Source organism: Bidens hawaiensis, unplaced genomic scaffold (genome assembly GCF_021521415.1).
Source record: "Bidens hawaiensis isolate Kalapana, Puna unplaced genomic scaffold, B.hawaiensis_p1.1 tig00007678_1, whole genome shotgun sequence".
Taxonomy (NCBI): domain Eukaryota; kingdom Viridiplantae; phylum Streptophyta; class Magnoliopsida; order Asterales; family Asteraceae; genus Bidens; species Bidens hawaiensis.
In genome coordinates this window covers 56,673-128,761 of record NW_027491534.1, presented here as the reverse complement: position 1 = coordinate 128,761, position 72,089 = coordinate 56,673, and the positions used below count along the sequence as shown (strand labels likewise).

The following is a 72,089-nucleotide window of genomic DNA, read 5'->3' as shown; positions in this document are numbered from 1 at the left end:
GGGCTCTCCGGAGGTGACAATCGTCGCAGCCTCCGGAGCGGTCTTATCACCACCGGGATTCCCCGCCACCTCTTCGCTCTCGGTCTCCGAATCAGACCGAGGCGCCGGATCGGCAGTGGAGGCCACCTTCTCCTTCCCCTTCCCGCCGGCAGCCTTCTTCTTCCGCATCAACGGAGGACCATCTGCGGATTCCTCATCAGAACATACGATTAGAGGAATTCCAGCAGAGGTTTCAACATTGAGGGGTCGAGGGTCGAATAGCGCCTTACCTGGCCGCCTGGCGCTAAGGATCTCGTGGCCTAGCGGATAGACCTCCACGAACCGATCCGCCGTTTGTTCTAGGATGGGCAACTCGTTCTCGTCTAGAGCGCGAGTACCCATCCGAGCGGGACCGTCAGCCTCCCGCGGGTGCATGAGCGACTGCAAGTCGTTCCCCTCTGAAATAAACAGGAAAGAAGTTAGAAGAGATTCTAAATCAACAAAAAGAAACAAGGCATACCGTAAGGAACAGAGTTCGAACCGTATTCGAGGACGATCGGAATCTTTCGCGCATCCGCATTCTTCCACACCCGGCTTATTCCGAGCATCACCATCCCGGACTCCGCAAACCGGTAAACCGGAGATTGGACCCGGGATATCTTCGAGAACCATTCCGCCTCCTGGTAGTTGGAGGCGTGAAGGCTAAGAAGTGCTTGCCCGTTCTTGAATTTCATGGCAAGGGGGATGGCGCGAGCGGAAATGTAGAAGAACTCCCGCTTCCACGAGCGAAGACTGCGCTCGGTTGCGCAAATCTTCAAACCCTTAATCCGGGTTATCAGAGTATACCACCCCTGGATGCACCTCCAAGAGTAGAAGGTCATCAGGCGGTCAACATAGGGCTCAATGCCCAGAATCCGGCACACCCACTCGAAGTGGCGAACCTTGGCAATCGCCATCGGATGCACCTCGGTCAGGTGCACACCGTGCCTCTCAAGGACACGGTAAACAAACTTTGTCAATGGGAACCTAAGATTCCCATAAACAAAGGATGCAGCATATACCCCGATCTTGCCTCTGGGGGCATCGTAGACCGTCTGATGGGGTTCAGGAAACTCAGGCTCGAGAGACTCGAGCATGAACTTCCTGACGACGTACTGATACAGATCGACAGGCAGAGCACACTGGCACTCGCCAGCAGTACTCTTGTCATCGGCTGTAGATTCGAGATCACGGGACGACATCTTGCAAAAGAAAGAAGAAAACGATTTCAAGAGAATGCTCAACTGAAAGATGAGTATTCGCCGGAAATCGTTCTGAAGATGAAGAGAAGAGTGAAAGTGTGGATTACAAAGAACCCTCTCCCCCTTTATATACTAATCGCAATTAATGCGATGCATTTAATGCGGAAGAGAGAGAAATCGAAGGTGCAATGAAACTATGACACGTGGCAAAAAGCAAGCTGGCAACAGCTGTTGACAGGACGCGTACCATTAATTTCGCGGCCACGCGCCCGAAAAATCGCGCCCACGCGCCTGAAAAAGCGTCTGGAATGACCATGTACTGTCACGTCACCATAACTTCCTGCACGTCCTGACACAGTCAGAAGAAACCGTCGCACGACGTTTCAGAGGTTTGGACTGTTCTTATCCTTTCACCAACTCTTCGAATTTCAAAATTCAAAATTCAAAAAGATTCAAAAGTAAGCGGGAAAATACCCCTTACCTTGGCAACCAAGTAACCGTAAGACGGTTGCGGGTACAGTGTTAAGGCAAAACCCTTCACATACCTAGCACCCTTAGGGAATTGAAGCCAAGAATACCTCGGCAACCAAGTAACTATAAGACGGGTGCGGGTACAGTGTTAAGGCAAAACCCTTCACATACCTAGCACCCGCAGGGAATTGACGCCAGGAATACCTTGGAAGTAAAGTAACCATAAGACGAGCGCGGGTACAGTGTCAAGGCAAAACCATTCACATACCTAGCGCTCCGCAGGGAATTGAAACCAAGAAGGATCTTCAGGGCAATGCTTGCGGAAACGGAAATGACATCCCCGCATAGCGGGAACGTCGAGAACCACATTGTTTGAAGCTCCAGGATGGAATTGGTGGTTTTAACATAATTGATCACTATGTTCAAAACTACCAAAACCTCATGGAGAATCCACACAAGTGGGACTCAACGCTCCTGACTTGCGAGGAGGTTACAGACCTACCCGCATCATACCCAAAGATCAAGCAGGAAACTCGGGAATTTCTGCAAGTGACAAGGACTTCCGCGGGAAGAATCCCCATGGAAAACCTTAAAAAACCCTTTTCAAAACCCTTTGCTTAAGTCCAAAAGTTCACCTCACTTTATTAAACACTCATGAGAAGAACATTGGACTGGGGGGACTTGAAGAGGTAGGTCCCAGCAGAGCCCAGTTGGACCCGCAAGACTCACCTTGAAGAGGGACGTCTGCGCAGAAACCAACTGGATCCGCAGGACCAACCATGCTCAGAGACGTGACGTCCTTACGCGCAGTACGCAAGCTGTTCCCGCAGGAAATGCCTCCCAATGGTGAAGGACTCTGCCTGTTCCCGCAGCTGCGGATACAAGCCATCAGGGAAGGCCACCCGCGCAGCAGGGCTACACGCACAAGGCACTTAGCTCTCAATCACTCAGTGTCACCTGAAGGAATGAGCAAAGCCGGGGACAATCCCGCACAAAGGCGGGAGGGGGAATACTCCCGCCCATAAGCCAGTCCGTACGATACGGGAAGATCTTCTGTACTGTACCTGACGAGGTATGGGCAAAAGATCTGACTAAAGATACGACAGCTTATTGACAACAGTATGGCGAGCAGCATGCTCCTGTACTGTATGTCACTATTAGCCGCTGCCTACTCACCAACTCCTGTCATACCACGTGCATAGCCGGCAGTTGGTGGAAAAGGAATAGTACACAGCAGGCCTGGTCACTATCAGCCGCTGCCTACCCACCAACTACCAGCAGGCCACACCTGTAGAACATGAATACTATTCAGCAGGCCACACCTCCTTGGAAACCTACCTTCGACTATAAATACCACAAATGGTATGACCATCTCATCTTATCATATCTTATCACATTATCATCATATTATACCTGATATCTGCTCTAGCAATCTCTTAATATACATTTATATTTAAAGAGCAATCTAGTCTGATTCTCACGCCGGAGGGTGGTCACAAGGAGGAACCCCCCCCCCCTTCTCAGTGACAAGCTCACGGTGTCTGTTTTGCAGGTTATCAGAAGAACCATCTTTTCTGGGTCTAACCCCTCGTGGGAAACATCTATCTAACCCCCAGGTTATCCGTAATCTGCCCGGGGTCCGGTTAGTGTTTCTTCACAAGTCATAGTCAAAAGTAATAGCCAAAAAGCAATTAGACCATGGTTGTAAAAATCCCAACCAGGGGCCATTAATCCCCAATTTATCGCTAATCACTACCCCACATATTATTCGCTATTTAGTCAAAATTGGTCAAAAATAAAAATTATAAATATATATATATATAATTTGATGTGTATGTGTATATTTGGAAAATTACATATATATATTCCAATCTGATTAGTCCCTAGTCTCTTCTCAAATTGTATAAATACCGTATATGTTGTGGCTTTGACTAGGAAACACACATTCAAGAATATAAAAGTATACAACTAACAGATTTGAAGATATAACTAACTGTTTTATGAGTCTATGCACAATAGATTCAAGTAATTAAGCTTTTCAATAGAATCGGATCCTGCAAATCAATAGTTAAATCGTTCATCAAATACCTGATAGCAAGTGACTGTCTGAAAGCAACGAAGCTCCTGACTAAAATCAGGCAATCCGATGGTATGATGCAGAATCCTATTAGTCCCGTAATCATTCGAATTCGGTCCACCTACAATACATACAACCGGAAGGTTCTCGCTATACGCACCAGCAATCGCGTTGAGTACACTAAGTCCACCAACAGTGAACGTCACAACACAAGCACCAACTCCGCGAGACCTAGCGTAGCCGTCAGCAGCGTATCCGGCATTGAGCTCGTTGCAGCAGCCGACGAGGTTGAGGCCTGGCTCAGCAATGAGGTGGTCAAGGAGAGTTAGGTTGAAGTCGCCGGGGACAGAGAAGACGTCGGAGACGCCGATTTGGACGAGGCGGCCGAGTGTGGACTCGCCGGAGTTGAATGGTACGGCGGAGGAGTGGAGGCAGGATGATGTGTGATTTCGGGAGGGCAGGTGATGTTGCCGTTAGGAGTGGCGGTAACATCTGGAGCTCCGATTTTGGTATCCATATTTTGACTGAGAGAGGTTGAATTTGATGTGTTGGATTTTGGGATGAATTGAGGTGTACGTGGCGGCTGGCGAGAGAGTGTGAGTCTGTGAGAGACAGGGGGAAAGAATACCAGCGGCGGTTTTACGTGTGTTGTCTCTTATATACTTAAATAATAATATAATAATTAAGAGTTAAAAGAACATATGATATCGCCATCGACTTAAACTCAACTAGGGGAAAGTGAATATTATGGTTGTAGACTGCAACGTTTTGAATTTGAACACGATCATAATCGGGTTTTATTATAGTGGGGCTCGGGCGATGAGATTTCTTTGAAATAGGAGATGTTAATCGCAGGTGTTTGGAGTCGCATTTTGTCATTGAATAACCCCGGATAGCCGAGATTTATTCGTTGGTCGTTCAAAAAAGAAAAATATGATATCGATGGGTAGTTGTAATACACATCTAACAACAAAGTAATCTTAGTCGAATTTATTATTTTTTTTATTTTCTAACGGCCATTTAGATAACTGACGGGTCACTGACACACCAGATCATCTCCATTCCACTCTCAGGAAGAAAACCATCATAAGTGAGAAATCCATTGACCCAACTTGACACCCCTTATTTTTGGTTATATGTTAGATTTGAACACAAGATTTCCTCATTTTTTTTAATTTTTGAGTGTCTCTTCTCAACCACTTAACTAGGGATCATTGCTATTTCCTTAAAATTAAGTAGCAAACATTTTAAGTATTATTAACTTTTGTTTTCATATTTAATGAAAGCCTTAATTACACAAATGTTTATTTAGTTTAGATGTATAATAATAATGTTGGTGATTTTAATGTTACTTATAGAACAAATGAGAAAGCATGATAAATATTAATAAAGTTACAGGGATGGGAGCGTAGGTTTATTCAATGATACTATAGCTTTTGTGCTGATAAAATTTGTGGTTTCGATACTATGAGGGGTTCTAAGGAGTACAGCCCCTTAGAGGGTCCGAGGCATCGACCTGACAAGGTCAATGATTGGTCTCTTGTGGGTTCAAAGGACAACGCCTCTAGTTAGGATCATGCTACCATGTCAGCGTGCGAAGGCTTACTTAACATGTTATAATATGCTAAAAGTTACATCAAATTTGCCTAGTCAATGGTAGAATGGCTTGGAAATTAATGATTAGCTAGAACTAATCATCAGGCAAAGCAGTTGCGTTGATTGGTAGAAGTAGCAACTGATAAGCTAAGCAGTTAATGTGAAAAAATATCAGAAATCAGTGAAGTATCGATATGTGAGATATCAGTAATTTTAATATCATGTAAAATTCATATTTATAGCAATTTAACATTAATAATTCAGTATACTCTCCTACTATTAACAAATTCACCTTTTTCTAATTTGCAAAACACTAGCAATCGTAGCAAGTAGAAACTGATTAAGACTTAAAAAACTAGCATTGAATATTAAATATTGATAATTAAGACTTAAAATGGGAATATCGAGAATACATAAGTTAAATATCGGTCAATATCGCCGATATTATCAGTACCGATATTCTGGCCGATATTTTACCAAGGGACCAATAGCCAATATATCACCGATAATTAGGTATAGCAACTGTTTAGCGGCAATAGCAATTGATCGATTGCAATGGCATTTTGCAGCGTAACTCTACATCAACTGTGACTCAGAATTGAGTCGCAAGTATTATCAATAGCAATTGACCAAGCAATGACAACTTGGATCAGTTTTAATTAGGTGATCATATGGTATTTTTAGACCTTTGTAAATGTACAATTACAACGGATATAACTGTCGCGTGTAAAATCGTTTTAGGAAGAATTGCAATGATTCATTGTGCCACGTTAAACCAAATATAAAGGATTGATTGGCAAGATCAAAAATATATTATGAAGGCGATATGCCTATGATTTAAAAAGCTATGTAAGATAAATTTGAAGCATGAACTACAATGTTTTAACCACAAAGTATTATAAATTATGCATATACTTGTTGCTATTTAACGAATATAACACAATATCGTCCTCTAAGTGAATGGTGTAGGGGTATGGTATTAAACCCGGTTTTACGACTCTAAATTTATTATGTTTGGCTTATTTTATTATATGGACTAATACAATGTTATTGGGTTGAGGGGGTTTTGTGGAGGTAACCCTAACTGGGCTAGGCCCATTAGGGTATCATGATGGTGGCCATGAGGCTATCTATATAAGGAGGTCTCCACCTCCTTATTAAGGGGTCATGCTCAATAAGAGCCACCACCACTTTTTTGTGTCTGTAAACAAGAGATCTTTTAGATTTCTTAGCAGTCACCTCCACACCCCCGAAAAACCATTGCAGGTCTCAAGCAGCCGGAGAAGAATATCAAGACGTGGTTCGTTCATCTCGAAAATCCGTGGAAACATCGTCATGGATCAGGTCAGATTTATTTCGTGCTTCGACATTGGCGTCATCCGTGGGACGGCAACGAACTACCCTTCGATCTTCATCTCGGCTGTCAGATCTCTCCCAGGAAAAACCCAGATCTGGAAGTTTACAGAAAAAGGCTTCAAGGCTTGTTCTATTAAAGCTCAAAAAGATCCATAGATCTAAAAGAGGCTTCCAGATCTGTGCAAAAAGAAACTGTCTGACTCGAATGATCAAGTCTCCGGATCTGTGATGGTTTTAAATCTGCTCCGAGCTTCAGATCTATCTAGATCTGATTTACAGATCTAGATCTAGATTACAGACCTGGATTTTAGGTTTAAAATTGCAGATCTAACTCTTAAATTGCAGATCCAGAAATTACCAGACTTCCGCCGCCATGTACGCGCGCCCGCGGATTCTCACTCCGCAGCCATGCATGTGCCGCCGCGGGAACCACCATGTGGGTTTCACGCAAAAGACCTTCACCATGTGGGTTTTGCGCAGAAGACTGCCACCACGCATGCTCGCCAGCGGGTCACCATTCCGCCGACATGCGTGAGCGCCCGTGGAAACCACCGCGGAAACCACCATGTGGGTTTTGCGCAAGAGACCTCCGCCACGCACGCGCGCTCGCGAGTCACCACTCCATCGCCGTGCATGCGCGCATCAGGCCACGCGCCAAACTTAAAGGTCGGGAATCCTCATAATATCCCATATGGCTACGCGCCATGCTTAAAGGTCGGGAATCCTCATAATATCCCATATGGCTACGCGCCATGCTTAAAGGTCGGGAATCCTCATAATATCCCATATGGCTACGCGCCATGCTTAAAGGTCGGGAATCCTCATAATATCCCATATGGCTACGCGCCATGCTTAAAGGTCGGGAATCCTCATAATATCCCATATGGCTACGCGCCATGCTTAAAGGTCGGGAATCCTCATAATGTCCCATATGGCTACACGCCATACTTAAAGGTCGGGAATCCTCATAATGTCCCATATGGCTACGCGCCATGCTTAAAGGTCGGGAATCCTCATAATATCCAATATGGCTACGCGCCATGCTTAAAGGTTGGGAATCCTCATAATATCCCATATGGCTACACGCCATACTTAAAGGTCGGGGATCCTCATAATGTCCCATATGGCTACGCGCCATGCTTAAAGGTCGGGAATCCTCATAATATCCCATATGGCTACGCGCCATGCTTAAAGGTTGGGAATCCTCATAATATCCCATATGGCTACACGCCATGCTTAAAGGTTAGGAATCCTCATAATATCCCATATGGCTACACGCCATACTTAAAGGTTGGGAATCCTCATAATATCTCATATGGCTACGCGCCATACTTAAAGGGTGGGAATCCTCATAAACCCATCAGGCCACGCGCCAAAACTTAAAGGTTGGGAATCCTCATAAACCCATCAGGCCAAGCGCCAAACTTAAAGGTTGGGAATCCTCATAAACCCACACAGCTTCGCGCCGAATACAAGACCGAATGTAACACCCCGACCGATGGCGGATTATACATCGGGGCGCCACGTATTGTTTCATTACTCGTGACACTATTTGGGTGTCAATATTTAATAAATACATTTTCATTGCGCACGCGCAGAACACAAATCGTAAAGTAACATAAATCATATCATAACTCAAAATATTCAAATAACATAATTTGTCTTGTTACATTTTAATCTAGGTCCAAAGAAAAAGAAAACATCCTACGTGTCCTTGAGTTTCCCAAAAGCAGCTACAGCAAACCTGAACATGTGTTAAAATAAAACGTCAACACTTGCGTGTCGGTGAGAAATCAAGTTTAATAGATATAAATAGATAATAACAAACACTGCGCGCAACATGTGCTTAACTGGGGTTTAACATAGGGTGTAATCAGATTGTGATCAAGCCTAAATAGATCATAGCTCATAGTTCAATCCGTGCTCCCAATCGAGCACAAAAACAAATAATTATACGTGCATGTCTAAACAAAACAAGAAAACCGTAAACGATAGGTCTCCCGTGTTCATCTAATGGATCCATGAAAACTTCGGAATAGGCCGAACAAAGCGGTTAATGATTCACACATACAAATAAACAGCCAAGTAAACGTCCATAACACATGGGGTTTTGCGCACATAAATTTCATAAACAAGTTTAAGACTCAAGTTGTACGAACACATGAACATCCCAAAACGTTAAAAATAAAAGGGGATTAAGTACGAGATTACTCACTTGTAAACGGTGCGTTGAAAGATAATGCAAGAATCCAATTTTTAAACAAGCACAAGTTAACCTATAAATAAGAGGTTATTGGTTTAACGATTGGTTTTTATGTCTTGAATATATGCAGTAAGTATCGATTTTTGTTAGTTAAACAAATTAAAACAAAATATATATATTTATATTTACCGAGATTCTGGGCAGAACAAAAGAGAAGACGGAGGCAAAGAGAGGGGTGGCGCTGCTGAGGAATTACGGCAGAGAGCAAAGGGAGAGAGATTTGGGGAGTGTTTAAGTGTAGTGTGTGTAGTGTTAATAAACAAGAAATTAGCTTAATTTATAGGGAAAACTCAAGGGAACACAATCCCTTGAAAAGGGGAAAAGATCTTATCAAATCAAGCAAAAGATATTAAAAAGCACAAGAAGCCAAAAGCAAAAGATATCAAAAGATATGCCGGCAGCTGCAGGGGATGGGGAAAAGCTGACAGGTTACAGATCAAAGCATGGGAGGTGTCAGATAAAACACTGTTCAAGACATGCAAAAGAAGATTTCAAAAGATTATGTCAGTCACTTTTTCTGTCAACCAATAGGATTGGTGCGCATGCTGCGCCGAAAGTGGCTTTTCGGACAGATGTCGGAACTGACCTACAGTGCTCATACAAAGGATAAGATATTTCAAAAGCATACAGGCTGACTAACACTGAAGAAAAGACTTAAGGTCTAGCGCGAGAAGACTCGAGCGCGCGCGAGGGCGAAGGCAGACAGAGAACAATCCTTAGCGCGCCGCGGGAAGAACTACAATCCTTAGCGCATCGCAGGAAGAACTACAATTCTTAGCGCGTCGCGGGAAGAACTACAATTCTTAGCGCAGGCTTCCTTGTAAGGAGTCTGGCGCGTGGAGCTGCGCAGACATCCTTAGGCGGGAAGAACCAAAGGACAAGCAAAGAGTTAAGAGAAAAAAAGGGGGTTTCAAGGCTTAAGGGTTAAGCAGAGGGGCGGGACGGCGACAAGAGAGAAAAAGGGACGGCGACAAGAGAGAAAGAGGCGGGACGGCGGAGAGAAGGAAGAAAGGGACGGGTCGGCGGAAAAGAAATTATTATAAAAATATATATATATATATGATTTATTTAATGTTAAATTTACAAAGATTAGTAATCAAATTTTAAATCATAAAAAGAATCGGATTCGAAAACGGGTACTTGGGTCGGGTCGGATTGGACAGTTGTCACAGTCTCCCCTACTTTAAGAAATTTCGTCCCGAAATTTATCTCGAAGTAGGTTGCGCAGAGAAAAGGTGCGGGTACTTGATCTTCATCTGATCTTCCCTTTCCCAAGTGAACTCGGCTCCGCGCTTGGACTGCCAACGAACTTTGACAATAGGGATGCGACTGCGCTTGGTTTGCTTCACCTCGCGATCCATAATCTCAACAGGCTTCTCAACGAAATGCATAGACTCATCAACTTGAACTTCATCAAGTGGTATGTGGAGGTTCTCGTCAGCTAAACATTTCTTGAGATTGGATACATGGAAAGTTGGATGCACATTGCTGAGCGCGGGCGGCAGGTCCAGTTTGTAGGCAACTTTTCCCACCCTCGCAAGAATCTTGAACGGACCAACATAACGAGGTGCAAGCTTACCTTTCTTCCCAAAGCGGACAACACCCTTCCAGGGCGACACTTTGAGGAGAACAAGATCACCAACTAGAAATTCGAGAGGCTTCCGCCTGCGATCTGCGTAACTCTTCTGTCGGCTTCTGGCAGTCAGCAGATGATAACGGATCTTGGCGATTTTATCGGTTGTCTCTTGAACTAGTTCGGGTCCTGTGATTTGAACTTCACCCACTTCGTTCCAACAAATCGGCGAGCGGCACTTTCGACCGTAAAGTGCTTCAAATGGGGCCATACCGATGCTGGAATGATAGCTGTTATTATAAGAGAACTCGATCAGAGGTAGGTGTGAATCCCAATTGCCTCCAAAATCAAGAACACAAGATCGAAGCATATCCTCAAGGGTTTGGATGGTTCGCTCAGACTGTCCGTCAGTCTGAGGATGATATGCAGTACTCATGTCCAAACGAGTTCCTAACGCAGATTGGAGAGATTTCCAAAAGCGAGATATAAAACGGCCATCGCGATCGGATATGATGCTCAAGGGAGTACCATGACGGCAGACAATTTCTTTGACATAAAGATGCGCAAGTTGTTCAACACGGTAGGTTTCACGAATGGGCAGAAAGTGGGCAGACTTGGTCAATCGATCCACTATTACCCAAATGCTATCATGTTTGCTTGCGGCCAAGGGTAACTTGGTGATAAAGTCCATTGCTATACTTTCCCATTTCCACGTAGGAATTTCAGGTTGTTCGAGCAAACCAGATGGGCGTTGATGTTCAGCTTTTACCTTAGAACAAGTTAGGCATTTAGCTACGAACACAGCAATATCCTTTTTCATACCAGGCCACCAATAAGAAAGGCGCAAATCTTTGTACATTTTGTCGGCACCAGGATGAACGGAATACCGAGTTTTGTGTGCTTCACTCAGTATGAAAGAGCGAAGATTCTCATCATTGGGGATCCAGATGCGATTGAGATAACAGAGAATTCCATTCAGGTTAGGGACTAGATGTGCTTCTGCACCACACGCTAACTCGGCGCGTAGGTTGCCTTTGCTGATCGATGCGCGCTGCGCGTCGCGAATGCGCGATTCAAGATCGTTTTGGATCGGCGCGAAATGAAGCTGCGTGCGCGGCAAGATACAGCTGAGTTGACTGGGTTTGCGGCTAAGCGCATCGGCTACCACATTAGCCTTTCCAGGGTGATATCGGATCTCACAATCGTAATCGCTGATGAGTTCGTTCCATCGGCGTTGTCTCATGTTAAGTTCCTTTTGATCAAAAATGTGCTGAAGGCTTTTATGGTCTGTGTAAATGATGCACTTAGTCCCATAGAGGTAGTGTCTCCAGATTTTTAAGGCAAATACAACTGCACCAAGTTCGAGGTCGTGAGTCGTATAATTCTTTTCATGAATTTTGAGTTGCCTTGACGCGTAAGCGATAACCTTGCCTCGTTGCATAAGTACACAACCGAGACCTTGGTTGGAGGCATCACAATAAACGACAAAGTCGTCAGTACCCTCTGGTAACGTTAGAACAGGAGCTTCGCACAACTTTCGCTTGAGCGTTTGAAAGGCTTCTTCTTGCTTAGAGCCCCAAATATACGGTTTGCCTTTGTGCGTTAATGCTGTTAAAGGCAAGGCGATTTTTGAGAAGTTCGAAATGAATCGCCGGTAGTAACCAGCTAAGCCCAAAAAGGAACGGATTTCGGTAGGAGTGGACGGTGTAATCCAGTTCTTGATTGCTTCAATTTTGGATGGGTCGACATGAATACCCATCTTGTTTACAACATGACCAAGAAACTGTACTTCATCAGACCAAAACTCACACTTGGAGAGTTTGGCATAGAGTTGTTCGGTTCGAAGTTTTTGCAACACCAACTGAGGATGTTGTTCATGCTCGGCCTTGGTTTTGGAATACACCAGAACGTCATCGATAAACACGATCACGAATTGGTCCAAGAAAGATCTACACACCCGGTTCATTAGATCCATGAAAACAGCGGGTGCGTTGGTTAAACCGAAGGGCATGACCAAGAATTCAAAATGACCGGAGCGGGTTCGAAAAGCAGTCTTGGGAATATCCTCTTCGCGGATACGCAACTGGTGATAGCCAGAACGGAAATCGATTTTGGAGAAACAAGAGGCACCTTGGAGTTGATCAAAGAGGTCGTCAATACGCGGTAAGGGATACCGGTTCTTAATGGTGAGCTTGTTCAGCTCGCGGTAATCGATACACATGCGAAACGAACCGTCTTTCTTTTTAACGAACAACACCGGAGCACCCCAAGGCGAAGAGCTAGGGCGAATGAATCCTTTATCGGTCAACTCTTGAAGTTGACTTGCTAATTCTTGCATTTCAGCGGGTGCAAGACGATAAGGAGATTTGGCCACGGGGGATGCACCAGGGACAAGATCAACACGAAACTCGACTTCCCGAGCGGGAGGTAAACCAGAAAGATCATCGGGGAAGACTTCAGGAAAGTCACGCACGATGGGGATTTCAGAAAGTTTCTTCTTTCCTTCATCGGGTTTGACCACATGAGCTAAGAACGCGACACATTTCTTCCGCAAAAGTCTTCGGGCTTCAGTGCATGACATAAGTTTAAGACCGTTAGATGGTTTCTCGCCGTAGATATGAAGATCTTGACCATTTTCCCGAGGAATGCGAATCAACTTCTTGGCGCAGATTACTTTGGCGCGATTTTGCGAGAGCCAGTCCATACCAATAATAACATCAAAACTTCCAAGAGGCATGGGAATAAGGTCGATTAGAAAATCATGTTCATTAAGGTTAAGCGTGCACTCTTTGATCACGGAGTTTATTAAAATAGTTTCGCCATTAGCCAATTCAACTGAAAAGTTTTCGTTTAAGTTTACTCGCGGTCGCGCAAGTTTTTGTTCAAATGCGCGAGAAATAAAACTTCTATCGGCGCCAGTATCAAAAAGTATAGATGTATAATGTCCGTTAAGTAAAAATGTACCATTAACCACGTCATTATTCGCTTGCGCTTGGTGCGCGGTTATATTAAAAGCTCGTCCGCGTGTCACTTGGTTTGAAATTTGGTTAACCGGATTAGCTTGCGTAATTTGTACTTGCAGTCTCGGGCACGCGTTCCGGAAATGACTGGGGTCACCGCAGTTATAGCACGACCTGGGTCGTGGATTAGGGTATGTTGGTTGTGGGTTTAGCGGGTAAGTTGGTGGTGTTTGCGCGATTGGGTTGGCGGGAAGAACTCTACAGTTCTCAGCAGTGTGACCAGTACGTCCACATCGGTTACATTGTCGACACGGGACTTGAGTTGGATGGTGAAGTCTACAGGTTGGGCAAAAGGGTTGGTTTCCTGTGTAAGGTTTCTTAGTTGACGGGGCAGGGAGTGCGGGATTGGTTAAGGCATAGTTGTGGACTACAGGGGGTGTTGGGTAGGTTGACAGTGGGTTAGGAGCGTGTACTGGAGGCTGGTAGGCGGGTTGCTGGACAACGAGCGGGTTAGTAAGCGCATAGGCTTGATGATTGGGTCTGCGCCTACGCTTGAGGTTGTTATGGTTTGAGGGTTCTGGCTTGGTTTCTGTTGGTTCTGGGACAGTCTTGGTGAGTTTGGTCTTCTCGGCTCCCCGCAGGAACAAGGTTCCTGCCCTGACATGGTTGTCGCTGAGCATAGCGGCCAACTCGATGGCGTCAGAGAGGGTTGCTGGGTTCCTGGCCCATACAGAATCTTGAATTTCCATGGGGAGACCCCCAAGAAACTTCTCGATGGCTCGGCGGGAAGGGGTAACTAGGTGTGGGACAAGCAAACTTAGTTCGTGGAAGCGCGTAGCGTACTCGCGCGCTTCGCCACTGTACTGCTTCAAGTTCCAAAATTCCTCCTCAAGGCGCTTTATTTCGTTGGGAGGGCAGAATTCTCTAGTCAAAAGTTCCTTGAATTCCTCCCAGAGCATGCTAGAAGCAGCCTCTGCGCCACGCGCGTGAGCTACTCCGTTCCACCAAGTAAGCGCCCTTGATTCTAGGACACTTGAGGCGTATAAGGTTCGTCGGTCTGGAGGGCATTGGGTATGGAGGAAGGTGTTCTCAATTTTCTCGAGCCATTGGAGCATTACGGTGGCTCCTTCAAGCCCTGTGAATTTCGGAGGGTTACCCGCATTAAAGGATTTAATATTGTATCCGGAGGGGTTGGTATTATTTTGGTTTAAGGCTTGGGCTATTGCGGCGGCCATTTCCTGGGAACGTTGTTGCCTACGTCTGCGCGAGGCCTCTCTCCTCTGATAACGAGCTGATAGCGGAGGCATTCTATAAAAGTTTTAGTTTTTGTTAATATCTTGGTATGGGAAATCGTTTTAGCGCAAAGTATATCGTCGTAAAGCTTGTTTCGCGGAGTTAAATGCTATCAAATTTTGAAGTAAAATATGAATTTAAATGCAAACTTAATACAGGTAATGAATTCGAATTGAAAATCGACAATTCATGCATCACCATGACTTTCCGAATTCTCAATTTAAAATATCGAGTAAATGAATATTGGAGATTGACAATTCATGTATCACCATGACTTTTCAAATCTTCAATTTAAAACATAAAGTTAATGGGGATTGAAAATCAACTATTCATGTATCACCATGACTTTTCGGATTTTCAATGCTAAATCCCAACAACAAACGAATATGTAAGTAAAGAAATAAATTGAAATTTAACAATAAAAATCGAAAGATCGCGGATAAAACACGAAATCATATGCTGCGTATGCGCAAGCATATTTTATAAATATCGAGTAATTAACAATTAGCGCGCAAACATGAGATATTTCTCATGCGCGAAAAGGGACTCTTAGGTATTCTAGGTCGTTACGTCTAACCACCTATCCTAAAGTCACGGAGCTCTGATACCAATCTGTAACACCCCGACCGATGGCGGATTATACATCGGGGCGCCACGTATTGTTTCATTACTCGTGACACTATTTGGGTGTCAATATTTAATAAATACATTTTCATTGCGCACGCGCAGAACACAAATCGTAAAGTAACATAAATCATATCATAACTCAAAATATTCAAATAACATAATTTGTCTTGTTACATTTTAATCTAGGTCCAAAGAAAAAGAAAACATCCTACGTGTCCTTGAGTTTCCCAAAAGCAGCTACAGCAAACCTGAACATGTGTTAAAATAAAACGTCAACACTTGCGTGTCGGTGAGAAATCAAGTTTAATAGATATAAATAGATAATAACAAACACTGCGCGCAACATGTGCTTAACTGGGGTTTAACATAGGGTGTAATCAGATTGTGATCAAGCCTAAATAGATCATAGCTCATAGTTCAATCCGTGCTCCCAATCGAGCACAAAAACAAATAATTATACGTGCATGTGTAAACAAAACAAGAAAACCGTAAACGATAGGTCTCCCGTGTTCATCTAATGGATCCATGAAAACTTCGGAATAGGCCGAACAAAGCGGTTAATGATTCACACATACAAATAAACAGCCAAGTAAACGTCCATAACACATGGGGTTTTGCGCACATAAATTTCATAAACAAGTTTAAGACTCAAGTTGTACGAACACATGAACATCCCAAAACGTTAAAAATAAAAGGGGATTAAGTACGAGATTACTCACTTATAAACGGTGCGTTGAAAGATAATGCAAGAATCCAATTTTTAAACAAGCACAAGTTAACCTATAAATAAGAGGTTATTGGTTTAACGATTGGTTTTTATGTCTTGAATATATGCAGTAAGTATCGATTTTTGTTAGTTAAACAAAATAAAACAAAATATATATATTTATATTTACCGAGATTCTGGGCAGAACAGAAGAGAAGACGGAGGCAAAGAGAGGGGTGGCGCTGCTGAGGAATTACGGCAGAGAGCAAAGGGAGAGAGATTTGGGGAGTGTTTAAGTGTAGTGTGTGTAGTGTTAATAAACAAGAAATTAGCTTAATTTATAGGGAAAACTCAAGGGAACACAATCCCTTGAAAAGGGGAAAAGATCTTATCAAATCAAGCAAAAGATATTAAAAAGCACAAGAAGCCAAAAGCAAAAGATATCAAAAGATATGCCGGCAGCTGCAGGGGATGGGGAAAAGCTGACAGGTTACAGATCAAAGCATGGGAGGTGTCAGATAAAACACTGTTCAAGACATGCAAAAGAAGATTTCAAAAGATTATGTCAGTCACTTTTTCTGTCAACCAATAGGATTGGTGCGCATGCTGCGCCGAAAGTGGCTTTTCGGACAGATGTCGGAACTGACCTACAGTGCTCATACAAAGGATAAGATATTTCAAAAGCATACAGGCTGACTAACACTGAAGAAAAGACTTAAGGTCTAGCGCGAGAAGACTCGAGCGCGCGCGAGGGCAAAGACAGACAGAGAACAATCCTTAGCGCGCCGCGGGAAGAACTACAATCCTTAGCGCGTCGCAGGAAGAACTACAATTCTTAGCGCGTCGCGGGAAGAACTACAATTCTTAGCGCAGGCTTCCTTGTAAGGAGTCTGGCGCGTGGAGCTGCGCAGACATCCTTAGGCGGGAAGAACCAAAGGACAAGCAAAGAGTTAAGAGAAAAAAAGGGGGTTTCAAGACTTAAGGGTTAAGCAGAGGGGCGGGACGGCGACAAGAGAGAAAAAGGGACGGCGACAAGAGAGAAAGAGGCGGGACGGCGGAGAGAAGGAAGAAAGGGACGGGTCGGCGGAAAAGAAATTATTATAAAAATATATATATATATATATATATATATATATGATTTATTTAATGTTAAATTTACAAAGATTAGTAATCAAATTTTAAATCATAAAAAGAATCGGATTCGAAAACGGGTACCTGGGTCGGGTCGGATTGGACAGATGTCACACCGAACGCGGCTCCGCTCCGTTCAACATGCACACCACCATGATGCTTGAGCGCAGTCGCATATCACATGCTCATGCACCACATATGCTCACGCATCACCTATGCTCACGCATATTACATATGCTTACGCATCACATGCTCACACATATCACACAGTCTACGCGCACGCGCACGCAACATCCGCGCGTGGCGCATAGCACAAAGTCTACGCGCACGCGCATGCAACATCTGCGCATGGCGCATGACACAAAGTCTACGCGCACGCGCATGCAACATCTGCGCGTGGCGCATAACACAAAGCCAGAGCCTATGCGCACGCGCATGCAACATCTGCGCGTGGCGCATAGCACAAAGCCAGAGCCTATGCGCAAGCGACATAACAAATGAGAAGTCTAATCCCAAATCAGGATAAGGACAACCTCATTTAGCAGCAATGAATTAGGGGACTGTCGTGGTATACCACAACCACGTTATCGCAATAGAAGACATCCGAATCTTAGGGCGGGAGCCCAATAATATCCCACATGGCCACGCGCCAGCTTTATTATTCTTATAGCTCGTAAGTCGCCATGCGCGCAGGCTTTATTATTCTTATAGCTCGTAAGCCGCAACTCGCGCAAGCTCCATTATTATTATAGCTCGTAAGTCGCCCCATGCGCAAGCTTTATTATTATTATAGCTCGTAAGTCGCCTCATGCGCAAGCTCCATTATTATTATAGCTCGTAAGTCGCCTCACGCGCAAGCTTCATTATTATTATAGCTCGTAAGCCGCAACTCTCGCAAGCTCCATTATTATTATAGCTCGTAAGTCGCCCCACGCGCAAGCTTTATTATTATTATAGCTCGTAAGTCGCCTCACGCGCAAGCTTTATTATTCTTATAGCTCGTAAGTCGCCTCGCGCGCAAGCTTTATTATTCTTATAGCTCATAAGTCGCCTCACGCGCAGGCTTTATTATTCTTATAGCTCGTAAGTCGCCATGCGCGCAGGCTTTATTATTCTTATAGCTCGTAAGTCGCCTCGCGCGCAGTTTTTATTATTCTTATAGATCCGTAAGTCGCCTCGCGCGCAGGCTTTATTATTCTCAGATCCGTAAGTCGCCTCGCGCGCAGGCTTTATTATTCTCATAACTCGTAAGCTGCCTCGCGCGCAAGTTATGTTACATTATTATCGAGATGCGCGCTCCATCTTTTATCAGGCCTCGCGCCACTATGATGCGTGCTATATTTTATTTATGCCAGGGCGCCATCATTATCACAAAGACCACAACATGTCACCATCATGAAGAAAACCTCCCAAAACTCAAAGACAATAAACATAAGTCCGAAGAAAAGGGAAAAAACCGCCTCATGGCCTAACACACCTCATAAAGTCCAGCGCTCCACCTAGACGCTTGCGCGCCCAGGAGCAACGCTGGACTTGGGGGGCTTGTAGGGGTATGGTATTAAACCCGGTTTTACGACCCTAAATTTATTATGTTTGGCTTATTTTATTATATGGACTAATACAATGTTATTGGGTTGAGGGGGTTTTGTGGAGGTAACCCTAACTGGGCTAGGCCCATTAGGGTATCATGATGGTGGCCATGAGGCTCTCTATATAAGGAGGTCTCCACCTCCTTATTAAAGGGTCATGCTCAATAAGAGCCACCACCACTTTTTTGTGTCTGTAAACAAGAGATCTTTTAGATTTCTTAGCAGTCACCTCCACACCCCCGAAAAACCATTGCAGGTCTCAAGCAACTGGAGAAGAAGATCAAGACGTGGTTCGTTTCATCTCGAAAATCCGTGGAAACATCGTCATGGATCTGGTCAGATTCATTTCGTGCTTCGACAAATGGATTACGTTTAAAAAGAGAGATGAAAACCACTTCCATCGATATTAAACAAATTATTAATATAATTATACCTAAATGAATGAATCATGTAAGAAAAAACAAAATAGTTAAATATATGCCCGTTTATTTTAAATTGAATAGCACGCACGAATATATTATGTTCACGGAATAAACGTGACCACAAATTACATTCACATTAAGTGTTCGTTTGATCGGTTAAACCTAAACAAACAAAATGAACAAGTCCCCGTGCATGTTTGTTTATAGCCCCAAAATAACCTTTAACAAACCTAAGTTAAATTATGGGTGCCAAGTGCCAACTTCGTCAAGATCTAGATAACATCTTCACAATTTCAGTTGGGTTTTATAATAGTTAAAAATCTTTGAAAAATAAAGTATTGATGATAACTCTTTTAACTCCTCTCTTTTACCCTTAAACCATAAAAGTTTGAGAAATAAGTAGGCATAGTATTTAGTAGGATAAGGGTCCCGTTTTTGTAATCTCGATCTCATACATGATTACAAAGTCATGTCACATATATGTTGACTATGCCAGTTGGCTTCATTGTATATCTATGACTCTATGAGCATCAGATATACGTGTTTATGATGTTATATGGTTAAAAGTCGCTCATTATGGTGCTCGTTACTTGAAAGTTGAAAGCCAATGTTAAGCTAGCCTAAAATGTCAAATAGTCTACTAATTCTATAAATTTAATATCCCAAGTTTCTAACTTATTTTTTACAGATATAAAAAAATGCCTCGTGTCTTTTTTGTCTCTCTCTCGCTGCCCACTACTATAATATTCGGTCTACAATTAATATATGTATCTATGTACGAAAAGCCATGTTAAGTAAAAACAAACCGGTTGGATTCCACTGGAAAGCAAAACCAAAAACAGCTCATGGTCTTGCATAAAACCACGGAACTAAACTTTACCGGTATAAAACATTGATGGATTTATAATTCACGTTAATAAATAGTTGAAAAAAATTAGGTCAAAGTTTTATTTAATCATATTTTCCAGAAATAAGAGTAAAACCAATCAATGACCAAATCAGACTGAAACCATACGTAAAACAAAATATTGAATTTGGTTCGGTTTGAGCTCAAAACCCAAAACGACTCATGCACACCTTTACTGGGATGGAACTAAATACGAATGCTAATACCATATTAACTAACTGGATATTACCTTATTCTATTTCAACCAGAACACATCACAAATTATGCTCTGATGAGGACTTACATTAAATCAGAGAAATTAAACCTTAAGTCGGTTGGATTGGCAAAACAGAGTATACAACTTGGTTTTTTTTTCAAGAAAGATTTTGTTCACAAAATGAAGGGCGCGCTCTCTCTCATCAAACCTCTTTTACTGAAGACCCGAAACTAGGTTCAAAATTTTCACCCTTCTGCTTTTGTTTCATCCATCGCTACTGCTTCATCACCTTCGCCTTTCTTACCTATCAAAACATTGCTATTCTTTATTATAACTAAGAAAAAAATTTAGCAACTTTAACATGAGAAAACTTTGATTGAAATTACCTTTTTTCTTCTTGCCACCACCTTTTTTCTTGCTCTTAACAGGTAGGGCTAGCCAAGCTTTAATGTCGGGATCATCAACGTTTTTAGTGGGCTGCAATTCCTGAAGAGAGTGAGATGTGATACGGTCCGACCCATTTGGCATTAGAAGAACGGTAAATTTTATATGTGCAACATAATCACCTGTAACAAAAATAACATGCGCTAAGGTTTTTTTCACGAAAAGCTCATTATTACATAAACATTAAGAGTAGTTTAGTTGGTAATAATCATACCAGGTTTTTCATGAAGAACAGGGTACGGTTGCAAAAGCTCGTGATTCACACATTCAACCAATCCTAGACGTGCACGCTTCTCTTCCAAGGCCCTGTCACCATAACAAAACATAAAAATTAAGATGATTTAAATCAAGATTTACAAAGCATAAACATACCTAGCAGAGAATGGCATGATTGGAAACTTTTGACTGATTTCACTAAATATGAAACGTGATGCTTTCATTTTCAAGTGATAACTCTTGTCAACGGCACGTTTATAAATTGTAGTTTGTTTCTCATCCAACAGCTTTGGCTGAAAAACCAAATCCATTACTATCATCAAATTAAGCTTTGATATGAAATACAAATTTTTTCAAATGTTAAGTAATTACCTTGCCATCCCCTGTGCTTGTGACTATATCAATTGCATAAACTTCATTTTCTTCAAATTCAGCATCATCGACTCTGGTGTCGGGATTTGCGACACTTAAAACAACTTTATTTCCATCAATCACGAATTGCTTCAGTTGATGACTGAGAACACCTTCAACAATTTTGCAGTCATATGCAGCAGCAACCTTTTGAATGGCTTCTGTTACATCTTGGTTCTGCAATAAAAAGTAAGCAATAAGATATAATTAAATGTTAGAACATATATCAAATCACACACCAAAGAAGCTAGAAAAGTAATAAAACTTAGCGGAACATGATTCTCTATCAGTGTAACTATGACTATTAATAGCATCACAGGAGAAACTCCATAGCCCAAATAATATTACATCATTTAGAGAGATCATGCCCTATCAAGAATCTAATAACTATACCAAAAAACATATCTACATCAAATTGCATACCTACATAAAAGCTAGAAAGCTCTAAAAATATAACATGATTCTCTATCAGTGTTACTATGACTATTAATAGCATCATAGAAGAAACTCCATAGCTTATAAAAAGATAACATCATTTAGAGAGATCATGTCCCTACTGGCCTACCAAGAAGGTAAAAAGAACATACCAAAAGGTATATCAACATCAAATAACATATCTACAAAAAAGCTAAAAAGTCATCAAATAACATATATACAACAAGGAGATGAAGGATTAGTTCATATCTTAAAAAAGGTAGAATAGTCATCAAAAAACATATACAATAAAGAGATGACTTAAAAAAATGAAATTGAGGCATATGAAGAACATAAAAAGAAAGTAGGTATATAGAACTTAAATAAAAACAACAAATCCGGCTGCTTGTAAAAAATTATTAAAGAATATAAAAAAGTGTAAATGACAATGTCATAGTAGGATAAAAAGCACCAGCAAGAAAATACCAAACATTTTACATGGATAGCTTAATACCAAGTAAAATTAAACAAGCAAAAACTTAACAAAATATTTAGGCTTACAAAAGCGCACACAAATCATTAAACAACGCACAAAAAGAAAACACATCAGCAAGCACTTTATCAGCAACAGCAGAAAAAAGGAAATCAAGAATCAAGTGAATACATCAACAAAGCCACCACTTTTACAATATCTAAACAAGAAATGAGAAAACTACAGGATTTCTGTAGAGTAGACTACTCGAAGTGGAATCCCAAACATAAGTCCATAACTGGTACACAAAATAGAATTTCATAGAAATGTTTAAAAAAACGAAACAGAAAATTTACCTTTTTTCCAGGTCTCACAAGCCTCAGTGCAACCTCAGCAGCAGTATTCGCCGCAGCAATAACATCAGCAGCCCGTCCCGTCACCAGGCCTTGCTGAAGAACATGCGTGTGGCCCACCACAGCTATGAAACCATCTATATGACACCCCATATCACTGCAACAAATACAAAACAACCCTTTACCCACATTCATATCAACAACAAACATAACTCAACTCATCAACACTTACATTTTCAAAATGTCACCTTCTTTCAACACCGTCTCGTCACTAGCAAGTGGCGAAAAATGGCACACCGTGTTGTTGACAGATAAACATGTAGGAAATGCAACTCCCCTTTCAATCTTCTTCTTTACATTCTTGTACATATTACCAGTTTGCCTATAATATTATAATTACCAAAAAAAAAAACTTAATTAAAAGTTATAACATATTAACATCACATTCATGTTTAGTTTGAAAAAACAATAAAAAACTTACTCTCTAATAAATGAATCTCCTTTCTCACAAAGGTCAACAATCTTGGCATTGGGCTTACATTCTGATAATACTAACTGCAAGGCCTCTATAAAATTGATCAAAACATACATAAACTTATTATTATTGGTAAAAACAATCAACTAGAAATGAGATTAAAAGGCAATAATAAGGGGGGTTACTGTTGACAATTTCAGCAGCGGATTTGTATTTAGTAACGACTTCAGGAGAGGAAAGATCGAGCTCCTTTTCGTCCACTCTTTCATCGTCGGACATGTTTAGTTTCTACGACTAACAAAAACAAAACACTAATTAGGTATTGAAATTGAAGAAACAAACAGTAAGAGATTAAAACGCAAAAGGAAGGAAATTAATGTGGGTCGGTGTTCAGGTGCTAATACTAACCGGGCTAGGGTTTCATTGGTCGGCCCTGATTTTTTTTTGCGTTTATACGATGGGAGGGTTCAATGTTGAATAGTGGTTTTTTTTTTAATGACAGAAAGAGTCCTGATGTCTTACTCTATTTTAATCGAGCTCATGCTGGTTTCAGGGTTTGTCTTGGCGTTTCTCCGGGAAACAATTTTTACTTTATACTTTTTTTTTAAAAAAATAATCAATTCATCAAATTTTTACAACTTTATGTTAAAACTATAGAGTTAAGTTCAAATAAGAAGTTTAACTTTCCTAGAAAGACTAGGAAGGAGGGTATTTTAGTCAAATCATATAATCACTTATATCTACCCTTCACTCATCCCTTACATTAAAAAAAAAAAACCCTATAAATCAAAAAACCCAACTATCACTATTCCGACATCCATCCATGGCCACCGCTCCAACGCTATTCTCGACGGATCAAGTCTCCTTCGTCACCATCACCTCTTCCAACGCCACTGCCACCACCTGCAACCTCCGTTACCCCCTCTTCCCCACTGCCAAAACCTCCGTGTCCGACACCCCCTCTGCTCCCGCCGTCGTAACATCTGCAACTTTGCCATTCATTTCTGCCACCTGCACCCACTGATTTCATGACCCCTCCCAGGTTCAAAGCTATTTTTCAAATTACAACTGTTTTCCGGAAAAAGGTTTCCGGCGAACTCAAGCAATGGTGGCTGTGGTGGTGGTGTTCGGTGTTGTAGCGGTGGATACGGAAGGTTGTGGTGGTAAACCGTGGTGACAGTGGCCGTGGTTATGGTGGTGGCCGGAATATTGCTCTATGACCGCATTTGTGCCTGGAATGGGCTGTCGTTGTTGGCCAGAATGTTTTTCATTTAAAACACAATACAAATAATGGTTGCATAAAAACACAATACACTATAAATAATGGTTATCATGGTATCACCTAAAAGAGACACCGGAAAGTAAATGTTTGGGACTTAATTTTTGGTCAGTGAGAGAAACTAAAGCGTGTTTTGCATAAAAACACAATACAAATAATGGGTTTCAAAAGACACAATTAAAAACACAATACAAATAATGGGTTTCAAAAGACACAATTGTTAGCTCCTTTACACTTTTGAAAGTTGTACTTTTTTTATACAAAACACAATTAAAAAACATAATGAAAAACACAATTATTAAGCATCATAAAAACACAATGAATAAATAACACAATGATCATAACCTATAACATAAAACCTTACTATTTTTGTAAAACACAATTTGTAAAACACAATAAAGAAAAACATAATTATCATAACATATAAAACAATGTAAAAAAAACCCGCTATTTTTTTATTTTTATATAGTAATATGGTACTCATATTAAAGATAGTAAAACACTCGTTTTTAATGTAAAGATTTTTTCAAAAAAAGATGTCGTATAAAAAAGTTATGGACGTTTAAAAATGATTGAGGGAATTGACATGTGACATGCATAAGGATAGAGAAAGTCAACAATTATGTGTTATACCTTTTATACCCTTTCTCTTAGTTTATACATAATTTTCTCTCAAACTAATCTCAACCTTTCAAATCTAAAATAAATGGACTATATCACTTCTTATCCTTCCTACAAAGATGATATTTCTTATTTTAAGCTAACCCTAAAACTATATTTAAATTTATAGAGTTTGGTTTGCAAGAATGAGGAATAGGTTATTGTGAGAGAAGGAAAAAAAATTTTGGTTGGCCAATGTAATGGATTCAATAGTTACCTGTGAAATTTTATTCTATCAAAACCATTCATTCTTATCCCCTCTTTGTTTTTCTTTTTCCCCCCTTTTCACCCTACTCTCTCGATAACACCACCTGACAACTACCGCCACCACCTGACCAATGTCGCCACCACCACCACTATCGCTACCGCTACCGCCATCGCCACCAACACCATGGTCATTTCCTGACCACCACCATTTTCGACACTGCCACAACCAAAAACGTCGCTGTTGCAATTATTTATTTTGATTTTTTTTTAAATTTTGAGATAGAAGTATTTATATCATTTAAATCTCATTCATGCGGTTTATTTTCGTGTCTACCAAACAACACAAAGTAATAATTCATTTCATTCTCACAGGCCAACCAAACATAATAATAAATAGTAATTATCAATTTTATCTTCTTGCATTCCATTCCTCTTCGTTCTATTATTATTATGATAAATGTATTAAATATACTAAATTAAAAAAAGTTTAAAAAATATATTAATATATAGTTGGATTTTGTAAATACATAAATTACTATTTATGTAATTTGACTTGAATTTATATTTAACTAAACAGATACTTAGTTAGTTTTAATATTTTCTCAAAATAAAAGATAATCTACAATAAATGTGTTTTATTAATACAATTAGTATTTTAATTAAAATTATATTATTATTAAAAAGATATATTTTTATTTAATAATAGATAGAAGAAAAACAAATGGCTAGAATGAATACGGAGGCGACACACGACATTAGATACACATATATGTATATGTATAAATTATGTGATGATGTAGAGAAGTGCTATGTGTGATTGCATGGTAAACTATGTTATATGCTAAGTGTGGTAGCCTAGTGTTATACGTTGTAGCTAGAACGATATTTGCATGATGATGTGTGTTTGTGTGACCGCTAAGGGATGCAGTTGGAACATGTAAGGTAATGCCGATATGTGGAGTATGGGCTCGCTAGGATTTTTCCCAAGTCTTTGATATTACCATGGATGCATCTGACTACGGCATCGATGCGATTCTCTCCCAAAAGAGTAAACCCATTGCTTTTTTTTAGTGAGAAGCTTCATAAACGCATGATAGTCGAGTCGACCTATATACGGAAATTGTTTTCCATAAAAGAAGCAATCAAAATGTGGCACCATCTCTAATGCACGGAAACCCCAATTAGGGTTGAGTCCCCGTCCTCGGGACGGTCTGGAAACGGAAACGCGTCGGAAACGTTTCCTAAACTAACTTGGTTAACGGGGATGGGCCCAGAACGTTTCCAAGCCTTTGGGGACGTTTCTGACAACCATGTAGCGAATTCCGAAGGCGGAGCAACTATTTCTACCATAATTCAAAAGAAGAAGAAGGGATAAGAAGATTGCCGCTGTAACTTGTGAAATAGAATAGCGGCTTTTAATTTTTTAGGTTTAAACAAGTTTAGTTTTTTTAACATTTAACCCCTTTACCTTTCATTTGCTTGCATCTAGTTCATAAAACTTTTAAACTTTTATTTAAAATTGTTTTTTCTCCAATCTATTCTCTCTAGGCTTGCGTATTTCATTTCTAACCCTAAATTTTAAGGTAACACATTCAAATCTTAAACAATATATATCTATTTTGGAATATGTTTAATATATTTGTATTTTTTATTTATTTGTCGTACCCGTATCTTGGATTTTTGATTTTTTCTGTTTCCCATTCCTGTAACGTCCCCGTATCCTGGTCCCGTACCCGTTCCCGTGCTACTTAGGGTGCCATTATTTACTCGATCATCGTTTTCGAGTTTTTACGGACCAATTGAACCTCCGACACCTACTCAGCCAGGTTATTCAAGCACCCGAACTATATAAATGGGCCGGCAAGTTACTCATGTATGACTTTAAATTTCGTTACAAACATAGTAAGGAAAATAACGTAGCCGATGCTTTTAGTCGCATTGACGATCTCAAGATGCATACACTATCTAACCCGGTTTTCCCTTGGTTGTGTGTATTACAGGACCATTATACGAGCATATAGGTTGACGAGACTATCCTTTCCACATCAAGGAATCGCTAGCCAGCCAAAAACTCCATGTCAGTCGAAGCTTTGCCCATACCATCAAAAATCGGTTGCGGCCAATTTCTGTTGAAGCTTTGCACATCATGGAGTACGTTTTCGGCTGACGACTAAGTTTTGTTGATGATTTGTGTTAGGTTGTATTTTTGGTTTATGCTTGTAGTTTTCGGTTCTAGTTTTGGGCTAATTTGGGCTTTGATTGTAAACCGAGATCTGTTGATCTCCGTGGGCTTTTGGGTAGTATTGGGCTTAGTTGGTAGAATATATATAGAACATATGTTAACGGTTTAGGGTTGTTTGTCCATTGTATCTTCACAAAGTCAATCCATTCCTCATTCTACACCAGCTACTCCTGTTTTCTTTACTGTGTTTATTGTGTTCTCCTATTGGTTTTACGTGAAGTATTGTGCATTGCATAGAATTGGCTTGAGATTAGTTTCTGCCTAATCCTCAAGTATACTGATATCACATTGAAAGATCCGTCGTGGGACTTACAATTGGTATCAGAGCCTATAGACCTATTCTAGGCTCGGTTATTGGTGATATCAAGGATTCTATTGATTTACGGGGTATTGTCCAGTTGAAGATTTCTGGAGATTGAAGAAGGTTGTTCTTCGTGTTCTTTGGGTGAGGAAGGCTGAATTCAGAATAGATTTTGGTATATCTTGTATTTAATTTGAATCCCATCTTTCTCAGGATTTAGTTAAATATTCAAGATCTACCATATCTTTGTCTATTCCTAGTTCTCGGGTTGAATTTGAAGTTTTCGGGAAACTCTTAAGGCTCACGGTCTGCATTCAAGGTTTTCGGGGGTATTCTCAAGTTCTCTGGCTGAATTTGTAGTTCTCGGGTTCAATTCGTCGTTCTCGGGCAAATTTCGTCGTTCTCGGTCAATTTTCTGAGTTCTCGGCATAATTTTGTAGTTTTCGGACATCACATCAAGTTTTCGGTTAAGAACGTTATTGATCAATCAGATGCTATTATGTCCTCAAATGCCACTCTTCATCAAGATCTTGATTCCATCATAGGGACAACCACTCGTGTACCCCGACTATTGAAATCTGAAGGTTTTGCTGAATGGAAATTTAGATTTGAGAAATACTTGAAGGCGAAAAATGCAAAATTATGGAGGAGCATAGTTAGAGGTCCCCAAGTCATTACCTATCAAAGGAAAGGGTCTGAAGAAGTGGAAGAAAAGCCAGTGGCCATGTATCCAGATGCTGATTATGATGCAGTCGAGCTGGATGAGAAGGCTTTGGCCACCCTGACTATGGCTCTTTCTCCTGAAATTGCCCTGGGTTTTAGAGAATTGACTTCTACCAAAGCTCTCTGGGAGGCCCTTATTGAGATATTTGAGGGAAATGAGGACATGAGGAGAAGTAGGCAAGATCTCTTAAGACAACAATTTAACATGTTCAATCATGTGTTAGGAGAATCTTTGGAGAACCAGCTTCACCGGTTCATCTTGTTGATCACGGAGATTAGGTCTGCAAATATAAATCTCACATCTGCCGAGATCAACAACAAGCTGATTAACTCACTGCCTCAGAGCTGGGACTTGAATGTGGCTGTCATTAAGAAGACCAAGGATATGTCCAGATTGACTCTATCGAAGGTTATTGCAATCATCAAGGCTTGTGACATGGATGACAAGCAACGTGCCATTAATCATGCTAGTACTTACAACACTGCAGGTTATGGCACTTCGGCTAATAATGCACTAGTCTTCCAAGAAAACTTCTCTCTATTCAAGAGTCAACAACCTCAACCACAGCAGCCTCAGCAGACCTGCTCCATGTTTAGATCTTCACAAAGTCAATCCATTCCTCATTCTACACCAGCTACTCTTGTTTCTTTACTGTGTTTATTGTGTTCTCCTATTGGTTTTACGTGAAGTATTGTGCATTGCATAGAATTGGCTTGAGATTAGTTTCTGCCTAATCCTCAAGTATACTGATATCACATTGAAAGATCCGTCGTGGGACTTACAATTGGTATCAGAGCCTATAGACCTATTCTAAGCTCGGTTATTGGTGATATCAAGGATTCTATTGATTTACGAGGTCTTGTCCAGTTGAAAATTTCTGGAGATTGAAGAAGGTTGTTCTTCGTGTTCTTCGGGTGAGGAAGGCTGAATTCAGAATAGATTTTGGTATATCTTGCATTTAATTTGAATCCCATCTTTCTCGGGATTTAGTTAAATATTCAAGATCTACCATATCTTTGTCTATTCCTAGTTCTCGGGTTGAATTTGAAGTTTTCGGGAAACTCTCAAGGCTCACGGTCTGCATTCAAGGTTTTCGGGGGTATTCTCAAGTTCTCTGACTGAATTTGTGGTTCTCGGGTTCAATTCGTCGTTCTCGGGCAGATTTCTTCGTTCACTCGTTGTTCCTGATCTTCAAAATTGATCTTTTTTGTCCTTTACGTTTCAAAATCCTCCAGCGTTTGTCCTTTTCGCCTAACCCGGTTAAAAATTCTCGTTAAGTCAAGTCATGTGCCTTGCACATGAGGGCAAATTAGTCATTTTACATATTAAATTAAAAAAATGTTTTAATAAATAAAGAAAAACAATAAAAACAATTAATATATATTTATATTCTTTATCTCTCTCCCCCCTTCTTCTTCCTCCATAGCCACCACCAAACTTTCCGGCGACCACCACCGCCGGCTTCTCCGGCCACTCTGGAATCGAAGTAGATCTAAAGGTGTGTGGAATTTTAACCTTTAACAAGTGAAATATACCTGGCATATATTGTTTTTCCGGCGAGCAGATCTGAATGATTCCGGCAGCCTCGATGTATAACGAGATTTTGTATGGCGAGACTCCACTAGTGATGTTGTGATCCTTCTTTTTTATTATTCTTCATAGCAACATCGATATGAGCTTGTTATAGTTGTTGCCGGAATCTGTAACATTCCAGATCGTAGCAAATCTTGATGACAGTGGAGCTGGGTGACGATGGTAATGGATGGTGGTGGGCTCTCGCCGGTCGTGGAGGTGAGCGGTGGCCGTCGATGGTGGAATGACCGGGTTACGTTTTTGAGAGAGAGGGTTTTTGAGAAGTTGGATGTGGATTGAGGGAGAAGAAAGGTGGAGTGGGAATTGTGGTTGTTAGTGATGTTTGGGGCTGGGGTGATTTGTGTACTAGTGTGGTGGTGAGAAGCAGAGTGTTGGTGTTGAGATGAAGAGTGATGGCGGTTGTTAGGGGGTGTTTGGAGAAGATGAAGAGGTTGTCGGAGAAGACAGTGGTGGTGGTTCACGAGTGCTCACAGTTGCTCGTCGGAGGTTCACCGGGTTCACCGGTGTTAATGGCGGTTCACCGGTGCTCATCGGAGGTGGTTTCCGGTGGGAGTGGAGGTGGAGGTGGTTTTCTTTATCGGAGAAGACGGTGGTGGTGGTGGCTGCCGGAGATTGGTAGTGGAGGAGGAGGAGGAAGAAGAAGAAGAAGGAGATAGAAAGAAATTAAATATATATATTTTGTTTTTTTTATTGTTTTCTTTATTTATTAAAACACTTTTTTAATTTAATAGGTAAATGACCAATTTGCCCTCATGTGCAAGGCACATGACCTGACTTAACGAAGATTTTTAACCGAGTTAGGCAAAAAGGACAAACGCCGAAGGATTTTGAAACGTAAAGGACAAAAAAGATCAATTTTGAAGATCAGGGACAACAAGTGAAATTTGGGTGAAAGATAAAGGACAATTTCTGTTGGAATGACCCAAAATAATATATTATTAATGAAAATATTAATAATAGGTCATAACTTATTATTATTATTATTTTTATTATTTTATATATTTTTTTTGTTAAAGGCTTCGATTCAGGAAACTTAGAAACTGAGCGCATAGGAGCCAGTATAGCACACCATAAGAGCACCAGATCCAGCCTTCACTAAAACTTGATATCTTTAGCTAGTATTGTAGGGAATTTAATATCGGATTCAACCAGTAAGCTATTAGAATTCATGAAGACCATTTTCTTAGTTAAAATTTATAATATGTAGAATATGCAGCGCCAAGTGTGAGTAGATGTGATGAGTCACTGCGCCATGTGTCAGCACCTGAACCTACGACCCTTGCATGCATGACACCTCATTAGACATTTGTCATGTGTATGTAATGTGTTGCCATGTGTCGCAACAAGAATGACAAGTGTCATGTTGGCTGCCAAGTGTCGACGTGTGTGCATGCCTCCTTTCTGCATGCGACAAGTGTCGCGATGACTCGTCACTTGATTTACTATATATAGAAGGTTCGGGTGGCATTTTTGACATACCGAGAAACCCGACCAGTCATGACACATACGCTAGAAACCACCCAACTTTCTATCTCTTTCATTTTTCATCATCCTAAAAATATTATGCTAGAAACTATTCAAGTTTAAGTGTTGAAGTTAATCTAGAGCTACTTTAAAGAGTTATAAAAGATTAATTGTGGTCACACACACTAAGAACCATCATCTTCACCCCTAACTCTAAGGTAAAAACCCACTTTTATTTAAGTTATGATATCTTTTAAAGTTTTGATAATAAGTTGTTCATACACTAAGATAAATCACACAAACAAAGACCCACACCAAAATCAAATGTAAAAATGAAAATTTTGAAGACGTGTGTGGCCGTGAGCATGTATGTGTGTATATACATGTTTGTGTTTTGTTAACTAGTTACTTAGAAAAGCTAGTTTGTTAAGTTTAAATGATGATCCATGTTGATGATTGTTAAAAAAAGTAAGTCCACATATAGTTTTATATCTTAACGTATGCAAAAAAATATACATTTGGTCATCCATGAATTACATATATAAACATGATTGTGATGCACAAAAATGCACACATTAAATAGTGAAAATGCATTTTTGAAAGTCACCACATATAATATGAAAATATATAAGTTAAACACATTTGAAAAATTCATATCTTATGTATTATGTGTTCGACGTGCTTTGCTTGGTTTAAATGGTAAACTATTTGCTTAAATGGTTGAAAGTACGTCTTTTCGACTCAAAACCGAAAGAGTTTCAAAAACGTTTTTAAACCAGCAAGAAAAACCAAATTTTAAATATTTAACACATATTATAATGTATATATATAATAAGGCCAAGTTGGTAAAACTTGATCTTAGGTGGTTCGCGTAGCGAAACACGATGCGAAACCGTTAAAAATGGCAATTTTATGCAAATGTTAACAAAATAAAAAAAATATATATCTATATTTATAAACTATACTTTAAAACCCATATATTTTAACTATAAAAAGAATAAAACAATAAACAAAAGATTAACCGATTCGCCGTTAGACACGAAACCGGCAAAACCGGAAAACGGTTTAAAAAGACAAAGTTTATAAAATTTGGAATAAAGGTGTATATTTTCAGTAAAACTTAAGTTTGGTAAAAAAATAAATAATCTTTAACTAATAGTTAATAGTAATATCTATGTGCATTACTAGTTTACCTAAGTGTTTTATATGCATATAAATGAGTAAGTTAGACTTATAATAATAGAGGACTATAATGTGTTAGGAATTATGTGCTTGTGTGAGAATTAACAATTTGAACTTTACCGATTGAAAGGTCGTTAGTGGGTCGTTTGAACACAAAGATAATAAAACAATGAAAATAAACGTGTTTAAAGAATAAAGCGTTTGCGTGAACACAAGCTGAATGAACAACTTAAATTTATAAACATGAATATGTTATTAAAACGTGCACTATATCAATAGGACACAAGTGTTTGGACGTTATTGACGTATTACCCGCTAAAGGTGAGTTTCTCACAATCCCCACTTTTTAAATGTTTTAATTAGTTATAAATGTTTTGGGGGAAGAACACGTTTCATGGATTGCATTTTATTTTTACAAACGTATTAATTTGGATGAGTTAAATTAGACTGGCGTGAAATACTTAGGTAAGGAAACAACTGCCTAAATATAGTATGAACGCGAAGGTGAGGAAACAACCGCCCGGTCGTTATAACCGTTAACCTTGGTCTAGGGCACAGAAATATTGATAGATCTATCGAGGTGACGCCCTGCCTGCCGACCAGTCGCTCTTGTTAAATGTTGGGGGCAAATATTTAGAGTATGGTATGTGTCGGGTTATTTATTTAAGGCCTATTGGTTTTTATTGGTCCTAAGTATTTCATTTTTGCCGGCGCTGGTCCCAACTATCACTTTAACTGCCAACGGTCCCAACTTTCACACATGTGTCTGCCACCAGTCCACGACTAACCGAGTACTAACTCCGTTATGTTTTAGCTGACGTGTCCATCCTACGTGTTAAAAAACGTTGACGTGGCTGCCTGCGTGTATATTAATAACAAAAACCCTTCTCCTCCTGTATATTAATAACAAAAATAAACCCTAAGAACCTATTCAGATCAAAGAAACGAACCTCCATTTCCAGATCCGATACGTCGTCGTTCCACTCCTCCAACTCATCACTCGCCACGTCATCCACCTCACCGGAATCATCTCACCGTAATCCAAAATCCACCGGCATCACCACTCCGACGAGCGTCCTACCACCACACGACGAACTAATCCAAGCCTTCAACCTACTCGACACCGACGGCGACGGAAGAATAACCAGATCAGAGCTAGAATCCTTACTAAACCGGATCGGAGGATCCGAACCGATTCCGGCTGAGGAGTTAAAGCTAATGATCGACGAGATCGATACCGACGGCGACGGAAGCATAAGCTTGACGGAGTTTGGAGTGATCGGTGCGGCGTTTGGTCCGGCGGCGCGTGAGGAGGAGATAAGAGGAGCGTTTGAGGTGTTTGATACGGACCGTGACGGGATGATAACGGCGGAGGAGTTGTTTGCGGTGTTTGAGATGATTGTTGGTGAGGGACGGTGCACGTTAGAGGAGTGTAGGCGTATGATAAGTGAGGTGGATAAGAAACGAGGTTGGGTTCGTGTGCTTCGAGGACTTTGCGAGAATATACAGGGAAGGGTTTTTGTTATTAATATACACGCAGGCAGCCACGTCAACGTTTTTTAACACGTAGGATGGACACGTCAGCTAAAACATAACGGAGTTAGTACTCAGTTAGTCGTGGACTGGTGGCAGACACATGTGTGAAAGTTGGGACCGTTGGCAGTTAAAGTGATAGTTGGGACCAGCGCCGGCAAAAATGAAATACTTAGGACCAATAAAAACCAATAGTCCTTTATTTAATAGTCATACATGTGTCATATTCTTAGCTAGCTTGTGACTAATACGTTTTGCTTAATAAAATAAAATGTTAATATTATAAACTTTGTGAAAGTTGTGATTAATGGTTATCTTCGTAAGAATTCGAAGAGGATTTTATGTGAATATGGATTGTCACACTTTGGATTAAAATGTTATATTCATACGCTTTCGCAATTAAAACGAAAGTTGACTTTGGTCTATATAGACGAAGTGGTAATTATGGAAATAATTAAACAAAGAAAAGCTTTGTTTTAATGACATAAAAATGAATTAAAATGCAAGATTTAATGTTAAAAATGATATTCTCATTGATTAAAATGAAGAAATAATTGATGTAAAGGCCGAAAAGCTATTACATCATGGTTTTTAAATTGAGAACTCACCAACCTTTGTGTTGACAAAATTTTTAAACGTGTCTTTCAGGTAAATGAAAAGTGAATGCTTCGTGAAGATGATGTGGGAAAAACGAGTGTAATACTTGAATGTTGGACTTCCATTTTAAACAAAACGTGTACTCTGACACATGTACTTTATGTCATCTTATAAGGAATGAAAGTCCAACTTGTATGTGAATATGTTGTGCTTAAATACTGATGGCAAAACGGCATCTGTCACCGCCCAAATTAGTTGACTAAGTCTTCCGCTGTTAAATTAAGGTTTTTAAGGTGTGACAATAAAGAGGAGAATGAAGCTGAGGAGCAGGTGATGGATCTTCAACATGGTTTCATGGCTTTCACCTCCACCAAACAAACGGAGGTAAGTTCTGTACTCTGTTCTCAATCGTGCATTGATAAGATAGGCCTGTACAAAATACATAATAGTAATCTAATGAGAGAAATTGAAAATACTAAACATGAAAACTCAACACTAGAGAAACTAGAAAAGGCATTAAATGATAAAATAGAGGCACAAAAACAAGATTTCTCTAAACTTCAATCAGATTTTAGCATAAAGTGCTGTCACCATTTAGATGCCAAAAGTAAAATAGCTGAACGAACTGCCGAGTCCGAAGCATCTAGACTGGAGATAGTCAAATTGACAAATAAATTCAAAAATGCTGAATTCAATTTTAAAAAATTTGATGTCTCTAGTGCTGTTGTTGAGTCAACGATAGAGAAACAGTTGAAATGGAACGAACATAAAGGTGTAGGTCTAGGCTATAACATGGTTCCACCCCTGTATAATAATAACTACTCAAGTCTTCCTCTTTCCAAGGAAGAGGAAGAAAAGGAGAAAAGTATGCAGTACGGTAAGCCAATTGCAATTGGTAAGGTTGATACAGATTCGGCAACTGAATCAACCTCAGGGGTGAACGAATCTAATGTGTCTAGTTCGTGTGCAGATGAAGTCATAATTGAGGACTGGACTGAGGAAGATGATGAATCACCCATTGACTCATCTGCTTATTTAAATTTGCCTGCTTTGTCTGTTTCAAATAACAATACTACTAATGTGTGTGTGAACTCTGTTTTCAAGAGCAAAAACAATCGTTTGGTTTCTTTTTCTAGAACTTCAGAAGGCAGTGATCTGTCCTTAAATAAAAGTGGTGAACTTAAAAACAAAAATAAAAATTTGTCACCTACGTTTGTGAAAGAAAAAGTATATTGTGATGTTAAATGTGAAGTTCTTAATGATAAATTCAGAAATGGAAAAACAAGCTCGCACAACAGAGCGAGACCGGGAATCGGCCATAATGATTTTTATGTTAAAAAACAAACCTGTTTCAACTGTGGCATTCCCGGTCACATTGCAAGAAACTGTTCTCGTCTCCCGTACATTCCATATAAAAGACACAATCAGAGAACCATGTCTCATAATGCCCACAAAAGTTTTCATTCAAATAACTCAAGGCATTATGACAAAAGGCACTCTGAAGGCAATGGGAGAAGAGTCAAGGCTGACAGGTCAAGTTTTCATCAGACCAAGCCTATTGTGACCCAGAAGCGGAAAGAAAACACGGTTTCGGTTCCTAGACCAAAGTGGGTGTATGAGCCGAGAAAATTAAACAGGGTAAAGTCAAACATGTCTTCTATCCGCAGACCAGAGACCAAGTCAACCACCTGTATAAATCAAAAGGTTTTAAATCCAAAATACATGTGGTTGCCAAAGTCCCCGGTAAAAAAGTCTGTATCATCGCATAATTCCATGTTTGATAACAATGATGATATGACATGGCATCCCGTAACACGTCTAACTAAGTCAGGCATACCCAGAACTACTATGGAATGGGTACCCAAAACTAAATCATCTCGCACATTGTTCAAGAACAGCTATGGAAGAATATTATCAGACCATGGTTTGTTGATAGTGGTTGTTCCAGGCACATGACGGGAGACATATCTCAGCTGAGTGACATTAAAATTTTTAACGGCGGATATGTTTCTTTTGCGGAAGGAGAAAAAGGGAAGATTACTCAAAAGGGTACCTTGAGTAATGGGGTTCTGAAGTTCGAAAATGTTAACTATGTTCCGGAGTTAAAGCACAATCTGCTCAGTGTGTCGCAGATTTGTGATAAGGGATTTTCTACTCATTTTACCAACAAGGAATGCTTAATTCTAAAGCCTGGTATTGTCATACCAGAAGAATGGGTACTGGTCAGATCTCAGAGGAAAGATAATGCCTATTTGATTGATATGAACAAGAACGTTCCTGACGAAATTACTTGCCTATTCTCTAAAGTGTCGGAACATAATGCCATGTTGTGGCATCGTCGTCTCGGTCATGCAAATGTGAAAAACCTAAACCGTCTTGCGAAGAACAACATTGTGCGAGGGTTACCTGTTAAAGACTTCGTGACTATAGAGAAGTGTGTGGCTTGCGCGTTAGGCAAGCATCATCGGAAACCACACAAGCCAAAACCGATAAACACCATTTCCAGTGTCTTTCAGTTGCTTCACATGGATCTGTTCGGTCCCGTTCATGTCTTGAGTCTATCCCGTAGTAATCACTGTCTGGTCATCACCGATGGCTACTCCCGTTTCGGTTGGGTATTCTTCTTATCAAATAAAGGTGAGATGGGCAACTTGATCAAGAAGTTCGTAGTGCTTATGGAAAATCAACTGAACTTGAAGCTCAAGGAAATTCGTTGTGACAATGGCACGGAATTCAAGAATTCCACACTGAACTATTTTTGTGCCAAAAGGGGAATTCTTCGTCAGTACAGTTGTACTCGTACTCCTCAGCAAAATGGTGTCACTGAAAGACGAAATCGCACTTTGATCGAAGCAGCTAGAACAATGTTGTGTGACTCAAAGTTACCACTCTTCTTCTGGGCTGAAGTGATCAACACCGCCTGTTACGTGCAAAATCGGGTGTTGATCAACAAATCTCAAATGAAAACTCCCTATGAAATAGTTTATGGTCACAAGCCCACCGTCGCACACTTCGAGCTTTTGGGTGTCCGTGTACTTTGTTGAATCTTGAATCAACTCCCAAGTTCGAAGCCAAAGCTAATGATTGTTACTTTGTTGGGTATGCCGGTCGGACCGCTTATAGAGTTTATAACAAGGCATCAAAACAAATTTTCGAGTCGTATGATGTGCGTTGGTTAGAAGAAAATGAAACAGATGCCCACGTGGGGCCTCTGGTTATTTGACTACGACAAGCTCTTCAAGCCATTCAATTTGTTTCCGATGACTGATTTAAATAACTCAAGAGAAGGAAATGCTACTGTAGTCGATGATGAAGAGGATTCTTATGTTGAGTGTGGAACCGTCTGAATCCTCAGAAACCACTCAGCCGTCATCAGAAAACTTGGAAGAAAACGTGATTGATACTGTGTCGCCACAGGAACCCTCTATTGAAGAGACTTTACCGGTTGAGGGGGAGAGTGTCATTCGACAGATTTTTGGTAGCACTCTATTCCCCGATGTCATTACAAACGAGTACATCGCCAGTACTTCGTACTCACACAGCACCGTTGCATCGGGATGGAGAAACCCTCTCACTGACCCGAAGAACCAACTAATCTACCAGCACTGCTCTTTTTTCTGAGTTTGAGGAAGTGATGAAGAAAAGGTTTGAGATGAGCTCATTGGGGGAGATGACAATGTTTCTGGGTTTGCAGGTTCGTCAAAGCTCGACAGGCATTCTGCTACATCAAGGGAAATATGTCGAGGATATGTTGGCAAAGTTTGAGTTTCAGGACTCCAAAAGTGCGGCGACTCATATGGCTGAAAGACCTCTTCTTTCTTCAGATCCTGATGGGAAACTGATGTGCTAAAAGTAGTCTAATAATTATTAACTAAATTATGCTAATCTAGACACTAAATAATAAATTATAGACTCTTAAACTTAACTAAACTACTAACCGGCAAATGAACCGATCGACTCTAGTACAGCTAAGCAAGTCCGGATATCAAACCCACGAGACTCTTTTAATTACGTTAACTAGCTAAATTAGACTCAACTACAGACACGACTATTTATTTATTATTATTAGGGGGTTTAACTAAAAACTAAGATTAACCTAATATTAAAACTAATTAAAAAAAACTAAAGATGACTAAACTTAGAACTTGGGCTTAATTCAGATGATAATGAGCAACCACCTAGGCTAGAATCCCTAATGTATCAATTGTCAATTAGTTGGAAAATGCATGTTATGAAACTGGGATCATAAAATCGTCACTTAAAGAAAACCTGCACAGGACCCCTGACCCTTTTCAAGACGACACCTATGGATTTCTCTTAAGTTCTTAAAAATACCAGTTTAATTAGACTCCCTTACGGTCGCTAACTTATTTTATGACAAGTACCTCTATAAGAAATCCTACCTTACAACGCGGAAATCAAAGGTAGTTAAAAGTATTCACTCGATTAGATAAACAAGGCTGAAAAATCAAACCTAGACGGACTCCTTACGAAGAACTAAATCTAGCAATCTTAAACAACCAAGACTTACCATATAATCTATCACCTCTCAGCTATTTAGATTAGCAGCACACTTAGGTCTATTTGATTTATTAATATTGTTCCTATGGTTTTAATGCATATCAACCATAAACTAGTCAAAAGCACACAGTAGATGACCTAACAGAATCCTATTATATGAAACAATCACCAAGGAAACTGTGAAACAATAAAATTCATCAAACAATCCTAAGAACACATATGCATCGAATAAATAACAAGAAATCTCTTACTTAATCATAAACCATAACAAAAGCAAAGTCCAAACTAAAATCCAATATCAACAAAAGTTCATCATAAACCTATGTGGTCTAGGGTTTTAGCCAACAACCATACTCAACAACAGATCCAAATAAATAAGTTCAAATAATGAGTTCATGACGAAAACGATAAATTCAAACCGAATAATAATGTTGTTTGGCCTAGTAGGTGTTGAACCCAAACCCTCTCTGCTTGAACCAATGGCTTTTTCTCTTCTACCTTCTTTCTTTTCTTGCTGTTGGCCTTTTGTCGAAACCCTCCTCTTGATTGGCGTCCGACTTTCTGTCCGTGTCTCCTCTCTTTTTCCACGAAAATAATAATAATTAATATATATTGTGGTAAAGTGGAGGCTACTTTTGGTTCTGTCTGACTTTCCTCGAAAGAAAACAAAAATAGAATATATATCATTCTAATTAATTCTTGCTGTAGGGTTTATGTTCCACCGCCATTATTATTATTATTATTATTATTATTATTATTATTACATACGTTAATTGTATATGTTAGTTCATTTTCTTTTTTTTCTTTTTCTTATTAGATACTACATATAGTTGTAATAATAATTAGATAATATATCATATGCTTGACTCGTCATTCGTCGGTCTCAAGTTTAGTAAAAGTATTTCATTTTAGCTTATTGTCTCTTGAAACCATTAAACTCACGCATGAACCAAATAATAATAATATTCAATAAAAACTTGGCTCAAAATCACTTAAAAGTATAGGGAATATTTATATAATAATACGTATAATTGAGACCACATCAGAAACCCGTAGATCAAACATGCTATCGATCGATGATCGGGTCCCTAATGTATCTTACTGCCAGTCCCCCTGACATCATGTTCGCAGTCTGTCAGTGTGCTCGTTTCCAGGCTAATCCTGAACTCTCTCATCTAATTGTTGTTAAACGAATTTTTGGATATCCGAAGGGGCAACCTAAGCTTGGTCTTTGGTATTCCAAGAATTCAGAATTTGATCTTTATGCCTATTCTGACACCAATTATGGAGTGATGACATTGATAGGAAATCGATGTCTGCGGGATGTCAATTTTTGGGGGGATCGGCTCATTTCGTGGCAATGCAAGAAACAACAAACGATGTCCACAAGTACTGCTGAAGCTGAATATGTTGCTGCTTCTGCCTGCTGTTCTCAGGTCATATTGATGCAACATCAATTGCTGGACTACGGTTTAGATTTTCTTGATACTCCTATTTTTTGTGATAATGATGCGGCGATTGCCATTGTTAAACCCTATCCAACACTCTAAAACCAAGCATATAGATATTAAAATTCATTTTATTCGTGACTGTTACGACCATAAGCTAATTCACCTTGAACAGGTCCACACTGATAATAATGTGGCGGACCTATTTACGAAACCGGTCGGAACAGCTAGATTCAATGTGCTTGTAGGGTTTCTTAAGATGTATCGTTTTGAAGACGGAGTATTTTTGAGGTTAAATTTGTACGTAAATATTTTTGAGGTTAAGTTTTTACAATTTTAGGGGGAGAAAAACACAAAAATACAAAAAGAGTATGTGTGTGCGTGCTTAATTTAAAAAAAAAAATTTATTTTGATTCCTTCACTGAAAATTATGTTAGTCACTTAGGTTTGAGGGACATATACTCTTATATGTTTGGTCCTATCGTCTACTTGTAGACGCATGGGATAGCCATTTACCTTAAAATTGATGGAGACTGGGTGATTGAATTTAAAATTTTCTTCAGGGTTATCATCTAGGAAGTGATATTACTATTCAGCAAATGCTTACTAGAAGCTTAAAAATATTTTCAAATGAAAATTGATCCAACCTTTGAGAAATGATAGATAAATTGATTATGTGTGCCTAACATGTGAAGTTATCAAGCAAAAAGGGCTTTTGATTAGTCATTGATGTGTATGGTAGCTTTCCATGATAAGTAAAAGTTTAAAGTGATATAAACTAAATCTGCTAAACTTATTGTGGAGACTCATTTTGAAGATGTCTGCATATCCCTAGATACATCTCTCCAAATTATAGGCAGAAAAGCAATTACCTAGTCATACACGAGCCCGTTAGTGTCTTGATCGCAAAAAAAAGAAAAAAAAGGTTAAACTTGTATATATATATATATATGAAAACTGTTACAAAGTAATTTTGTTTTAAACGCTAAAAGGGGCATTAGGGAACTACAGGGGTGGGGCATATAAATAAGTCCTAAACACCCTGAATGTAAGGCATGTAAGTCCGGATGGCATGTAAGTCCAACGTTCAACCTTAAAGCTTAAGATTTTTTTGTACATAAAGAAATTCTTTTGATCAAGCATTAGGGGGTTGGAGTCAAATTGGGGTGATCTGGGAAAAGCCAAATAAGCTTTGAGAAGAGACGGGGGGCATCAGAGGACCATAAGTGATGTTCATATAAGTCTTGTGCCTAATTAAACCTAAGCATATCACTAGCGCGATGAAAGTCATGCTAAGTTCTAATTACCTGCCATCAACCTTTTCACTATGTCATAATAATGTTGAAAATGAATCATTGTGAAAGTATCCTAATCAATATGATCTCATGTTCGGATCTTTTCTTAGAAAGGCCGGTTGTTTTCAAATTGCTGAAATTTGATCCCAAATATGTGCTAATTTTCTGATGGTTATTTATTTTATTTTTGTTTTTGTTTTTGTTTTACCTCATATTTACTCATATTAAAACAAATGTCTTCAAGAAATCAATATTTGATCGGGGTTATTTTTCTAAGTGAGTGGGTCAGTTTTTGGTTCAACTGGTGTTTTGGTTCTTGGGATGGTTAGATAGGTCAAATGGATTTTCTAGTTCTCGGTCAGATCATTTTGGCCCAACAAACTCAGTCTTGTGAGTTCTCAGCTTTCAGTAAATGGTTCTCGGCCATATGTTCTCGGTAAATAAATGTTTTCGGCCAAGTTTGATGTGACCAGGTAGCTTGAAAGGCACTCATTACTACTTATTGATCATTCTTGAAACTCACAACTTCTATTATCTTCCAAAATCTTCTCTCATTATAACAATCAAATCCTTCACCTACTCGCCGCCATACATCTATTCTTGTCTCCTTGTACTTTCAAGTAGACTTCTTTAAAAGGTAAACAAATCTATTATGGTTGAAAGGTTTTCAGTGGTCATTGGATTTACATGATTCATCATTCAGAAGGTTTGTTTGTTCTCTATTGAAGTTACTGATTACCGGTTTAGTTATTGATTGTAGTTACAGATTTGGTCATAAATGGTGATTAGTGGTATGATGAAGATGATAAGTAGTGATCTGAGGTTCTCGGCATGGACTGACCAGATTCTTTTGATCAATCAGAGAGATCTTCGTTTTGAAGAGGTTTTGAAGCATTCTCGGTCAAACTTTGACCGAGGACTTGTTGGTTCTACCAAAGATACATCGTGTTTGATTTTTTTAAGTCAATCAAGCCTAATACTTGCTGCTGTTCAAAATAACAAAGGTCATATTCATCTACTTCTTATGGGAAGTAGCATGACCTATGCTGGATTACTAGCCAGGCTTAATAAAGGCCCTAAATAAGACACCCAACTTCCAAGTGTCTATTTAGAAGCCACGGTATATACACCGAAAGGTCTAAATGAAGGTATAGAAGCACGTTGAATGTCTACGGTTGAAACATTTGTGATCAAGCAATAAACCAAGGGGGAGAATGTTAGGTTGTAGTTTTGGTTTATGCTTGTAGTTTTCGGTTCTAGTTTTGGGCTGATTTGGGCTTTGATTGTAAACCGAGATCTGTTGATCTCGGTGGACTTTTGGGTAGTATTGGGCTTAGTTGGTAGAATATATATAGAACATATGTTAACGGTTCAGGGTTGTTCGTCCATTGTATTTTCAACCGTGTAAGTGGTTAAGGGCTTAAGCACCCGATGTATAATATATGTGTGTTTTGAAGCATTTTTGCTGTGTTTATTGTGTTCTCCTATTGGTTTTACGTGAAGTATTGTGCATTGCATAGAATCGGCTTGAGATTAGTTTCCGCCTAATCCTCAAGTATACTAATATCACATTGAAAGATCCGTCGTGGTACTTACAATTTTCCCATACCATCAAAAATCGGTTGCTAGTTGGAATGTAGAAAAGCTTAGTTGTCGCTTTTATGGGATGTTCAAGGTAGTCGAACGCATTGGTAAAGTTGCGCACCACCAAGGTTTGACGGTTGGTTCCCGCATCCATCCGGTTTTACATGTTTCGTTGCTACCTCCTCGTAAAGGTTGGTCCTTGATGGTCACTTTGGTTTCCACTAGACCTATTGGTAGCAAACAGTTTACCAGAACAAGGTTGTTGTTGACGGGGTTTGGGGGCCTTGATGCTCTAGCAGGCAGGAAAGGAAAGTTTTAGAGATACCCAATGCCGAAGGACGGGCCTGATATTTTTCTTGGAGATCCTATCGAGCCCGATACATTTAAAGACTTTACTTCATGGCATTTTGACAGCGAGACTGGTGAAGCGGTGATATGCTGCCATGGAAGCAAAGGGTATCAATCTTACCGCTTCTTTGATGAGCACATGTTGATGCGTTTCGAGAAAGAAGACATCATGAAGTTACAAGAAGCCTCTACTCACAATCACTGATCCAGCTAAGGGTAACATCGATCAAATAGTTGAGAAGTTCAACAAGTTTGTACGTTATCTTGTTGAAAATCAACTGATTGATCACCCTGACTGCTTCGAGTACGAGGCTGATTGAAGAAGAAAACCGCTAACAATACTAAAGACTAAAGGGAGATTGTAGAACCCATTTGTCATGATTAAGTCTTTTGTATTTGTTAGCATATTTAACGCTTGTATCTTTGCTTTTCTTTTGTTTGATGTATGTTTAGGCCAAAGGCCATTTGTAAACAAAGCCCATTGGGCTAAGGAAATAAAGAATTGCATGCCATGCTCTCACCTATAAAAGGTGAAGCATGGCCATGCACACTCAAGCTTGTGAAAAACCTCTCTCTTTCTATCTTATTTATCTAACAACTCTCCACTTATCATATTTAGCAAATAACACAAAAACTGACAAGATCCTAGATCTAGATCGGTTGTAGGTGATTTCCGCTAGCCTACAACTAAAATTGATCCAAGAACAAGTTGTTAGATCTGTTAAAGGGACCTACAAAGAGCCAGTGACTAGTAGAATGAAAGAGGGTCGATCAGTTACAATGCGTATTTATAATCTTAATTCGATCATATCCTTGTTAGTGTTAGTCGGCATTAAGTTTTATGATGAAGTTCAAGGCCTACTGTTATTATCCTCTTTGCCAGACAGTTGGTTTGGATCAGGGATTGTGGTTTTTGTAATTCGTCTATAAAAATTACTTTTGATGGCATTCAGGACCTGATGATGGGAGAAGATTCAAGACACAGTTGGTTAGGATTAGTTCAAGGCCTATTGCTATTATCCTTTTTTCTCAAACTGTAGGTCCCCCCGGGGGCGTCGCCGATCGATACGAGATCCACACGAGGTCTAGGAGTGCGGAATCCTCCTAGACTCGTTAATGGTGAACAAGATGAAGAACACAAACACGTACACGAACAAATACACGAACAAATACAAGAACGGGATAAACAAATCTGCAGATTCTTATATAATAATCAAAACGAATTACATACCAAACTCGTAAACAAATGACGGCCGACCCGAGGTGAGCTCTACCTCGGGTCGTCCCACACGACTCTCACTCTCGGTCTCTCTCTAGACAAATAAACTGTAACACACAATACTCTAATTTCTGGATACAAAACCTAAACAAGACACACATATATATAGACAAAACATCTTTTCGGGCTTGGGCTTGGGCCAGTAGGCGAAGTTGTTCATAACTTCGCCTATGGCGAAGTTGTGATAACTTCGCCTAAGGCAGAAGTTGTTACAACTTCGCCGTTGGCGAAGTTGTTCTAACTTCGCCTAAGGCGAAGTTGTGCTTACTTCGCCTGTGGCGTTCCGCTGGTCTGAATTGCATAGCGACGGTCACAAAATGCACCAACAGTCTCCCCTTTGACCGTTGCTCTCAATTCTAACAAACACAAAAGATCATCTGTTACAAAACATGCACCAACAGAGTCCCTCTTAACTGATGATCTTCTGTTTGCTCATCAACCAGCCGTGTCTGAAACTGTCCTATAGCTTCACAAATCTACCAGTCACCCAGCGTCTTCCATATCAGATCTCCCCTTCAGTGTAAGCTTCTCCGACTATAACGATTGAGGTCTTTGAAATGCATGCATCCTCGTGCCAATAGATCATCTCAACCAATCACGTGAGTCCATCTGACTTCACCAACACGTGAAGTTGGGCTTCCTCCACAACTTCACCAACTCGTCGGCATACGATAAGGTTTAATCTTCAACTACTCAACATCAAGTGATCAATTTCATCACAAAACCACCTTGACAGAATCTAACACATGACCAATAATTAATCCGAAGCATCTTCAATCACCAGGGATAACGATCAAGAACATAAACACTTTAGTTCCCGATTAAATCCAACTTGTTCCAGAATTTTCACTCTAATAAATAAGCATCACGTTTCAGGATCCAATTCTCGAACGCCTTGAAAGTAACATAAATAATATGCTCTGACCGCAATCCAGTAATGACAAAAACCTTCAGTTCAATTTGACATTCTTCAATTGGTCACCTCGAACAACAACAATTTCATTGCCCACAAACACCCAAATATGTGTCAATATCCAGTTTCAATCAATATCCCATTCACAAACTCAACTCCATATCCAGAGTTGACACGTATTTGTTCACACGTAAGACCCAGAGATAACAAGTTTCACTCGTTGACGGAACAACATCTCCGGTCTCACAATAATCGTGTACACCTGGCCATACAAACGAAAACACCAAAATACTTTTTTTTTTCTCGTTAACTTCGCCTAAAGTTAACTTCGCCTGGCTATAACTTCGCCGAGAAGTCAACTTCGCCTAAAGTCAACTTCGCCTGTTCATAACTTCGCCAGACCTTATATCTTCGCTGAAACCCTACGAACAGTGGCGGCAACTTCGCCTGATGAACAATAACTTCGCCTACGGCGCTGTTCGGCCAGAAACGCACAGAAACGTGCCAGAAACACCAAAACGCAGATCTCGAACCATAGCATAAGAGCCTAAGGCTCTGATACCACTTGTAGGTCCCCCCGGGGGCGTCGCCGATCGATACGAGATCCGCACGAGGTCTAGGAGTGCGGAATCCTCCTAGACTCGTTAATGGTGAACAAGATGAAGAACACAAACACGTACACGAACAAATACACGAACAAATACAAGAACGGGATAAACAAATCTGCAGATTCTTATATAATAATCAAAACGAATTACATACCAAACTCGTAAACAAATGACGGCCGACCCGAGGTGAGCTCTACCTCGGGTCGTCCCACACGACTCTCACTCTCGGTCTCTCTCTAGACAAATTAACTGTAACACACAATACTCTAATTTCTGGATACAAAACCTAAACAAGACACACATATATATAGACAAAACATCTTTTCGGGCTTGGGCTTGGGCCAGAAGGCGAAGTTGTTCATAACTTCGCCTATGGCGAAGTTGTGATAACTTCGCCTAAGGCAGAAGTTGTTACAACTTCGCCGTTGGCGAAGTTGTTTTAACTTCGCCTAAGGCGAAGTTGTGCTTACTTCGCCTGTGGCGTTCCGCTGGTCTGAATTGCATAGCGACGGTCACAAAATGCACCAACACAAACACGAGAGAGACACTTTTTATTTATTAATCAAACAAAAGACTAATACAATTAGAAGAAAAACACGCACAAACAATAAGCGTTGTCAAGTCTTATATAGGCAACACTAAACTTAGGAACAAGAAACTAAAATTAGAAAACCTAAAAAACTCTATTTCTAAATTAAATGAACTCCATAAATAAAATAACTTAGGCACCAAGAAATCATATTTGGTTCCTGAACTTTAGACCATCATAATCGCTCTTTGATATCTTCCGTACCACCTTAATGCTTTTCGCGTTAACCATTCTGGTCCTTCACATGGTATTGCACCAAGTTTTACAAGAAACACATGTAGATACTACTAATAATTTGTGGCGAAAGACTACTCATGATTCTCACAAATCAACACTAAAATAATCAACCTAACGCGGTTTATTTTCTTGGAATATAGTATTAGAGCTGCAAGAGAAAGATTCGCACTCACTGGTATTATGTGGGATTAATGGGATGCCATAAAGATCACGTTGCTCAATTTCTAGGATTAGGCTTCTAGATTCTTCATGCATTTTTTGTTCACCCCAGGGATGATTTTTGAATTTCTTTAAGCCCTCTAACTCCATTGCCACGTCTTTCATAGTAGGTCTATCATTTCCATGTAAGCTAAGACATCTTTTTACCAAATCACCTATCCCTTTTAACTGATCAGGAGTTCCTTCTCGTAAAACTCGTGGATCAACAATTTCAAGTATGCGATTTTGTTTCATAGCCTTGACAAAGTATGTTGCTAAATTCTTTTCGTCATCAGTTCTTTTCACACAAAGGGATTTTTGTCCTGTTATAAGTTCTGCAAGAACCACTCCAAAGCTATATACGTCACTCTTGTCGGTTAGTTGGCTTGTGTGAAAGTACTCAGGATCAAGGTATCCAAGCGTACCTTGAACAAGAGTGGTGACTTGTTCGTGATCTAATGGCACTAACCTTGAAGCACCAAAATCGGCAATTTTTGCAGTGTAGTTGTCATCTAATAATATGTTGGCAGACTTGACATCTCTGTGTATAATTGGCATAATAGTTTCTGAATGAAGGTAAGCAAGTGCACCGGCTACTTCAACTGCTACTCTCAATCGATTCTCCCATGATAACCAACTCATTCCACCCACTCTATGATGAATGTGATGGAAAAGGGTGTTATTGGAGATGAACTCATAAACTAATACCGGGACCTCTTCTTCCAAACAGCAACCAAGTAGTTTTACCACGTTTCGTTGGATCACGTGTGTAAGAATCATGACTTCATTGATGAATTGTTCTGCCTGCGCCCCGTCCACTACTTTAGATTTCTTTATTGCAACACCACCTTTATTGGGCAAAATTCCTTTATAAACTGTGCCATAACCACCTCGGCCTATAATCCGCTCCTCAGAATAGTTGTCGGTCGCCTTTTGAAGTTGTTTAGTGCTAAATATAGTCACTACCTCGTTAGTCCCTGGTGCGTTGAGCTTTTGTTTCAAAAACACACCCCCATTTTGCTCAAAGAACTTTTCTCGTAGATTTATTAGCTTCCTCTTCTTTATCCCAAGGTATATCACAATCATTCCTGATAATAGTGCCACCATGCCAAACACTAGAGCTACAAGTGAAATAAAAGGAAAACTAATTATTGGTAGTTATCTTAAACCAAAAAGCAAATTAATCTGGTAATTTGAAAAAGAAATACGCAATATAAAGATCAATCCACTTGATAGTATCTTATCACACATTGTTATATTCAAAATTTTACAAGTTAAAATTTAACATGTTGATACAAGTACATCAATGTGTCAAGAGGGTGTGCATTATTTTGTTTGGATTTTCTATGTAGAAACTAGAAACTGAATGAAATTGTATTTGGCCGGGAAATTTATAGAATTTTAATCAAGAAACCTGTCATCAAGAAAGTTAAACAGGTCATTCTAAAAGAAAGTGAAAGTTAAAGGGTGTTTCGTAAAAGAATTTAGAATTTTTTACTAAGTTTATCTTGATATGTTTCTTTAGTATGGTAAGATTATTAAAGGTTATTTAGTACACTCAAATAGGTTTTCTTTTTTACAAGATGCGTATTTAGTATAAATAGAGAGCTAGGGTTATTGTTTGTAGTGTCAAGAATTATAATAACATAAAAGAGTCGATCTTGGTTGAGATCAAATTTTGTGTCCGGTAAATTTGTGATTTTGCCACCTATTGTAATTTATTAAAAAAAAGAAAACAAAATTACCTAATGTGAATGCCGTGATTGGGAATTTTGAGCCATTTGCAAGTCGACAACCATCTTTTTTTGTAGCGTCACCAATGTATCCTTTCTCACATGTACAATTGTAACTCCCTTCCGTATTAATGCATTGCCCATAACAACGGATGCTGCTGTTATCCTTGCACTCATCAATATCTAGTAGAGAAAAAAAACAAGTTAAACCAAGTGGTGGTTTTTGGACAAATTACAAGTCCAAGAACTAAAATATGACAACACCCCATGGGCATAACTGACTAAAATTTAGGGGCAAAGTTTGGGTTGGGTTAAATAAAACAACATATAAGAAAAATTGAATATTAATAATTCAACCTAGTGATCATCGATCAATATTAATCTCAACTATCAATCTAACTAGCGATAGTTTCAACTTTTAATTTTATTACTAACTAAGAAGATTCCCCACGCGTTGCGCCGGGTTGATGTTATTGATAGTCGTGCTCGTACAATCTATCAAATCGTACAGTACGTCTGTGAGTCGAGGTGAATTCGATCGGTGTCGAGTTATGCAACCAGTAATAACCCCCCTCCCACAAAAAAAACTTTGTTAACGCAAAAATACAACAAATTAGCATAACAAAACACGCACGAGACAATGACACTTCGATTGGTATCTGGTTATGACGCAAAAAATAAAGCAAACCATAAATTTGTCCACACCCAAATACAACAATTTAACATATTTAAAATATAAAAAATGCGGCGAACAAAAAAAACACGCGCGTTGCAGTTGCGAACTAATACGAATTCGTTGATTTTGGAATCGAGGGACAAAAATGTGATAAAAAACTTGCGCGTTGTGTTTGTGAACTAATGCAAATTCAGTAGGAATCAACGTTGTCGGCAGTTAATCGTACACAGAAAACCATGTGTTGTGGTGGTGAACCGACACGAGATCGGTTGGTATCATGTTACGACATCGAAATTAAAGCAATAAATTAATTCGTCCACACTCAAAATACAACAAATTAGCATAGTTACTAAAGACCATGGCGAAAACCAAAAATATACGCGGGTTGTGGCAGTGATCTGACGTGAATTCGTCCAGAATCGATGAACAAAAAAAAAGAAAAAACTCATGGGGATAAAAACCTTAGGTTGCGACCTCAAGCTGAATTTGGCCGGAATCATTTGACGGTATCAATGGTAAAAGAAAACCGTATTTTATGGCGGCGAACTGACGCGAATTTTAAAACGAAAAACAAATAAAAAGATCGACCAACCACGTAAAGCCACGTGAACCAATCACGTGGTAGCGTCGCCAAACTTCTTAAATATTATATATAATAATAACAATCTCAATCTAACGAACCTTTAACTCCGTTTATTTTTTTATTATTTGGCGTTTGATCTGACAAAAATATACCTAACTTAAAATATAAAAAATGTCTTTTGTATTAGAAAATAAAGATTTAATATCATTATCATGGGCCAACATAAAAAAACATTCCATCGGTATCGTACTCATATTTTGTACCCGTGCCTGTACCAAACTCAGTAAATCTAGATACCTTTACTGTACCCGAGGTTTTATGGTACAGGTATGGTACTTTAGGTACAATTTTCGCTTTGGTACCGCTTTTTTCTTTTCTTTTTCTTTTTTTAACAAAATCACCACTAAACTTGGTATGGATACGCGTACGATACCGACAATCAGTTATCTATAATACCAAAACCAAAACCGTAATACCGAAACCACAAATGAAACAAGTCAGCCATAATATAAAATTCATTCATGGTGGATGTTATTAGCTATTGATTGGAGGAAGAAGAAGAGAACTAATGTTTGATTGGTTTGATTAGAACTGTTAGTACTTAATATTTCGATTGTCAATGGTTTTGAGAGCCCGCTTGAAACCTTGAGGATATCCCAATAAAAACACGATTAGAGTTATGAGTTTTGGAAATTCCAATAAAAATCCCTCCATATTCCTAACTGGTACCGAGTACCCGCAATACTTGCACCTATACCCGAAAATACCCGTACCTAAAACCTGTAAATCTGGTACCTGTACCCGTACCGAATAGTACGGGTACAGCTACCGGTAGCGGTATGGGTATTAAAAAAAAATCTCATCCCTATCCCAAACCTTCTCCATTCTATCCAGCCGTTCCCACGCCGACCGGCCACCACCGCAAGCCACCCTCATGGAGTCATGGTGATATATGATTCTACCGGTTGGCTACCACCAACCGTTTAATTAGAATTATGAATGAAGCAACAAGAAATGCAGGATGAATAATCGAGGACTTTCAAGCAAAGATTCAGATTACAAATCCATTTAATTTAGTCACCGCCACTGTTGTGTTCAGTTGGGTGGCGGTGGTAGACGAAGGAGGGTAGTGTCGGAGAAGGCTGAAGTGGGTGGTTGCCATAGGTCGGGAAATGAAGGAGGGTAATTTGTGGAAGTTATGGTGGTGGTTGGCCGGTGACTGGAGGCAGCAGCATGGGATGGAGGAAGTTGGGAGGGATTAGCCGATTAGGTGTTTTTTTATTGTGTGGGCATTTTTAAGAAGTTTAAACTCAAAAACCCACTACTTTAATTTTAAAAATTCATTTAATTTAATCTCAAAAACCCATTTATATCTTCATTTGTCTCCTACAACCACCATCACTCCACCACCCACCGTCACTAACCGCCACCACCTGGCCAAAAAAGTTGCCGGAATTCTCATTGGAAAAGTCACCGGGAATTTTCGCCGGAAATGCCGTCAGAAATTTTCACCGGAAAATCAGTCGGAATTTTTTGACTGGAAAAGTCGCCGAGAATTTTCGCCGGAAAGTTGTAGGAAAATAGTTGCCAGAGAAAGAACAATGGAAAACATTACAAAAAACACAATGTAAAAACCACAATGAAAAACACAATTTTATAAAAACACAATTATTGTAAAACACGATTTGTAAAACCCCACTTATTTTTTATATAGAGCAATATGGTACTCGTATAAAAGATAAAAAAAACACTCGTTATTATGGTGATTTTTTTTAAAATGTCGTATGAAAAAGTTATGAGTGTTTTAAAATTATAGGGAATTGGCATGTGCTTTGAATGTGAGAAGAAATGTGCTATCTTCATTATGTCTTTCCCCTTATGTAACATTGATTTCATCCATAAACTAAACTCAACTATCAATGCCTAAAATTAATGGAAAAAAATTACTTGTTATCCTTCTTATAAAAACCATACTACCTATTATAACTCAACCCCACAATTATATTTAATCTTTATTTTTTTAAGATAAAATGTAATTTTTTTAAGTAAGAGTATTTTTTTTCACATCACGTGCAACGTCATTTATGAATAAACGGAGTTAAAGGTCTTCGAATTCGAGTCTGCTATTTGTTAATAAAACTAAAAGTTAGTACTGTTACTAATAACTAATTAATAATTGGAATGATCAGAAACCATTTTTTCTATCATTAATGTTAAAAAAAAATCCATCTTCTTTTTACTACATAACTGGGCAACGCCAAAATGCAAAAGTATAATTCCATCACTTTTAGCATCGCTAGCTACTGAACTACATGTCAAATCTTGAAAAAAAAAACAAATGTTGACTTTGAAAAACAATCAAAACCCACCAATTATTTGATCTTTAAACGCATCAAGAAACAATTTTTCTCAAAGATTAGAATCGAAAATACCATTTTTAAGAAGTAAAGATGAATATAAAACAAAATTAAAAAACATCCATCAAAAAGTAAATCTTGAAAACAATAAATTTCACCATTAAATGCATAATAAATAATAAAAAAAAAAAACCGTTAGCGGCCAACTTGAGGCGGGGAGGGGGCGGAGGTGCGGTGGTGGCGTGGGGTGGCCGCCGAAGGTATGACGATGGAGAGAGGAGAGGGCTGGAGGGGTTGCTAGGGCCGTTTGATGAAAATATTTGATGAAAATGATAGGATATGAGAGGGGAAGAGATTAGAAGATCTATAAGCTCATGGTTAAAGTCTGTATCAATGCGCTGATATTTTTTTTAATAAAAGTCCTTCCGAAAACAAACACACTGCAAACCTAAATGTTTGTGTGTGGTCAGTGCGGTGCAGACAAAACATGAAAAAGAAAAAGAAAAGGCTAAAAGTTGAAAGCATAAGATGCACACTTACCCCGGCAGCCTGGATCTAGATAAGGATTTCCTTCATACCCGCCTTTACATTCGCAGCGATACCCTCCAATATCCGTGTGATCAGTGCATGAACTATTTCCCTTGCACTCATTCGCCTCTTTGCAAGAACGGTTGCTTTCGATTACCCATTCCAGCAGTGTCGGGAAGACGGGCTCCCTGGTATTATACTTGGAAGAACTAGATAAATCTGGTAGACCATCAAACTGAAAAGTTTCGTCGCCAAGAAAAGCAAAGCTGCAAGGATTGAAGGACATAACACTAGCGTGGTTGTCTGTACTCCCAGTGTCAGCTTCAAAAGCTTTGACTCCCCCTGGTATAGCTGTCTGGCCACAGCCGACTCCTTTGCAGTTGCCATTACTCACATCTTCTGCCTTTTCGCATATCCCAAAACAGCCAATGACGAATCCGACGCCGTCAGTCATCGCGGCAAAATCACTGCATCCAATGACCGTTAAGTTGTTCTTTTTGGAGAAACTGAAAGGCGTCGTTGTTAAGTTAAACCATCTAGAAAACGCAGTTGCATTTCCATGCTGGTTGTAACATTTTGAAGCAACATAACTGGTGACCCGCATCTCAGATCCTAAAATATTGTGTATTTGAATGTGATCTGCTGATCCATTAATGAATAGCCCAGTTGAGTTGCAGATGAGGTCAAACGTAGGGTCTTTGGAACAACCCGAGCCTACACCGATACCAAAAGGGTAAGCAACTGTCAGACTGCCGCATTCTGTTTGGCAGCCTGGCTTTGCTAGGTTCCCGGTGGCACTTTGGGGTAACGGTAAGGCCAAATTCAATGCTAAACTATTAAACAAAACAAGTGTGAAAAGAAGAAGCATGCTGTGTTTTTAATTTTTATGTTATCAAACACTTTTTATTATGCACGGGTTTGGTTGTGGTTTATTGAGTGAAACTATTTATAGAGCGAACAGTGTTAAAAGTTCAACAAGGAATGTAATTAACTTTGAAAAGTAAACAAAACCTCTTCTCGGAACTACAAGATTTTAAATTAACTGTTATATATATTTTAAATAAAACACTCAACAATTAAGGAATTAATAACAAAAAGTTTAAAACACACAAACATTATAGCTTTACTAGTTTGAGCCCTGTGTATTACACGGGAATTTATGAAAATTTGAAAACTTTAAATATTAAGCGAAATACATTCAACAACAAAATTATCATATATTATTAATACAAAACAATTTATATTAGAATTACAGGAATACAATAATTATAAAACAAACATTACACAAATATTTTACAAATACGTAAAAAAAATTTCTTGTACACTACATTTGTGGTTGTATTGGTCAATATACATTGTTTATGAAGAATTAAAATATTTAGCCCATAATCAAAATATTTAGTCCACGTTTGCTTGTAGCTCTCATAGTTGCTCGTGTGAGAGCACATACTCTTTCAAGTACAAACCAACCATAGATAACGATTAACCGTGACATTTATTCATAGTTATCGCAAAACATACTGGAAGGGGAAACTGCTGTCTTTTAAATACAAATGCTATTTTTTTCATTATCCACATATTTTTACTTAGGGTTGTAGTCACCAACAAAAACATTCTTTATAATGTAACACATATCTTCATATATATATATATATATATATGTATGTATATATATATGTATGTATATATATATATATGTATATATATATATGTATGTATATATATATGACGGTTCAGTAGAGAAATAAAATTAAAGTGAGAAATTGAAGAAATAAATCCTGACCATTAGATATTTTGATCAAATGCCTACATTAAATCTAAACTTTTGTTAATTAATTTTGGATTTTTATGAGGTTTAAATTAAATAAAAGGGTAGTAAAGTCTTTTGGTTCATACAATTAAAATAAGAAACTAGATTAGTTATAAATCAACTTCCTATTTCTATTTAAACTCGTCACTTGACTTTTCATTTACCAAAATATTCAGAAGATCTTCCACATCATCGCCATTGTCGGTCATTCCTCCGAAGATCCAATTATATCTACCGATACTACAATCAAGAGCTGGAAATAATATTAGTTGGGGGAAAGAAATATTTTGAAAATCCGAAAAGATTCTCCTTCACTTGTGGCCTATAAAATCAAAATCGGTTATTGAAGATCTGTTGTGTGTTTGGCTTATAAGCGACGTCGGCGTGCAGAGGTTAGGGTTTTCCGATTGTTCGTCGTTGTGATTTCAATGATGTAGGATGATTAATGTTTTTGGTTTAATGCATGCAATCAGAATTTTGAAGTCGAGATCCCTGCTGATGTTGTGAGCTTGAATTGTAGAAGGAACCTGTTCCAAGTGTAGGTTGTGCAGTATTAATCAATTTAGTGTATTTCTTTTTATGTTTATTAATTTATAGTAGTGTTTAAGATATTCTATGCTTTTTTATTTCTTAATTTTAATGTTTGTGTACATACCTGCAATTGGTTCTTATGGGATGGAAGAATCGATGAATTTTCTGAACATTTTTAAATACATAAAGTTTAAGAAACAAATGATATCATATTGTTTTAATAACACTAATATTTACCATATTTAAGAATAATATTAGGATTACTAATATGCCCCTATAATTAATTATATTATAAAAATAAAAGGAAAAAATCTGATTGGTTCAAAGGATTTCTTCAATTGCTCACCTTAATTTCATTTCTTCATTGAACTCAACCATATATATATATATATATATATATATATCATTACAAAATTCTTAAATTATTTAAGAGCTCTAAGTAACTCTTAACAACTAACATTTTTTTTATAAAAATTTTTGCATGTTAACATTATTTGAGTGTAGTTTTATCACTTTATTATATTATATTTATGATTACAATTATATAAATTAGTTTTTACACATATCTAATTTTCTTTTACCCATATGTAAATTTTTATTACCTAAATTTTACACATATGTAAATTATTGATTTATATATGTAAATCAAAATTTTATATATAAAATATGATAAAACTACTCTCAAATAATGTTATTATATAAAAAAATATTTGATTTTAAGAGTTTCTCAAAGTTCTTAACATTTTTTGAGTTCTTAAATGAAAATACTCCATATATATACTCAAATCGGTATATAAATTTTTTTAATATGCTCCGATGAAACATGTTTCTCTGACAATTAAAGTGAATAAAATTTAAAAGAAAGGTAATATAAATGATATATCCATGAAAGTTATATATATAAACATATATAACAATATTTCATACATTTTGATCAATTAATATCATGTTCTCTGAGATTATCTGCTCAGGTTTGATGATACTATTATCCTTAGAATTTAGAAGTTAATTGAGCATTTTAAGTTTGTTGTCAACAACCTATTTATGTATGAAAAAGTAATTAACTTAATCTACTACAAAGTTAAAGTAAATAAGAAATGTAATTGCGAGAAACATATCGCTACACATACTAACATGTTTGTCATTGTTCAGAAAATATTGATTACTTTGAGTTCGGGATACCAGTTGATACCAAAAGTTGTAGTGAGGTGTTATATATATATTAGTTTAATGTATTAGATAAGGAATTTTCAAGATTTGTATACTAATCCCGTGTGATTAGTTAATATTTTAGAAAGTTGTTACAATATTTAATTGTTTTGATATATCTATAATTATTGAAACAACTACTAAACTTGATTGTAGCTTTTCAAATAAATAAACCTTTTTTTGATATAAAATTTCTTATTTGCTGCCATAATAGCTAAAATTATTTACGTATTGATAAAAAACACTTTAAATTTTGAATATCAACATATACGCATGATTAGTGTGTGTATATATATATATATAAAAGAAGGATTGAAATTAGTACATATTTAAGGAAATTTAGAAAATCAAAAAAATGTAGATATATTATTGGTGAGCATATCTTTAATTATAGAAATTGAAATTGTGTGTTAATTTAAACTATTTAATAATAAAAAAACTATGTGTTAAATTATGTATATGCTAGCGAAAATACTTCATAATTCTAGCTTTCCAAATTTCGATCACTTCAATCCTATTTTACATATTCTTTTTCTGTAGCTAAATTGTTTCATTTTACTACTTACAGATAAACATGAATTTAATATATAAAAAGAAAAAAGAACATATAAATAAACATTAAGACACTTGCCTTCCATGTATTAGGCTTCTTAACGTATCTTGAATTTATCAAGATGTGTAAGAATGCCATAATCTTAGGAAATCTTGAGCATGCATTATGATAAGGAAGTGATATGTCTCCTATAAATTTAATTTAACATTAATTAAAAGACAAAACATTTGGGAATCGGATCTAAATAGGCAGTGACGAGGATGCAGCGGTGTTTGGTATTGGGGTATTTTAAATTAAAAGAAATATGACCTATTGGGTTGGGTAATAAGTTAATAACTCATGGGGGTATCCAAGAAATCCAAAAACAAAATATATATTGAAAATAGGTTAAAAAATGTAGAAGGGCTAAGAGAGTGACAAGTGACAAAAATAGGTATTGTTTTATTAGTATAGTTGATTATTTTTTTCTAACTTACCGAATCTATTAATGGGCATAAAATGATAAACGTAATAGCATTATGACAAATGATAACATAATAATTTGCGGCCCAACTGTGAAACGCGAATCCTACAACCCCGATATAATTCATGTATATATTTATTCACTTAATTTTAACCAAGCTCTCAATTTTATATATTATTATTATTATTATTGCTGCTGCTGCTGCTGCCGCCGCCATACATAGCTCTTTTAATGAAATATGCTATCGAATTTTAGCCATTGAAAAATATATTGATTTTCCTGGTCAAGTATTCTCAGATTTTAATTCTTCCTCTTTATTAGGAAGTAGGACTACATAGAGAAAAACATTTTTAATATTTATAATTATAATAATATTATAAATTGTCGATATCTTGAAGACTATAAAAGTCAAGACCTTGTACAAAGTGCGAATGATATGTATGGATTTTTTCATTGATGTTAGAAAAGTATGCATGCTCTTCGCTATCTCAAATACGTATAAAACAAAATTTTGAAGTTTCCTCCAACATACGTGTATAATGGAAAAGTAAACTTATTTGGAAATTTCAAGTGAGCACTAAATAATGAAAATGAAATATTATAAACTTACACTTTCACATTGGATTTGCATTACGTTCACATGACAAGTTAATAACAAACAAAATCGTCAAACTCTTCAGATTTAGGTGTCTAAACAATATAAGAATTCTCAATCGTTCATTTAAAAAAAAATCAAATAATAAATACAATACGGTGAAGAAACAAATAATAATAATTAACAGTAGATTATAAGAAGCAAAACAAACAAAATCAAATGAAATTAAGGATGGTGAGATAACAAAGGATTTATGTTTAACAGATGTCTCTTAAAACAAATTTCGGGTCACCCAAGTTAACATGTCTGTCTCCCAAGATACAACAGACGAAACAGAAGTACTTCAGGGATCAACCAAGGACCCATAACTATGCCAGAAACAAGAGCGTGCATAATGGAAAAAAGGGGAAATTCTTGTGTGTGTAATTTCGACCACATGAACCTTTTTTTTTTCTTTGTATTTCAATCAAGGCATACATGCCTTCTATCTGTACCGGAGACTGTGAACATCAAGATTCTGGACTAAATGGAATAAATAACTCAAATTAACTTTGTATAACCGATGAGTTACTATTTCAAAATTTGAATATATACAGACTGTTCTGTTGGTTGCAACTTGCTTCCAAGCCACACAGACATGCACCGCAACTAGACCCACAAACCACTAGTAAAAAAATAATAAAGGCTAGTCTGTAACATCCGCATTTATGAAAGTAATGTATAGCAGAAGTTCTTACTATTAACTGTGTGCTGTTAGTTTAATTGTGTGCGTGTTTATATTTGGAAAAGAATTGGGGTTGGTATGGGAAATGGGTGATGGGGTCCATAGCCCCCTATATAAAGCCATTTCTCCCATCCTTTCACCATTTCTTTCCCACCACACACACACTAGAACACACACTTTATCTCTAAACCCGAATCCAAATCCGAGCTGAAAAGAAGGAAGAATCTCGTGTATAAACATCATAGAACAACAAGAAACACCACCAAGATCCTCGAGTGGTCCAGATCTGAACCCGAACCCAAGAACAAAAAGGTGAGTTCGGCAAAAAGGTTATGTTTTGTGGTTAAGTTCGACATGCAAACTGATAGAACGATAGATCGGGTTGTAGAGCGTAAGAAAAACATAAACTTGGTAAGTTATAGCCTCACGGGGGGTGTTATAGGACAAAAGATGATGTTCGGACCATGAAAAACACGGGTATACAAAGTTGGTACGACTCGAAACCCATAAAAAGAGTAGAATCGGGTCCTAAGGAAAAGTCTCGGAGGAAAATGGCCTTAAAATGGTAAAAATAAAGTAAAAAGGGATTTTTCACATGAAAAAGGGCTTCGCATCGCATGCCATGCGAAATCCAAAAATTTCGCATCGAACGCCATGCGAAGCGAAATGGCCATGCGAAATTTCATGAAATCCAATTTCATGAAACCCAGCCAGGGGCTCTGCCCCTTGGACCCTGCTAGGGGCTGCCGCCCCTAGATCCCGCTACCAGGGGTGCTGCCCCCGGACCCCCGTTAGTTGAGGGTTTCATTAGCATAGATGTATGAGATAGTAGTAATAGATAATTGACACTTGTAATGTGTTGCACAGTTAGCCGTGCACAGCTAAGGAAGGGCATTACCATTATCGGCGAGAGAAATCGGCTTCAAGTGAGTTATAGCCCCCCTTTATCTGTTATGTTTTCGGGGCTGTGTGCATACTTCTATGTGATAGTGAATACATTTACTTAATCGATAAATGTATGATACGTGTATGACTATGTATTGAATGTTATTATTATATGATGATTGTATGAATGTGCATGTATATATATATTATATACATAAGACAGGTAAAATATACACGTATGATAGAATGTATGGATGATCGACGAGACAGGTATATTTGTATGGTTGTATGGTTAATCGAGACAGAAGGGACCAGACCCTTATAATATCTGATATGATAGGGATCAGACCCTTATAATATCTGAGATGATAGGGACCAGACCCTCATAATATCTGTGATGTTAGGGACCACACCCTTATAATATCTGAGATGTTAGGGACTAGACCCTTACAATATATGTGATGTTTTAGATAGAATAGCTTATGGTATACCATAGGGTTTTATGAAAGAAAGTGTGTAAGTACGTATGCATGTATATAAAGTATGTTAATTGATTATCTATAACTCACTCAACGTAGCTGACTTTTAGTATGCACGCAGACAAATTGATTGAGGCATCTGGCTTGAGGAGGGACACATGGCTGAAGCTAAAGAGACTGGCATCTACGAAGAAGTGTCATGACTTTTTAATTAATGTTTATGGAAAGACAATGTTAAGACAAAAATGAATGTTTTGTAATGTGATGTTTAAAGTTTTAAATTATTTCGCAAAAGTTATAATTAACTATGATTTTAGAAGTGTGTTTATGAGTAAATCCAACACTAAAGTAGGGTTACCGGAAACGGGGCCTTACATGGTCTTAAGTGGCTTGTGACCAAAAGTGCAAAGTACGCTATCAATACACTACATGATTACGACCTGGTTGCGTGCCTAGTCTCGGGGCTAGATGCGTGGTGCTTCACACCCTTCCGAATGCAACCGGGTGTATCTTGTTATATAGGAACACAATCCTCTAAAAACACTCACTTATAAATCCACCAAAGGCTTATCTTTCCACCTATGTAACAAGCTTAATTTTCATAGTTCTAAAGTTTAAACTCAACTTAAAGTATTGATATTTCATTCATTTTAACTAAATTTTGAAAACAATTTTATTCATTGTGATCCTTTTACATAACATAACATAAACATAACATAACATAAACATGCTAAATAATAATTATATTAGTAATCAATAAAAATAATTATTTATATCCAAAATAAGTTAAAAACCACAATCTTCATTAATTTTTCTAACACTCTTGATCAATAACCAATCTAATGAGTAGTTTGATATGAAAATTTTAATATAAATATTATATTAAAGATAACTGGATTAAACGTTAGTCTTTCTTGAGTTATGGTTTTCAATTTTATGCTTTCCCACCGATGGATATGAAAATGCCACATCGATAGTATTTTTTTCATTTACTTAAAAAAAGAAAAAGAAATAAAAGAAAAGTCTTAACTTTGAAGTGTAATTTGTACATATTCAACACCCAAATGCAGTTGAGAGCACCTGTGGTCATGAACGTTTTGCACGGTAAACACCCGTTGTCTGTATTTTTTCACAATGTGAGAACCCTGTTGTGAACCCAACGTTAGGAATTATACATGTGAAAAGATCATTATTGCACTTTACGTCCTTGCGATGGTGTAATATATAAATTTTGAACCCTCTGGCTAACGTTTTTAGTGGTACACCACTGAAATCATTAATGGAGCTTCGAACACTATATATCTTTTGGTACACTCCACAAAACCACCATCACCACCTGCCACCATCCTCCTCCCAAATTTAATAGTCTAATCAAGTAATCATCCACAGATTGTGTGCAAATTGACTTAGAAACTACAACCAACTGCCTACACAAGGTGTTAAACTTTGAGAGAAACTACTTTTGACTTTCGATGCAAGATAATAATGATTTTATCCAAGTAATATAATTCCCACATCTCTCTGTTTAAAAGTGTTTGGGATTGCTTATTAAATATGCATATTTGCTTATGGTGTTTCGATACTAAAATAAGCATCACTGAGTGTTCGGATGAAAACAAACTGCTAATTTGAGAGTGAAATAAACAGTTTGGAAGTGCTTATTCAAACTGTTTATGTTTATTTACACTCTGATTACATCTTTCAACAATTTGCATAATCATTCAATAATCAATCAATTGAACAACAGGTGATGTTAAATGCTAACTGAACTCAACAATAATCAATTCATACAAACACAGAAGCTACGAGAAATCAAAGTTACTGTCATCGTCAGACGCAGCTAATGGTCAACAACAGCTGCAGTTGCAGTGGTAGGGCCTCTGTGAACCACCTACGTTGTCACTGAATATACAACCACTGTACACTCTCTGAAAGATCCTATCTCTGGTGGCTCCGGTGGCCATGATGATATTTTACTTAGCATCAATATGTTTCACAATCCTCAAAGTAGTGAACCTTGTACCGCCACCAACATCCACCACTACCAATCCCTACCATTAAGCTCCGACAGCTCAAGCGCATTGTCTCGCATATCCTCCGTCCAATGCCGATCATACTCAATTGATAAAACCCTGTAAAACTAAAATGCCTCTTTCTTGTGAAGCTGGACGTATGTAACGGAATGGAATTGGAATTTGTATAAAATTTGAAATTGAAAAGAACTGGATTTGGAATTTGAACATTCCAATAGGAATTGGAAATCCAATTGCATTATTGATGTGTTCGTTTGACAAATGAATTGAAATCTGTCATGCGAATACCACATCTCCAGCCAACCTCATCACGCTCAAGTCAAGAACCCGGGTCGCATTTATGTCAACATTCCGGAATGTTAAGATCGAACGATCGAGTCTACGGTCCGGGTCTATGTCTCATGTCGCGTTCGGGTCTATGGCCCGAATCGAGGTCGACGGTCTGGGGCTACGTTCTGTGTCGCGTTCAGGCTGGCGTTCTGGGTCGACAGTCAGGACGCGTTCTGGTTGACTCTCTGGAACCTTTTGGTTTGACAAATCGGGTCGCATGCGGGTCGACGTTTCGGGCCATGTTCGCATCGACAGTATAGGTCGCATTCGGTTCGAAAATCGATCGAACGCGAACTAACCCGGAGCGTCGAACCGAAGTTGTAAGGCCAAAAATGTGACTTGCGATATCGAAGTACGAAACCCGTTAGATATATATTTACGATCAAGTTAATAACTAATGTTGGTGAGAAATCCGGACACGAGACGAGAATTTCGACACGCGTTCAAGTTTAACGAGAAAGCTTCTAGAATGTTAGAATGTTTGTTTGGCTATAAATAGGACTTCAATGTTTTTATTAGGTGTGTGTTTTCTATGGTGTAAGTCATCCACCTAAGGGGAGCTCACCTTGAGTGGGTCGGTTCGTTTATGAATATATCAAATCTTTAACCGACAGCGAGATCGTTCACTTATTTTATCTTTATATTATTTATGTTCGGTCGTTTGATTTACCGCACCCGTCTCGAGCACTTATCAAGAACAAAGCCGTTCGTTGTCGGATTCGGTTTCGGGACCTACAGAAGTAAACTACCCTGGAGTGTCGAATCGAAGTGAACTGACCCAGAACGTTGAACTGAACTGACCTGGAGCATCCAACCGAACTGACTCGGAGCGCTGGACCGAACGCGAGCTGACCCGGGGTGTTGAATCAAAGCGAAAGTGACGAACCGAACACAAACTAACTCGGGACATCGAATCAAACATGATCCGACCCGGTGCACCGACCCGAAAGCGCTACGACCCGGAGTGTCAACCCGAATGCAAACCCGAACGCGGCCATGTTAGTCAACCGATCGAAGATTCCAACGGATTTACTTGAATCCCTTCACATTTTGAAAGGATTTGAAGGAATTGAATTCCAATTCCATTTCTTTGGCAACCGAACACACCAAAATGGAATTAACTCCAATTCCAACGAAACAAACACCTTATGGAACGGGAATGAATTCCATCCAAATTCCATTCCATTCTGGTGAAACGAAAACTACCTAGGGTTTTGGGTTGAAAATTGGATTGGGGGAAAGTGAAATTGGTTAAGTGAATATTGGATTTGTTAAATGCTAGAACTTTTGGGGCGAATGCGAGATCATGAGCTCTGGATATCATTGAAGAAGCCATTAATTTGGAATTGAGTGAAGACTCTGTTTTTAGGATGATGTTACCGGGTTACCTTTTTCTTCGAATTGTATACATTTCATAAAACACAACCAGCCAACATGCAACAAAGGAGCAGCACCCCTCTCCACAATTCGGACAGAGCCCACACACCAAACAGGGGGTGTTCAAAAAAATCCGAATCTGAAACCGAATCCGAAAATTCGGATTCAGGTAGTATTTCTGAGATATTTCGGTTAGTTCGGATATCCTAACTAGGGGTGGTAATCTTGACCCAAACCATTTCAAATGGGTAAATTTGGGTTGTTTTAAAAATTAAATGGGTTGGGTCCGGCACAGTTACATAGCGACATTGGGTTTTGAAACCGGATTCCGAATGAAAATTCTCTTATTGGTGCTTGATGGATTGGATTGGATTGTTGAAATCTTAGCTTGTTAGTGGGGACCGAAGGCTTGGATAATTTCCGTTGAAGTTTTAGCTTGTTCTTGGAACCGGAGGCTTGGTAGATTTCTGTTATTAAAGATTACCGAAGTTACTGGGTACATGGTTTTGTTTGGATGGTTGTTGCGGTTTGTGCAAAGTCTTCAAGTGAGAGATTGTTAGGATTTGTGAAGGCTTAGAGGCCTTGGGCCCGGTTTTGGCCCATGCTAAGTCTCTTGAGGCCCAAGCTGAAAATCATAATCTATTCTCTATTTATACCAATGTATATGCACCTCAATAATGAAATAATCTAGTTGCAACTCGTGGATGTAGGTCCCCCGCTATGACCGAATCACGTAAAATTCTTGTGTCGTGTTTATCGTTTATATTTTCTATTTTACTACATGATAATCGTGTGTGCTTTTTCGTGTGTTGTTCCGCTGCGCCGCTTTGTTCCTAGCAATTTGCACATGTTACTCCCACCGATCCAACACTGATGTTTTATGACAACCAAGCCGCTTGATACATAGCCAGCAACTCCGTTTTTCACGAACAAATTAAGCACGTTGAGATGTACTGTGTGTTTTGTTGAATCCAAAGCATCCGTCCATGCTTATTGAAACCAAAAAATAAGTTGCTGAAAATAACCATTAAGCACGTTTAGATTTTCAGAATTACAATCCTATGTGTGAAAAATAGTTACAGCTATAACGTCAAGTAATATACTGAGAAATGTTATTAGAACTATTTTATATTACGAAAGAAGGACATCTTGTTAAAATAATACTTTAGTGAATAAAATTATAAGTTTAAAAAGATGTTAATTTAAGAATTTAATTTACCCGATTAAAATAAGGGAGACAAAAAACAATTTTTAAGAAACTACCTATTTTGGTAAATAGTTTTCAAACTACACCAAAGTGATAAATAATTTTTCTAACTAGTTTGGTAATAAACTCTTGTATCTTTCTTGACAAAAGCATTCGTGACTAGGGCTGCTCAAATGAGTTAACCCAACCCGACCTGCGTTAAACCCGACCCGACCCGAGACCGAAATACATAGAAAATCCATAACCGAAAACTGGACCTTCACATATTTACGGGTATCGGGTATTTTAGGTTCAGTTCTTCGGGTTTGCAGGAAAAAACCGAAACCGAAAAAGAAAAGCTAAAATTCATCAAGAAATTAACTTTGAATATTGCTGAATTTCCATCCTCTCTGCTGAAACACCCGCTAGGGTTGTGAATAGTTTAGGAATAGAAGAAGAGAACAATAAGATGAAGAGATAAGTCTTAAAATATGTCTGCGTATTGAAAGAAAGAAGAAAAATAAAACTATGTTAGTAAAGATGATAGTATTAAAAAACTCAAAAGCTGAGTATCTTTGGTTTTTCTCCACTGACACACACAAGCTTTTTGGTGTAAATACCAAACTAGAGGAAATTAAAAAGTAAAAACGAACCGAACTAATGTTGGAGTTTACAAGTAAAGAAACTAGCATTTTTAATTTAGTTTAAAACTAGTTACATTTTTCAATGGAAAGTGATAGCAATCAAGTTCTGTTCTGATAGACGTCCCTTGCTTTTCTTATTCCTCATAACAAATTTTTTAAAAGTCATCATCATTCCTTCACTCTCTCTCTCTCCTTTTGTTCTCTCAACTGTTTTTTTCAACTTTATTAAGGGAGACTTCTTTGAAGATACGAAGAGTATGGTGAAAAGAGTGATATTCATGTCATATAGAGCATGATGAAGATGACAACCCGTGCAGAAATTGGCAGAGTTGCATGGATGATGGAGACACAAGAGGCTATTCGGGTCGGTCTTTAAAAAGTCGGGTTTACTCGGGTAAAGACCGAGACCCGACCCGAAACCGAAATTATTTGAAACCTAAGACCGATGGGAACCCGAAAAACATCAATATGGGCCAGTTGTTTCATATTTTCTTCGGATGGACCCGTACGTATAAGCATGCATAATAATTTAATAAATTGTGACTGCACCAATGCGTCCAAAATCACTCTCGACGTCATGCCATCGATCTAGAGTCGAGAAGTTTAAAAAGTTTTGACCGAACCTATCTTGATGACATGCCTTCGCAGAGCCAGAGCTATTATGCGGACGACAAAAGTTGTCGCTATAGCATCTGATTCTTGTAGTGGCTAGCTTTACAAAAGTTGTGGTTATGGACTAATTAAAACTGGATCAGAGACATCAATAAGATATAGGTATGCGTATGTATTTTATGTTATTCTTGTAGCTAACATTTTTGTTTTTTCTTTCGGAAGATGCATGTTGTTTGTTGTGGCCTAGCTATATAAAGGCAAATTTGAAGTCATGAAAACCATCAAGTATCACTAGTCTTTAATTAGAAGCTATGAAAACCCTTGTTCTAATAACGTTTTGGGTTGTAGTTCTAATATTATTCCCGTTTACAGCCACCGGTGATCATCCCGACCCCGAAACTTACAACCTCGTTAACGCTACAAACATAGCGAAGCTAGGCTGCGAAAGCCGATGTGGGGACTTAATTGTTCCCTACCCTTTTGGCATCGGCATAAACACAAACTGTTCTATAGGCAGTGGCTTCGACATATACTGCGATACGTCTTTAAATCCTCCAAAAGCATTTATTGTAAAAGGTGATTATTCATACATTAAACAGATATCTGATTCCGCACTACGCACTTCCAACATGGTGGGTACAAACACATCCAGTATATCCTCAAACTATACAAATTGGCCGTACACATTTTCGGAAGCAAACAAGTTTATAGTCATAGGTTGTTACGACTATGCGTGGCTGACTTCCGAAACAAAGTCTAGGAAGTTGTCTACGGGTTGTATGGTCTTTTGCTCAAACTTTGATGACGCTGTTGCTGATGAATGTTCTGGCAGTGGCTGCTGTCAATCGTCGATACCGAAAGACATAAGTTGTTATGAAACTCAGCTTAGTTCCTTAGCCAACACAAACATTAGTACGAAGTTTGTTAATCCTGGAACGTACGCTTTTGTGGGTGAGGGGGATGTGTTCAAGTTTAATGGTTCAGCGGATTTAAAAGATAGTTCTTTTGTAGACAGGATTGAGGCTACAGTGCCGATAGTTCTCGAATGGGCTATCGGTAATCTGAGCTGCGCCAAAGCTGAAGTAATGGATGGTTTCGCTTGTTATTCGAATAGCCGGTGTGTTGACTCTACAAGGGATTCCGGTGGGTACCGCTGCATGTGCAGAGAAGGGTACCAGGGGAATCCTTATTTGCCTCCTGGATGCCAAGGTAAATTAAATTATCATTTAACTGATCAATTAACTAGCTGGTAAAAACAAAAGAGCTGATCATAATCAATTAACTAACAAGTTCCACACGTGACAAGCTAGGTTTAAAGAAATTCGTCATTCAAAAGAAAAACAGTTAACTATGTAGATGATATATGTTTTTAACAATAGATTAATAATACGAGCTTTTAGGAAGTAATAATAATTTCCAATTCAGAGAAATTAAAATAAATATTCCCTTTATCGCTTTGTTAACAGTTAAATAGTTTTTTAAGAGCATTTCCGGTAGCTTCTCTATCTAAATCTTTATAATTATACTAAAAAACATTATATTTTCTCTCTCATATACAATTACATAATATTTTTTTACATCTTTATTATTATCATTTCTCTCTTCTTCACATACAACCACTTTCAAATATATTAAAAAATAAATAGAGGATGAACAATGTTTATCTAAATTTACTCAAAATTTACCAACCTCTTTAAAATTCTCTTTCCTCCACTCACAACCACTTAAAACACTTTAAAAAATTTTTAGAGATTTCTCTCACGTTATTTTAGAGGAGCTGCTAAGAATGACTAAGTGACTTCTAGCATTCGTAGATCTTTTTTCGTGCTATATGCACACACACAAATGGTGTATAAAACATACATTTGTTTATTAATGTAACACTTCCGTTATGCCAAAATCTCTTTACTATATTGACGTGGATATTACTGCATGTAGGCCATGCTTGCTCAATTAACTAATGTGAATTTTTCCGTTGTAAATATAGTTTTACAAATTTACTAATTTGAAAGCAGAATAAAAACAAATGTTGATTATTGAATTTCGAGACCATTTCGTGATTAACGTTTGCTTTGGAGGCCGGGATTATTATTGAAAAATAATTTGGCAGACATGTTTGTGACAGAGACATCGTAATTTGTCGTGTTAGCACAAGCAATTATCTCTTTGATATCAACGATGATTTTCACTTTGATTCTAACGATAACAAAATTAGCATAGGATATTAGTTTGTAAGATACTTTGTTTTCATTAATGGAATTGAAAACGGTGCATGTAACATGGTGAAACCGGCCATCGATCATATCTGCCATCTATATTTTACTTAACATTGTCATTGTTTCATTGACACTGTCAAATGCCAATTTGTAAATATCCTATGTTTCTAAAAACAAATCCAACAATGCATATGTTTTAGAGATTTTATAACTGGATATTATATTTAGCATTCATAGTTTATAGTTAAATTATTTTTTTAGTATTGAAAAGGTATATGCAAATATGCATAACTTGAAAATTTAAAAAAAATACTCATAGTTTCTTTATTTTATAAATTAAAAATTATTTTACTAGGTTATTAGTAAAATCAAAATACCAATTACAAAAAGTATTTTTGTATAACTTTTTACTCAAAATAAAATTTTGTGTAGATTAATAATTTTAAATTAAGGTGTTCATCCTTATTAAGACCATGCTTCAGAAGGATGAGACAAACAAACTCAGGAAACTTGTATCCGTGCAACGTTTTTTCACGTCTTGTTTTGTTGCTACATACATTAGTTAGCTGCTAGCTATGTTGATGCAATATGCCAATATATAAAAGTTTTATGTTGATTATTGATATATTCATTTAAATATTAATTTGTAGATATTGATGAATGTAAAGATGAATATAAGTTTCCATGTTATGGAACTTGTGCTAATACTCCAGGGAACTACACATGCAAATGCAAACGAGGGTACTCTGGTGATGCCAAGATTCGAGATGGTTGTCGACCGAAACCACTTCCTGTACGTTTACTGGCTTCAGGTGTGTAATCCTGACCCTATTATCCTAATTAGGTAGAATTTCAATCAAGCATATGTACACGAACACCCATGCATAATCGAATAGAAGTAATGGTAAGCCATAGTTACTAATTACAGGTATAGGGCTTGGACTGCTTGCAATAATAATCGGATTGTCAGTTTTGTGCTTCACCGCCAAGAAATGGAAGCTAGCTAAGCAAAGAGAAAAATTCTTCGAGCAAAATGGGGGTGTGCTACTAGAAAATAAACTAAAAACTAATAGTGCTTTTGGAGTCGGCTCAATGAAAATTTTCCGTGCTCAAGAACTTGAAGAAGCAACCAATAACTACGCCGAAGAGAGGATTCTTGGCCGAGGAGGTAACGGTATCGTGTACAAGGGGACACTACCGGATAAGCGTGTGGTAGCAATAAAGAAGTCCCAAAGACTGGATGAAGGACAAAGAGAACAATTTATTAATGAAATGGCAATTCTTACACAAATTAATCATCAAAATGTGGTGCAGCTGTTAGGGTGTTGTTTGGAAACGGATATCCCTTTACTAGTTTATGAGTTTGTCTCTAATGACACTCTTTATCATCACATTCATGATTATAGAAAAAATGGCATGGGGAGATTGTCATGGAATAATCGTTTGAGGATAGCACATGAATCGGCTAGCGCCCTCGCTTATCTTCACACAGATGCTAGAATGTCCATCATACATAGAGATATAAAGTCTACTAACATCTTGTTGGATGACAATTACATGGCTAAAATTGCAGATTTTGGTGCCTCACGCTTAGTTCCACTGGGGCATGATCAAGTCACAACTCTTGTCCAAGGGACATTCGGATACTTGGATCCGGAGTATTTTCATACAGGACAACTAACTGAAAAGAGTGATGTGTATAGCTTTGGAGTGGTTCTTGCGGAACTATTAACAGACAAGAAGCCCCTAAGTATGGAAAGAAGTCTGGAGGACCGAAATCTTGCAACATATTTTGTTAGGATGATGAAAGAAAACCGATTGATTAAGATGCTTGATTCTCAGGTGGTAAATGAGGCGACTGATGAACAATTAAAAGCAATATGTGACATGGTATGCAGATGTCTTAACCAAGTAGGTGAGAACAGACCTAGCATGAAAGAAGTGACCATGGTGCTTGAAACATTGAGGAAGTATGGAAAACATCCTTGGAATAGTCGAGAAAACTGCAAGGAAACAAGTAGCTTGACAGTTGAAAGTGAAGAACATGACCTTTATACTATGCATACTGAAGAACACGACCTTTACACTGTGCATAGTGAAGAACATGACCTTTATACTATGCATATCGATCAAGTTAATTGTAACACTTTTGGAGAATACAGTTCAAGCAGTATCGGAACGAAAGACATAATGTACCTAGTACAAAATCCACGTTGATCGATAATTATTGAAACAGTGGAAGTTTTACATATAAGATTTCTATGTTATGATTCTATGCATGTAAATATGTAATCAATAAATTCAACTAGTCAAACTAAACTAAACCAAACCCCAAGCCTACTGTACCTCTAAACTAATTAAATAAACTAATAATTCCAATCTATTTCACGTTGTAACAGAATTGGCTTTTTGGCCATGCGCGCTCACGTCTATGTCTATCACTAATAAAATGTACTTAGCCGTCTAATACATTTTTAGTTCAACAAAGTTTTCATTTTTGAAAAAAACAAAAAAAGGTTTTGAATGTTGATCAATTCTGTGATATGAAGGAGAAATCAAGAACGACTTATAGCATGAATCGTGTACCGGTG

General features: G+C 38.3%; 3 protein-coding genes and 1 pseudogene across 4 annotated transcripts in view; 1 reads left to right on the top strand and 3 right to left on the bottom strand.

Annotated features, from left to right (window-relative positions):
* LOC143635732 (pyruvate decarboxylase 1-like) overlaps positions 1-4,285 on the bottom strand; it is a 12,624-nt pseudogene extending 8,339 nt beyond the window's left edge. Inside the window, exon 1 of the transcript XR_013154118.1 lies at positions 3,780-4,285. The product of XR_013154118.1 is annotated as a pyruvate decarboxylase 1-like (transcript). The remainder of the gene's footprint in view (positions 1-3,779) is intronic.
* A 16,148-nt stretch (positions 4,286-20,433) lies between these two features.
* LOC143635709 (ERBB-3 BINDING PROTEIN 1) lies at positions 20,434-23,599 on the bottom strand. Its single transcript, XM_077103467.1, has 10 exons — positions 23,581-23,599; positions 23,358-23,460; positions 23,179-23,263; positions 22,930-23,079; positions 22,701-22,854; positions 21,420-21,635; positions 21,204-21,340; positions 21,046-21,137; positions 20,774-20,953; positions 20,434-20,691 (listed from the first exon to the last, which is right to left on the bottom strand). Exons 2-10 carry the CDS (start codon positions 23,449-23,451, stop codon positions 20,633-20,635), a joined length of 1,167 nt encoding a protein of 388 aa, XP_076959582.1. The 5' UTR covers positions 23,452-23,460; positions 23,581-23,599; the 3' UTR covers positions 20,434-20,632.
* Positions 23,600-47,887: 24,288 nt separating this feature from the next.
* Positions 47,888-54,719, bottom strand: LOC143635708 (wall-associated receptor kinase 2-like). Its single transcript, XM_077103466.1, has 3 exons — positions 53,864-54,719; positions 49,720-49,890; positions 47,888-49,095 (listed from the first exon to the last, which is right to left on the bottom strand). The coding sequence occupies exons 1-3, from the start codon at positions 54,717-54,719 to the stop codon at positions 47,888-47,890; spliced, it is 2,235 nt and encodes a 744-aa protein (XP_076959581.1).
* A 12,811-nt stretch (positions 54,720-67,530) lies between these two features.
* Positions 67,531-71,715, top strand: LOC143635707 (wall-associated receptor kinase 2-like). The gene is made up of 3 exons (XM_077103465.1): positions 67,531-68,491; positions 70,149-70,310; positions 70,427-71,715. The coding sequence occupies exons 1-3, from the start codon at positions 67,594-67,596 to the stop codon at positions 71,713-71,715; spliced, it is 2,349 nt and encodes a 782-aa protein (XP_076959580.1). The 5' UTR covers positions 67,531-67,593.
* The last annotated feature ends 374 nt before the right edge of the window (positions 71,716-72,089 follow it).

What these genes read in the sequence shown, in the direction of transcription:
- LOC143635709 (XM_077103467.1), bottom strand. Translation starts at nt 23,451, where the DNA reads ATGTCCGACGATGAAAGAGTGGACGAAAAGGAGCTCGATCTTTCCTCT. An exon ending in GGAGATTCATTTATTAGAGA is followed by an intron (nt 23,080 to 23,178) that starts GTAAGTTTTTTA and finishes ATAATATTATAG; the next exon opens with GCAAACTGGTAATATGTACA. An exon ending in TTGTGAGACCTGGAAAAAAG is followed by an intron (nt 21,636 to 22,700) that starts GTAAATTTTCTG and finishes TTTTTATTGCAG; the next exon opens with AACCAAGATGTAACAGAAGC.
- LOC143635708 (XM_077103466.1), bottom strand. Translation starts at nt 54,719, where the DNA reads ATGCTTCTTCTTTTCACACTTGTTTTGTTTAATAGTTTAGCATTGAAT. An exon ending in TCTAGATCCAGGCTGCCGGG is followed by an intron (nt 49,891 to 53,863) that starts GTAAGTGTGCAT and finishes TTTCTCTACTAG; the next exon opens with ATATTGATGAGTGCAAGGAT. An exon ending in AATCACGGCATTCACATTAG is followed by an intron (nt 49,096 to 49,719) that starts GTAATTTTGTTT and finishes TTTCACTTGTAG; the next exon opens with CTCTAGTGTTTGGCATGGTG.
- LOC143635707 (XM_077103465.1), top strand. Translation starts at nt 67,594, where the DNA reads ATGAAAACCCTTGTTCTAATAACGTTTTGGGTTGTAGTTCTAATATTA. An exon ending in TTTGCCTCCTGGATGCCAAG is followed by an intron (nt 68,492 to 70,148) that starts GTAAATTAAATT and finishes ATTAATTTGTAG; the next exon opens with ATATTGATGAATGTAAAGAT. An exon ending in TGTACGTTTACTGGCTTCAG is followed by an intron (nt 70,311 to 70,426) that starts GTGTGTAATCCT and finishes TACTAATTACAG; the next exon opens with GTATAGGGCTTGGACTGCTT.